Here is a 72,089-nt window from a genome sequence, read left to right as displayed (position 1 = left end):
CCGACGTGGGAGCGGCCCGCATCAGTCCCAGACTGATCCCTCAGGACCAAAATAAAGTTTTTCATACCATACATAGGTACATGCGCTCTTCCGCAACCGTACTGCAGCACGTCTGCTTTCTTTTTTGACAATTCTAAATTCGCGGGGTCTCATCTGATGGAGTGACCCTGCTGCGCATTGCTCGAACGCACAACGAGATGTACCTGCACATTAACCATTATAAAACCAGCTATCAGGGCGCTCCTCTTCAGTGGGTGCGGCAGTGACATGTCGTTTAGTCGCATCAAATGTGTTCTTTTCGCCTTACAGGTAGGTTCAAAATACGTCTGTAAGTGTTATAGAGGCTCTACTTGATCATTGCTTTGTGTTACTGCTGCCGGACCAGGCACGTACTATGTTTTCCGAGTGTCTGGTGCGCAATATTCATCATTATCATCAGCCAATTTTATATCCAGTGCAGGAAATGGCCTGCGATCACCCATTACCCTTGTCCTGCGCCAACCGATTCCAACTTGAGCCTGAGAATTTCGTAATTTCATCGCCCAATCTAGTCTTCTGCCTTCCTAGACTGTGCTTGCCTTCTCTTGGCACCCATTCTGTAACCCTAATGCTGCACCGCTTATCTAATTTACGCATTACAAGATCAGCCCGGCGCCATTTCTTTTCTTTAATGTAAAGTAGAATATCGGTTATCCCCGTTTGCTCTCTGATCCACACCGCTTTCTTCCTGTCTCTAAATGTTACGCCTAACATTCTTCATTCCATCCCTCTTTGTGAGGTCCTTAACTTATCCTCCAGCTACTTCGTCAGTCTCCAAGTTTATGCTAGCATGTTAGTCCCGGTAAAACGCTCTGATTTTACACCTTTCTATTTAAGGATAGTGGTAAGCTTCCAGTCAGGATTTGATAATGTCTATGGTATACGCCACAATCCATTTTATATTTCTGCAAATTTGCTTCTCATGATCAGGGTCCCCTGCGAGTAATTGACCAATGCAAACGTGTTCCTTCACAGACTGTAAAGGCTAACTGGTGATCCTGAACGCTTGTTTCCTTGCCAGGCTATTGATCGTTATCTTTGTTTTCTGCATATTCAACCCTGCTTTGACACTCTCTCTGTTAAGGTGCTCAATCATTTGGTGTAACGCGTCCGCAGTGTTGTTGAACAGGACAATGTCATCTGCAAACCGAAGGTTGCTGAGATATTCGCGATTCGCTTTTACTCCTAAGCCTTCCCAGTTTAATAGCTTGAACACTTCTTCGAAGCATGCAGGGAATATCATTTCAGAGATTGTGTCTCCTTCTCTGACTCCTGTCTTTATAGGTACCTTCCTACTTTTCTTGAGGAGAATTGAGGTAGCTGGGGAATATCCGTCGGTATCCAATATATTGACGTAACCCTCCTGTACTCGTTGATTTCGCATTGCTTTGATTTTGTATTAGATTAGTATATTTTTCTGATTATTCTAGTTCTCTGGGACCCTTGAAGTCGTGAGATGTTTCGTATAAAGGGCCGCAAGCTTTTTAAGCATGAGGTCTCCGCCATCTTTGATTAAATCGACAGTGCAGTATTCCCTATTTTTTAAAGATATTGCTACAGTTGTTTGGGGCCATTGAGAGTAAACCAGGTCCCGCTTAAACAAAAAAAAAATGCTAGGTGACCTTCTTGCCAGCCAGAGTACAATTGGCACTGAATTGGCAACCCTCAGTTCTAGGTTCGCGGCATTCAATGAACATTTAGGTAAATTTAGGTAAACGGTTCCGTAGTCAGCGGTAAATCACTTGCAGATTTTTTTTTTTTTTTTTTTCAGCGAGGACTTTGTTATTACCCCCCTCGCATACGTCGATCCCACAACTACTCCCTCTACCGCCAAAGGTATAATTAACACTGTTCAGCAAGCCATTTTTATGCAGCCCATTGATGAATGTGAAGTTTACAGTGCCTTCGCTAGCTTAAAAAATAGCAAAGCACTCGATATTGAAAATCTACAGGTAAAGCCCATAAAATACTGTTTATGTTACATTTCTAATTTACTGGCACATATATTTAACCTAGTGTTGCAATCGGGAAGCTTCCCAGGACCTATGAAAGGTGCCAGGGTTTCAGCAATCTTTAAAGGTGGTGATCACAGTGGCACCGAGTAACTATAGGCCAATATCTGTATTGCCTGTTTTTTCTTAGGGTCTCGAAAAAATGTTATTCTCTCGCATGATAAAATTTCTCGGCAAGTATGGGGTTTTAACAAATGCACAGTTCGGCTTCAGGAAAGGGAGATCAACAGAGACAGCTCTACTTTCATTAAAGGAATACATCCGACAAAACATAGAAAAGAACATGTTTACGCTTACCCTGTTTGTGGATTTTAGCAAGGCTTTTGACTGCCTTGATCATTCTACACTACTCAGCAAATTGCAGTCTTATGGTGTACGTGGTAATTACTTAAATGTATTACAATCATATCTCAGTAAACGCGTACAGTGCACATGTGTAAATGGCGAAACCTCAACCCTCTTACACAATAAATTTGGGGTACCACAAGGGAGTGTGCTGGGGCCACTTTTGTTTAGCATCTGTAATAATAATTCCGTAGATTTAGACAGAAGGGCAAAATTTATTATATATGCAGACGGCAGCACCATTTTAATGGAAGGATCTGATATAAATCAGTTATTATCACAATGTAACGATCTACTGAAGAAGCTATCTATATATGCTAAGGAAAATCAACTTAAGGTTAATGCAACAAAGACAAACGTTATGATATTTCATGCGAAAAACAAAAAGGCAACATTGAACCATAACATAATTTTTTACGATCGAGAAATAGGGATTGCTGACAGTTACAAAATTCTTGATGTTCATTTTTCATTTACTTTAACTTGGGATACACATGTAAGCTATCTATGTAAAAAACTATCCTCTGTGACAGGCGTACTATGCCGTTGTCGTGGGATGCTGCCAGCCTTCGCAAAACTACAGATATTTACGCACTTTTCAATTCACTCCCAAACTACTGTGCATTGGTTGGGTGTAAAGCCAATATCAACAGACTTTTGATATTACAGAAAAAAAATTATTCATCACATCGGAAGCCTGGAATCTTTGTCTGCAACTGAGGATGCATATAAATTGTTTAATATTGTCAGAGTAGATCACCTTTACACATACCGTTTATTATATGTGATGCAATTTTCTGACACATTAGTAAAGAACTTCATTGAACGTCTAGCATGCTTAGAACACCGTGAGCCTAAGCTAACCACAAGGAAATCTAACAAATGGACTATTCCACATTTCCGTACATACCGCTACAACACCAAGCGCTAGCCTGCAACTTACCGTTTATTCTCAACAAATATGTAAATATGGCAAGTTACAATAGGAAGCAATTGAGAGAATATTTCGTTCAGTTATGATATTATGTTTCAGTTCCGTTTCCATTGTCTTGCAGAAACGCATGTTTTTCTCTACTGCAAATATGCATTTGCAGTCATTACTATTGTGCACTATGACATAGTTATTTATTATGCAGTCATGGCTATTATGTTTTTGCCTAACATATATGTATATATCTACTACAGTGTTTGATAATGTGCCAAGCTGATATTGCCATGTAAGGCCTTTTGGGCCCCGTCAAGCTACTCTCGTAGCTTTTAGCCCAAAATCACCATCCAGTTTCGTTTATTTTGCTGAAAAATAAAGATTGATTTGATTTCACTTGTAATTAGAATCTGTGGCAGCTGTCGTCACTAAAAACCCGTACAAAATCTCGAGCCCGTACAGCCCGCACGAAATCTCGAGCATGCAGTCACACACCTTCAGGAAGCTGTGTGTAAAATTTCTCTAAAAAACGAATAGCTTAGAAATCGTTTGCGACGTAACATAGTAATTTATGGCTTTCCTGAACGACCAACCTAAAGTACTAATCATCTGTTTATATCAGTAACTGACTTGCCAACTAAGGTGGAAGTCAAATGTGATGATAGCGAGCGCTGCCAGAGACTTCGAACACGTAATCCGGACAAAGGAAGGCCTATAATATTCAGGCTGATAGACTACGAGACCAAGGTTCAAATACTAAAAAACTCGCTTAAACTAAACAGATCCCTGGTTTCCATTAGCGAAGATTTTTCTCTAGGCGTGCGCGAAAATCGTAGGAAGCTATGGAAACATTCTGTTAACTTGATGAAAAATTGCACCAAGGCACGATTGCACTACGACTCGCTTATCATGGATAACAATCGCTACAATGGGACGATGCCAAAAAAAAATTCATTGTAAAGACAACCAGACATCTCGCCACCAGCAGTTCAATAGACTGCAATCTAACTGCCGATTGACGTTTCTAAACGTAAATGCGTGTTGTCTACTAAATAAAACTGATGACTTTCACTGTCTTCTTCGTGCTCACTATCTATCTCTTGTTTGCGTAACCAAAACTTGGCGAGGGTATTTCCCATGTTGAATTTTGCCTTCTTGTTGCACGGTTCTACAGAGATAGGCCGGTTCGGCGAAGCGGCGGCGTGACGCTCTTTTTATTGCGATACCAAATACATAGACACTCCAGGCGCATTTCTGCTTTAAATTTTGAATAACCGCGCAACGACAGCAGAAGGGACAGAATACACAACAGAGTGCTGACTTCCAACGGTTTATTTTCCTTTCAGAAACCATCGCAAGTTGTATAGCCACACTACCACACCAACCATGCACAGAGCGCCATGACAAAGCCAAAATTCATCGTAGTGATAGCCCTAAGTATCTGACCTTCTCAGATAGCCTGACAAAAGGGGTGCTCACGCACCCATCCTTTAAACATACAATGTTTCCCGCTTCCATTATATCACGCGTGACACGATCTTTGTGTTTTGTGATTCTACTACATGTTTTTACATCTTGGCTTACATCCGCTGATGCAGGAGTGGGCAGAAAGCCAACCTGTTTTGCGCTGTCAACATTGTACATGTGCTTTTCAGCCTTTCATTTACGCATCGGCCCGTCTGTCCGATGTAATATTTACCACAGGACAGGGTGATTCCACATACCATGTTGTTTGTGCAATCTATAAATTTATTCTTGTGTATGATAAGGCAATCTATCTTGAGCCTAGAGGCTGGCACGGTCGCTTTGCAAAGGTTGCCTGATTTTTCAGGGGCAGAGAAGACAACTTTGGCGTTGACATGCGGGGAGACCTTTTCCATATTGTGCGCGATTCTATGCCTGTACGAGATTAACGAATTTCTTTTTTCTCCGTCTCCAGTTGGTCCATCTGAATAGTCATTCACCGCAGATAAAAAGCTACTCAGCTTATGGTTAAAACGCAAATGCACTTGTTACGTCGATCCTCTGACCATAGAGCATGTGCGGAAAAGAGGTCAAACAGACGAGGAACAGGTAAAGACTTATTATATTTACTCTAGAGAAATACTGGACAGAAAAAAGTGGCAATCGCTATGACGCTGATATGTCATTACCTCTCATTTTGGTAACGCAAAAAATAATTAAACTATGGTGCGAAAATCAAGCATTTACACCTAGCATGTGCGCATTAACAATGTGTGATGTTCATTCCAGATATTTCATTTAAAAGGTCAGACGGCTATTAATAAAATTTGTGTAAAATTTATGGTGCGTGATTGGATGCGCTTGCATATGCGTGAACTAGATGACGCAACCTTATTGAGAGACATTCGGATGGTGTTGCTTGCACCACTCGTTTCGATCACAATTTGTCACCTGCACCTGCGCGCTAGCACAGAATATCAACGTGGCAATGCCTTTGTGATTACCAGTTTCAATGCACGGGCGCTATGCGCTGCGAGTGAGTGATTGAGCAGAAACATTATTTGGCAATGGTGGGATTTTATAGTGCCGAAGGTGGCGTTGTCAAGCAGCCGTGAGTCCTTACAACATGGCGGTTTCCTCCCCCCATACAATGACCCGCTCTTGGATGAAACTTTCTCAGCTTGAGTAACATGGGCCCCAACTCCTCGGGAGTAGTTACTTTTCTTCGGTCCTCCTTGGCGCATACCGAGACGATATGGAAAACCTTTGCTGGTCCTTGGCATTTAACACATAAGTTAGTATATTGATCTGGATAAATATATACTTTACTAGGGACAAACCAGTAAGAGCGTAAATCTGCACCCTTCGCCTGGGTGCTTCTTGTCTTTAGTTTCGACATTTGTCCGATGCTGGATACAGAGCCCTCAATATGCAGAAGTGATGTACGATGTCTCTAGTCGCTAACGAACGTTCAGTCCTCACACCCTCCGGCAGCACTCCTGTCGCTCGGCTACCGAATCCTCGAAATATGCTATGGGCAGTTTCATTTCGACGCAAAGCTGAGTGGGCTGGTGTCCCAGTGAGCTGCACCAGTCTAGAATTTTTTGTTTTGCTTGGAATTTTCGTGGCTTAAGGGGCGACAAAGCCCTTCGCAAAATTTGCGATAGGCGCTTTCGAATCATTGCCTAAGGTATTGGCTGTAGTGGAGCATACTGCCATGGCGATGGCCACCTCCTCAGTGGTTTTCGCTTCCGAGGCTCGGATCAAGGCCCCCGCTACTGTGCGATGTGCATTGTCTCTTATGGGAATGGACATGTTTTTTTTTCTATTAGGCTATTACGCCTCATCCAAGTTGGCTATCCCGTCAAGGGCTTCCTATCGTTTGTGCAGGGCTCAAACTTCTTCATATCTACGTTGCTGATGAAATTCAGCGTGCATGTTTCTGGGTAACGGGGTTATTGGGTGTATTACTCAGTTATTCGGCGGGAACTGCACCTGGCCTGATTAAGGAACTGCGGGAGCTTCCGGCTGTCGTCACTTCCTCCAGGAGCAGGATACATAAACGTGGATGGCAGCGCCTGGAGGGATTGGAAAATGATCCTTGGTATTCAAAGCACCTTGGCATGCATTGACGTCACTATCTTTTTGCGACAGGTATCTGACGAACGTCACTTTCCTGTCTACATTTTTGTTGTAAACGAATCGCCTTCCAAGTGGCGGTTTTCTTTTCCTATTCTTACTTGTTTTTCCTGGTTCATTCATATTCTGCGTTGTGAAATGGCAACTAACTCAAGGCATGATAGGCCAAAAAAACAATTGAGACATTAAATGGCCAGACAAACAAAGGAGTTGACCGATCAATTAAACTGCATGTTCACATTGATCTTAGAGCAACTGCTTACAAAGCGAAAGTGAGCGAGCTTACAAAAAGTGCAAAATTTGTGAGTGATAAGAATGATCGTATCGCTACGAGGCTCGACTCTCTCCGTACGGAAAACAAGGCACTAGTAGAAATAACAACGGTTTAGTGGCAGAAAATGACAAATTCGTGAAGCAAGTCGAACACCTTGAGAACAGTCTTGCTTCAGCAATTTAGAGGTGAGGGGTGTTCCGAATGCTAAGCATGAAAACTTGGTTGAGGTGTTTTGTGGAACTGGAGCGACAGTGAAGTGTAATGTCTAATCATCCGATATTAATGCTGTCCACATGATTCGCGCACCAAACAGCCCGAAAGCAAATGATACGGTAGTGAGGCTTGTGTCTCATGACAAGGTGTATGAACTCCAGATAAACGCCCAGAATGCAAGGCTCACTGCTAAGGATCTTCGTTTGCACAGTGCGCCACCAAATAGTTACTTCAATGATCATTTGAACCCCCAAACAAAGCGCTTTTCTTCGGTGTCCCAAAGCTCAAAACGAAAGGAATGATCATTCCTGCGGACAGATCAATGTGTGCAAAAGCCTTTCAGAATGCATCAAGTGCCGTTTACAAAATGAGATGAGAAGTGCAACTTCACATTTTCGCAGAGGGTCATCATGAGCCGTAATTCTTATTACCAAACGTGTCTTTGCCTGAACTCCGCGGAATAATTCAAATACCAAAATGCAGATTCTCCCAATTTCTCTCTTCTATATTTAAGTATTCGTAGATTAAAGTGCCATTGTGATAAACATTTTCAACTCTGTGTCACATTTAAAATTGATTTGGCATCGTTTGGTTATCTGAAACTCGGCTCAATGATTTGCCATGTGTTAACCAAGATATGCCAGTGTATGATCTTGAACAAGAAAATGGGTTGTCAGACAGAGATCTTTCCTTAAGCTTTACACGGTAAAGGCAGCATCAAGCTACATCAAGTATATGGCACGAGAGTCGACATATATAGATATATATATATATATATATATATATATATGTATATATATATATATATATACATATATATATATATATATATATATATATATATATATATATATACTAACGTTATTTATTGAAATTGCGTCTATCACTACTTCCCAATCTTGTGTATTACATGCAACACGTACCAATTTGGTTGGAGTTATATACAGGTCGCCGCACAACAACACAGATTTTTTCAGCCACTCCTTAGCCACTCGTTTTCAGACGCTGAATCGATCCAGCCTCGATTCCGCGTGTCTTCCCAGCAACCAAAAGCACAGCCAAACGCTGGCAGACGGTACTTCGCGCTGTAATACATGTGCAGAAGCTCCGCTCCTGTAGCTTTACCCCTGCATTGCTATATAAACTTGTCTGCGAGTGCAGTACACGAGCCTCATTGAAATTACTAGGCCTCAGATCAATGCACCGACAAGCGGGCTGGAACACCCTTTCCTTCTGGCATGCCAGCACGTTGAGATGTTGCGAGCATTTCGATCCGCAGTTGCACTAGAAGAAAACGACCCATGAGATACACCACGAGTGCCACGCGACACTATCTGCACCGCTGAAAATTTCAACAAATCTAATAGACTACATGCATATTAGATGCATGTGCAAATTCACTACATGCAAATATGTCACAAGCATAGCACACAAACATATATTACAGCGAAGCTGTGTATGGCGAGGGTTCCGTGTATTTTTTGTGTGTGTGTGCAATAGTTGTGGATCGGTCCCGAAGAAATTGCAATACCGGGCCGACACGCGTTGGAGCTAACGGTCCCGTCGTCCCCGCGAATGTATATAAAAATCATGGCAAATGAGTTCGTACCTTTGTTCAAAATTCTGTGTCACCTCTGTGTTACAGCGTCCGCATACGGGCGCCGGGCTCACTAGATTGTTTTAGTTGAGCGTGTTTACTCTCCGCTAAGCAGCTAAGCGGAGCAGAAACGCGAATACGCATGCGCCGTCCGCTTAGCCGTAAGTGGGCTAGCGGAGCGAGGAACACGGTCCGCTTAGAAGCAGCCTGAGCGCAGCGTGCCGCGCAGCGCTTTGGCTAGCGTTGGCGTCAGAAAGGATTGGATTGGATGCAAAAAGCAAGCGTGCTGGCTGTTACGTGGCGTTCCCAAAGACGGCGCTTTATTTGCCATCGGATAAAATGGACCGGTAACGCATTACAAGCGCATGTCTAGATTCTTCATGGAGAAATAAGTTATATATATACATATATACGTTTTACTGCATAAGGGTGATCAATAGGTGGATTTATTCATTACCCTGATTTTTCATTACCCTGAATTGGCCAGGGGGCGCTGCGACTACGACAGGTCCGTTATGGTATTTGGTATTCATACGGTAATATGGTATTATGGTATGGAAAGGTCCGTTATGGATCTCCCATGGATCTCCTCTAAGCTAATCAAAACGATAAAAGGAAAGAATAGGCTGTACCATGCGTTTTTGAATAGCTGTGACCCAGATGATTTGAAGCAGTTCAAGAAATATTGAAATAACCTGACTAAACTGCAAAAACAAGCTAAATGCGACTATTACTACTCCATGTTCCATGGTATCGTTGATGCAAAACAGACGGAATAAGCTGAATTCTGTTATATCATCAAGGCGACCAGCCAGTACTATTAAAGAGGTCAACGTTGGTAATGAGGTTCTTAAAGATGAAGCACTCGCCAATAAAGTTAATGATTCCTTTGCCTCTCTAGTTGAAAGCACTTATGATCAAGATGCCTTGATGTATTTACCCAGTCCCCTTACACATTCTTTGTATACTGATGAGACTGATGACATTGAGGTTTTAAATGTGTTCAAAAATTTTAGGCGATATAAAAGTGAGGATGTGCACGGATTAAAAATACAACCAATTCGTTTTGTTATTGACTTGCTCACCCCTTGCCTCACTCACATTTACATCTCCGTAACCTCTGGAATTTTTCCTCAACAGATGAAAATTGCAAGGGTAGCTGTGGCGTACGAAGGCGGAGAAAGGGAAAATTTAAGTAACTATAGACCGATCTCAATTCTTCCACTGTTTTCAAAAGGTTTACAAAAATTATTCTCCTTAGGATGACTGCCTTTTTGAACAAGTATTCTGTTTTAACACCATGTCAATATGGCTTCAGGTCAGGCTGCTCGACTGAAACCGCTCTTCTTAAACAAAAAGAACTAATTTTGAAAAATATACAGGCGAGGAAACTAACATTGGGAGTATTCCTTGATTTCTCAAAAGCTTTTGACAGAATTAGCCATGGAACACTGTTAGGCCGCTCATCTCTCGAGCATGCAGAATGGAGGGTGCAGGGCTGCATGATTGTTTTGTATATACTTTTGCAGTGCTGCGAGTTGCCCCTGTGTTTTGTGAATGGGGAGGCGCCGAACGTGTTAGGCCGCTCATCTCTCGAGCATGCAGAACGGAGGGTGCAGGGCTGCATGATTGTTTTGTATATACTTTTGCAGTGCCGCGAGTTGCCCCTGTGTTTTGTGAATGGGGAGGCGCCCACCCCCCCAGCGCGTCGGGCAGCAACCGTTTCTGTTCGTGAGGGGTCGGACGGCCCGCGTGGTGTCGGGTGACGAGCCGAGGCGCGCGCCGGGGGGGGCGCGGTGCGAAGGCGGAAAACGGATTCGGAGAACATGCTCTTACGCGCGCTTTGTTGACATTCCGCCGATGGTCATAATAGGGCCACGCGGACAAACCTCGAGTGGGACGTGGTATACGCGACATTGTGGCGCCGGCTCCTGAGTGCCCTGCTGGTTAGAGACGCAGCTGCTAGCAATGTTGACCACGCGCTGCGCGTACGGAGCGGGGGGGGTTCACGCCCCTACGCATTCGGGCGGCAGCCACGTGCATCTTGTTTTGAGCGCTGAGGAGAGCCCGCTTGGTGTCGTTTTACAACTTGCAGTGCGCGCCATAGAGAGGGGCGCGGGGCGCATGCGGAGGCCGCGTTCGGAGAACTTCGTTTAAGAACACCGAGTCCGGATGCCGCCAGCGGTCATTATTTTTCTTCGAGGAAAGACCTTGAGGGGGGACTGCGGTACGCGGTGTTGGGACACCAGCGCCCGACCCCCCTTGCTGGCTAGAAACGCCGCTGAGGTGCGAGATGGCCTCAATAAATCGTGTGTGCCTGACGTGTGTGCCGAGGCCGTCACTGACCACGTGGAGAGGGAAACGAAGCTGTGGGAAGAGGGAAAACAGGGTGGTTTTCCAATACATTTACTTTTGAGAGTAAGCCCATCCCTTTGGGTTGTGGCTTAAGAAACTGTCAACTCTCATTGGCAACTGCTTCCGTGGGATGGGCTAACGACCCTACCGCCCTTTTTCTTTGTCTCTTCTGACTATAACAATCGAGACGAGGTGCTTGTTCCTCAGTCTAGGCTGTAATCACTAAACCTGATAGAACAGTAAGACTCCGTACGATGCAACGCTAGTCTGGGCCGTAACCACTTAGTGGTAGAACAGTGAGACTCGGTTGGTCGTATGTAGTGACAGTTGTCCTAGGCTCTAACTTAAGAAAAAGTAGAAGAGTAAGGCGCTGTTTACTTGTGTGTTTTGTATCAGTGTTCTTTTGCTAACTCTGTATTTGACTGTGTAAATATTTCCGTTGCAATATATCTTCAAGTTTTGTTACCTCCAACCTGCCTCCTGCTTCATCAACGCCGATAATCACCTTGAAGAGACTTTGGTCGCCTTCAAGGAGAGAAAAGAACAAACATCAAAAACTTAACTGGCGCAGCCGACAGGATCGGCGAGCTCTACAACATCGAATGCTGGACCAGTGGTGAGAAGATCAAGCCATCCAACGACCACCTCCTGCACCTTCGAGAAGATCCCACAGCAGCCAAGCCTGGCACCGTGGAGGAGATCCGGAAACGACAGTGCATTCAGCAACGGGTGAGCAGGATTTCTTGCGTCTTTCTCAAGTTGGCATGGCAGTTCATGTGTAGAGCAGATGGTGAGGACACGCAGGGGCGCAGAGACAATGGAGTCTAACGGAGTTGAGGGTGCGATTGTGGCGGAAATGGATCGGAATCAGGAGTTATCAAATGATGATATGCTAAATTCCGATAAGTCAAATGAAATTAGAGTACCCAGTCAGAGCCAGGAATTGTCGCAGCAGGCATCTCAGCCTTTGCAAATTCCAAATGATACAAGAACGCTTGAACTTGAAATTCAAAGGCTCAATGCTCAGACTACTTGTATACAGCTTCAGATTGAGTACGAAAGGCTGTTGCAAGCAAGGACGAATGCTGAACGTCTCAATGGCGCGTCGTCCAGCACTGGGTCGGAGCGGGGCGATCGGAGGCGAGTGGGCTTCGACTCCGTCGAGCAATGCGCAAAGGTGCTGAAAGGGTTCCGCCTGCCGTGTGACGCGGATGTACCCTTATGGTTTGAGGAGGTAGAAAGACTTTTTGCTACTTACGGGGTACCGTATGAGAGTCGCGTGCATTTAGTCATGCCAGCTCTAACTGAGCGCGTTCGCTACCTACTGCGTAACCTCAACCAGGAAGAGAGTACAGATTACGAGTCAGTTAAACAGGCAGTATTGATGGAACTGAAGCTTTCTCCCGCGGAGTATCTGCAGAGGTTTGAGAGAGCAGTGAAGCGGAAGGAGGAGACGTGGTCACAGTTCGCGTCGCGAGTGAAAACGTATTTCTCCTACTACCTTCAAGTAAGAGGAGCCGACACTGTAGAAGTTATGGCAGAACTCATGGTTGCGGATCGTATAAAAGCAGGCCTTAGTATAGAGGGTCTTGAATACGTGAGGCTACGAGAAGACGAGGGATGGCTTAAGCCACCTGAGATTGCCAAAGTACTACAAACTTTGGAACAAGCGAAAGGCAAAGGATACGCCTCAAAGCCATCAGTGGCAGAGATGGGGCAAAAGCCGACGCGAGTAGCGAAAAGCGCCCTCAAGTGCCACGTATGTCACAGCTCAGGTCATTTCGCTAAGGATTGCCCGAAGTCTAGTGACAAGGGAAACCAGCCAAAGAAGGCTACCGAGCCAAGGCAGAGGGCACAAAGGGTGGCGGTAGCCGACGAGACAGGAAGTGGGATACCTGACGGAGTCCTTACTGCAAAGGTAGAGGCCTTGAAACACAAAGGTGAAGGCATGACTAACCTGCAGTTGATCCCGATCTTATGCGGAAACGTATCCACCGATGCGATTCTAGATACGGGGAGTGAAATAACTGTCATACGCGAGAGTCTGCTCCCGCAAAATATTGTGGAGCCTTCAGGCACGATACGATTGGTGTCTGCATTTGGTAAAACTATTGAGGCAAAGCTAGCAACGTTGCCGGTAAAGTTAAATAGCCCGCAAATGGCAGCGGAACCTCAGAACGTTGACCTACTCTGCGCGTTGACTAATGAGCTCGTCGAGGGCACAGATTGTTTGTTGACCAAGGAAGATTGGGAACACTTGTTGAGGGCCAGCAGCTCTCTGGAATCCATTGTAGCACCGGCCGAGCCTGCTCAGAGGATAGAGCGATCAAATGAGAAAGCCGAGGCAGTGGCCTGCAACGTTACATTGGAGGAGGAAGGTGTTTCTGGGGAAGCTGAGCTAGCTGAAGAGAGGGATGAGTCAATAAGCCAAAGAGAAGAGTTCCGCAGATTGCAGCTAGCTGACGCTACCTTAAAGAAAGGGTGGGAAGATGCTCGGAGTGGGAAATCCGGTATGTTCGTCTCGGATGGACTCTTGTACCACTGGGACTCAATAGTGGGCACCCGAGTAAGACAACTAGTTGTTCCGAAAGACAAGCGCAGTGAGGTGATGCATTTAGCTCACGAGTCTCTATGCGGAGGGCACCTAGGCCCAAAGAAAACTAAAAGCGCGCATTAGGTATAATTTTTTTTGGCCTGGCATGGAGAAGGAGGTATTAGAGCATTGTCGCTCATGCCATGATTGTCAAATTCGCTCTGACAGGCGTCGCACGGACAGAGTACCGATAACTCCTCTCACTAGGCCAGAACACCCTTTTCAAATTGTCAACGTGGATATCATTGGACCCTTAGACACACCGTCAGCGAGAGGCCATAGGTACGCGCTATGCTTGGTGGACATTTGCACAAGGTGGCCAGAGGTTGTCCCACTGCGCTCTTTGACAGCTAAGGCGACTTGCGACGCATTGATTGAAATTTTCAGTCGCACTGGCGTTCCGGAAATGATCTGTTCCGACCAGGGCACTAATTTCAAATCACAGCTCACACAGTCGATGCTCGAGAAATTAGGTTGCGCACCAAGGTTCTCAACCCCAGAACACCCAGAGAGTAATGGAGTCGTAGAAAGATGGAACAGGGTATTGAAAAACATGTTGTTCCATGTCATTCAAAGAGACTCGAAGAATTGGGACAAATTGATCCCGCTTGTATTATGGGCTTATCGGGAAGTTCCCCATGAGGTTACCGGAGTGGCTCCGTTCCGTCTGTTGTATGGAAGAAACCCCACGGGACCGCTTCTAATACTACAGCGGACGTGGACGGGAGAACTGACGGTACCTGCAACTTTAAGAGAGAACCCCGCTAAGTATTTACAGCAACTTCGGGAGCAACTCGAGACCGCCGCTAATATCGCTGAGCTAACTAGTGCAACACGTCAGGACAGCTATGTTGGTGCGTATAATCGCAGCACCAGACACAAAGCTTTTAAGGTTGGCGACAAAGTGCTGGTATTCGACAATGATCGGAATGGTAAGATGGCACCTAAGTGGCTGGGCCCGTTCACAGTGGTTGGATGTGAGCGACGGCATTCTTATCGGGTTGAAACAGTAGAGGGCAAAGTGAAAAGTATTCACGCCAACTACATTCGACCATACTATGCAAGAGTCAGCCATATTGGGGTCATTTTCGATCAGGACCATGACTTTGGGGAGGTAGAATATGCTCCGCAACCTACAACTATAAAGCGCGAAGAGTTGGCGGTGACAAGCGAAAAGGTTGCTCATCTAGATGCTGATTCCCAGTCGGAAATAGAGGCTGTATTTCAAAGGCATCGCGCACTCTTTGACGGCATTCCGGGTATGGCAAATGTGGGTCAACATAGGATAGAATTAGAACCAGGGCACCAGCCAAGGAAGACGTTCCCTTATCGAATACCTGAGCTGTTAAAGAAAGAAGTCAGCCGGCAAGTTGGTGAACTTTTGGCTTGGAAACTGATCTATCCTACTGAAAGCGAATTTGCGCATCCGGTAGTGTGCGTAGGGAAAAAGGATGGGACAATCCGCATGTGTGTAGATTACCGCGCGCTAAATGCCGTCACCAAGGTGGATGCGTTCCCTATGATGAATCCTCAAGAATTGATTTTCAGAGTGGGAAGAGCACAGTTCATTACGGTGATAGACCTTAGGCGCGGATACTGGCAGGTGCCGATGGAAGAGCAGAGTCAGAATTTCACCGCATTTGTAACGCATGAAGGTCAATATGCTTGGAAGGTGATGCCGTTCGGGCTAAAAAATTCAGCCGCGACCTTTCAGAGAATGGTGAACAAGCTCTTATCGCAACAGCAGACATACGCTACGGCATACCTAGATGATATTGCCATTTTCTCTAGCACGTGGAAGGAGCACTTAAAGCATCTCGACATTATCCTTCAGGTCCTAGAAAAGGCTGGGCTGAAAGCCAGTCCGGAAAAGTGTCAGGTTGCACAATCCCACATTCACTACCTCGGGCATATTGTCGGTTCAGGGACGCACGCACCAGACCCAGAGAAAATAGCTGCAATTAAGAATCTGGTGCCACCACGCACAAAAAGGGAGCTACGCAGCCTGCTAGGACTGTGCGGCTACTATCGCGAGTACGTCAGAGCATATGCAGAGGTGGCGAGCCCGCTCACGCGGTTAACAAAGAAAGCGGTACCCAATAGCATACCCTGGCCGGAGGAAGCGCAGACGGCATTTGAGACACTGAAACAGTCCCTGTGCGAGGCCGTGGCGCTCAGCACTCCGGACCCATCTGAGCCCTACTGGCTTTTCACAGACGCATCAGCTACGGCGGCGGGCGCTTGTTTGGCGCAAATGACAGCCGAGGGAAAGGAGAGGCCTATTGCTTTTGCCAGCCACCGCTTCACGCCGACTCAGACGCGATGGTCGACAATTGAGAGGGAAGCGTTTGCTATTATATGGGCCTTAAAGAAGTTTGACTACTGGCTTTTTGGTGCCATGATAAACGTTGTTTCCGACCACAATCCATTGTCGTACCTTACAACTTCGACTCCACACGGGGCAAAATTGACAAGATGGGCGCTGGCTTTACAGCGATATCACGTGTCAGTACGACATCGGAAGGGTGTCAGCAATGGTAACGCGGATGCTTTGTCCAGGCTTCACAACAGCTCATGGAAGCCAGCGTAATACTATAGTGCCATGCCAACTGGATGGGCGTGAATGTTCCTGCTCACCTGGCGCTGTATATCGCGGACTTTGTGAGTGCCGATTCAAGACACAGAGACACTAGAGTGCTCTTACAGCTTGGAACTGCAATCGTGTGCTTAATTGTTTGGTGACATGTATTGTGTATTTCTTTTTACTCTCTTCTTGCTTTGTTATTTGAAAGTGTTTGTTGTTGTGATGTAATTAGGCCAGGGTGTGGTTAGAAAGTTCATTACGTAATCGCGGCAGTGATTTATCGTATCACTGAGCGAAAATCAGCCCAGTATACTCTTTAGGGGGAACGTGTTAGGCCGCTCATCTCTCGAGCATGCAGAATGGAGGGTGCAGGGCTGCATGATTGTTTTGTATATACTTTTGCAGTGCCGCGAGTTGCCCCTGTGTTTTGTGAATGGGGAGGCGCCGAACGTGTTAGGCCGCTCATCTCTCGAGCATGCAGAACGGAGGGTGCAGGGCTGCATGATTGTTTTGTATATACTTTTGCAGTGCCGCGAGTTGCCCCTGTGTTTTGTGAATGGGGAGGCGCCCACCCCCCCAGCGCGTCGGGCAGCAACCGTTTCTGTTCGTGAGGGGTCGGACGGCCCGCGTGGTGTCGGGTGACGAGCCGAGGCGCGCGCCGGGGGGGGCGCGGTGCGAAGGCGGAAAACGGATTCGGAGAACATGCTCTTACGCGCGCTTTGTTGACATTCCGCCGATGGTCATAATAGGGCCACGCGGACAAACCTCGAGTGGGACGTGGTATACGCGACATTGTGGCGCCGGCTCCTGAGTGCCCTGCTGGTTAGAGACGCAGCTGCTAGCAATGTTGACCACGCGCTGCGCGTACGGAGCGGGGGGGGTTCACGCCCCTACGCATTCGGGCGGCAGCCACGTGCATCTTGTTTTGAGCGCTGAGGAGAGCCCGCTTGGTGTCGTTTTACAACTTGCAGTGCGCGCCATAGAGAGGGGCGCGGGGCGCATGCGGAGGCCGCGTTCGGAGAACTTCGTTTAAGAACACCGAGTCCGGATGCCGCCAGCGGTCATTATTTTTCTTCGAGGAAAGACCTTGAGGGGGGACTGCGGTACGCGGTGTTGGGACACCAGCGCCCGACCCCCCTTGCTGGCTAGAAACGCCGCTGAGGTGCGAGATGGCCTCAATAAATCGTGTGTGCCTGACGTGTGTGCCGAGGCCGTCACTGACCACGTGGAGAGGGAAACGAAGCTGTGGGAAGAGGGAAAACAGGGTGGTTTTCCAATACATTTACTTTTGAGAGTAAGCCCATCCCTTTGGGTTGTGGCTTAAGAAACTGTCAACTCTCATTGGCAACTGCTTCCGTGGGATGGGCTAACGACCCTACCGCCCTTTTTCTTTGTCTCTTCTGACTATAACAATCGAGACGAGGTGCTTGTTCCTCAGTCTAGGCTGTAATCACTAAACCTGATAGAACAGTAAGACTCCGTACGATGCAACGCTAGTCTGGGCCGTAACCACTTAGTGGTAGAACAGTGAGACTCGGTTGGTCGTATGTAGTGACAGTTGTCCTAGGCTCTAACTTAAGAAAAAGTAGAAGAGTAAGGCGCTGTTTACTTGTGTGTTTTGTATCAGTGTTCTTTTGCTAACTCTGTATTTGACTGTGTAAATATTTCCGTTGCAATATATCTTCAAGTTTTGTTACCTCCAACCTGCCTCCTGCTTCATCAACGCCGATAATCACCTTGAAGAGACTTTGGTCGCCTTCAAGGAGAGAAAAGAACAAACACGAAACTTAACTAACACTATTAGAAAAATTGAACTGTTATGGTACACACGGACTAGTTTTAGATTTAATTAGAAGTTACATAACCAACAGAAAGCAATGCGTATCAATAAATAGAAAATTATCTTCGTTTAAACTTATTAAGCAAGGTGTGCCTCAAGGTAGCATATTGCGACCACTTCTATTTATCATTTATATAAATGACATTGTGAATATTGATGATTCGATTAACTAAATTATTTACGTAGATGATACTAGTTTATTCTTCTCAGGAACTAAGGAGGATGAACTCACCAATTTTGCAAATGAAATACTTCACAAAATATATAACTGGTCTGTAAAAAATTCACTCCAGTTAAACTGCTCTAAGACAAAAGCGGTCCTCTTTAGAGCGAAGTCCACACCTTGTGATCTCACCCAGTGCCTCACACTCAATGACACAAAAATATAACTTTCCGCTACAGCAAAAACAATTGGTGTTATCTTTCATGAATTGATGCTATGGGATCACCACACCGATTAGTTACCAAATAAACTTAGTAAAGCGTTCGGTATGTTGCGCAGATGCCAGAGGCTACTACCAATACCACAGAACCTTATGGTTTATAACGCACTATTTGCTTCTCACCTGCGCTATTGTAACCTCGTCTGGTCCAATAGTACTAAGAAATTATATAGGTAATCTCATTTCAGTTCAAAAGAATGCCTTACGTGCTATTTCATACTTGCCTTACAATGCACATATGCGTGACATATTCCGGAAGTTCAAGATTTTACGAGTAGACCACTTTTACGAGTATCAACTTATGTGTTCTTTTAAACGTGACATGATTAAGGGTACTAATCATATCACAAACATCGCGAACTTGCAGCGAAATCCTTCTTTTCGCCTGAATCGATATACGGAACACTGGGAAGTCCTGCGCCCTCGGACTAAGTATGGCCTTCAAGCACACTCCTAGTGTCTTCCCTCAGCACTTAACAAATGTAGTCTAAGTGATGTAAACATACGTCATATATCCAAGAGCACATTACTGCAAAAATTTCTGTGAATGTTAACTTTTTGTTCTGTCGGTTGAAAAGTATTTCTTTGCTATTTCGAAGTTGTCATTTTCGGTTTTCTTGCGTATATGTATGCGTATATGCATGTGTGTATGTATCTATATGTATAAATGTGTGTATATATATGCGTCTGTGAATATACATATATTAACCTTGCCACAAGTATGTACTACGATTACCTTGTCATGTTGCTGCCTGTTGTTCATGGGGAGGTAGGACTAGTCAAGCTGCCGTTATGCAGCTTTTATCCTGCCATCCCTACCGCTTTGTATATATCAGTGTACTTATGTGGTAAAATAAACTTCTTCTTCTTATGGGTTATGGTCTGTGTTATGGTATTCAATGAAAACAGTGAGCAGAAAGTGGAGATACAGGGCCAAGAATTACCTCGGTAACAGAATATAAATACCTTGGTATATGGATAAACGAAGGCAATAGATATATGGAAACACCGGAAAAAACAATAACAGCAAAGGAGAAGAGAAATGCAGCCATAATGAAGGCCAGAGCGCTATGGGGATACAATAAGTACAAGGTCCTCCGAGGTATGTGGAAAGGTGTAATGGTTTCAGGACTTACTTCTGGAAATGCAGTTGTTTGCTTTAAACCAACGGTACAATCAGGACTCGATGGGAACCAAAGGTCAATGGGTCGCCTCGCATTGGGCGCTCACGGGAAGACTACAAATGAAGCTGTGCAGGGTGATATGGGCTGGACTAGTTTTGAAATGAGGGAAGCTCGCAGTAAAATTCAGTATGAAGAACGGCTGAGGAATACGGAAGAAAGTAAATGGGCTGGGAGGGTGTTCAGGTATCTGTACAGGAAAAACATTGATTCACAGTGGAGGAAAAGAACTAGGAAGCTTACCAGCAAGTATGCGGCCTGTATGGTGGGCAACACAGCAACAAAGAAGGTCAAGCGGAAAGTCAGAGAGGCTGAAATAATCTCAACGGTGGCGGCAATGGAAAATAAACCTGCCATGAGTAACTACTTAAGAGCAAAAAAAACGAAATCAGGAAAGAAACCATTTATGATAACTCAAAGGGAAGCTCATTACTTTTCGAAGCGAGATCGGTATGCCTTAGAACACGCACCTATAAAGCGAGATATAAGAAGAAAGAAGAAGCATGTGCTTGCTGCGTTAAAGCTAGGGAAACGACGGAGCCAGCGGTCGATTTAGGCGCCACCTGCCTCCTTGAAGCACTTGGGTTCAGCGGGAGCAGTGGTAAAGCAAACATGTCTCTAATAGGCATTAGTAAGAGGCGATTGAGGCGATTGGTGGAAGAAAAGTAGGGAAACGACAAAAGACGGAGACGTAGAAAAGCACAGTTCGCAATACGGGATCAGAAAATTTGGGCGTGGTAGTTCATAGTGTTTTCATTGTTTAACCTAGCTAGGACATTGCGCAGTATAATAGCAAGAGCTTGTTGGTGCAGCCCACCGCCCCGTTCCAAAGGGTACGCTCATAACATGCATCCATCCATCCATCCATCGTCCGCTTCGCTACGCTAAACGTATAACTAAACCGTGAAAATCGCCCGCCGCTCCGCTGTGGCTTAGCGGGGCAGCTTGGAGCGGAGCGTACCATAAGGACGCTCAACTAAAGCACTCTACTATTTCGCGTTCCACAAAGCTTATGCAGCGGCGTCGCTCGAAAGAGTATTCGTTGAGATACGGCATGCCGGCTCTTGCACAGCCTGGTGCGTCTGCTCAGCAACAGGAGCTGGAAGCGTGTAGTTTACAAGTTGCTTCCTGCGATGGCGCTCGACCGCGTTCCTTCGACAGCTGTTGGCAGCTCGACCGTTGACGTCTGGCGCGAGTAACACATCTTCCTTACTCCGCTTCTCAGCTCCGCCTGCCCCTGCCGACATGGTCTCCTATCAACCGTCCCTGCACATGCGATACCAGTCACCTAGTGATTCCACGCTCTAGCACACGAGCGACCGTGCGTTAAGTTCACTCCCTCAGGTACAGAGGTGACACGTTGTCCACTTCTTGGCGTCGACTTTGCATACGGGTCGACTATCACCTAAGAACGGCAAAAAAAATTGGCTGGGGCTTAGCTAAGGTTAAGCCTGCATATCTCGAAGCGAAAAGGTTCGATGATGCTTATGGTTTAGCTTATGGTTATGCTTTATGATTTAGCCCATGGTTATGCTTACGGTTTAGCTTATGGTTGTGCTTTATGATTTAGCCTATGTATATGCTTGCGGTTTAACTTATGGATATGCTTACGGTTTAGCTTATGGTCATGCTTTATGATTAAGCCTATGGTTATGCTTACGGTTTCACTTATTGATATGTTTTGGTTAGCTTATGGTTATGCTATACGTGTGCCTTGTGTAGTTATGCAAATTGCTTATCAATGATAGATACCTTGAGTTACGCAGGATTATTAAACTTCTTTATTCATCATTGTTGGGCCCATTGTCAAGCGGTTTCTGTACAGTCATAAACACAGCTCTCTGTATTGGTAGTATCACTCTCTTCTCCTTCAATGTTTAATGCGCACGCCTATTCTCTGGCAAGCGGTTATATAGTCGGCCTCCGCGATAAAAACGCGCTTGCGGCGAAGGTCAAACGATGACGCATAGCGCGTGGCAGTGGCCACCTGCGCCGACTCCGAACACGCTTACGGGGCCGATTCCGACATACGCCGGCTCGCGAGAAGCGCGGTGTTGACTAGCGTAGTGAAGCTTTTCGCTTCAAAACATCAAACTATATCTAAGTGCGAACGAAGCCACCGCAAAAAGTCCGTCTAGCTTCCACAGTGTTGACTGCTATGTATGGAACGGAGTATAGTATAATCGATGGTGCCCGCGTGGTTTCCAGAAATTACTACACAATTTGCGTCGCGCATTCAGTCATTTAATACATGGTTCAGCGATAACATACACAGCAAATAGAATGAACGACAACATTACCGTAAGTGCCAAATCATGAAGGTGCGCCTTGCACTGAAGTATAACGTTTAACGTTTGCTAGTCAGTGAAAAGCGGTCACCGGAGAAACATAAACAAGTACGAATGTCACTATTGTGAACTATGGCAGAGGCATCTGGTACAGGGAGCATTTAATTTTTTGTTCTATGTGGCACGATGTCTATGTAGAGTTTAAATTACACCTGGGGCCCTATAACGTAAAACTATTCGAATATGTTTCTATTCCAATCTCCTGACGTCAAATTTGCGTGACCACCGACGCAAGCACCGGGCGGTCACCCGCAGGGCTGTCTGAACACACCAGTAAAACGCTCTCCTCGTTCATAGGAGGTCGCATTTGTTTGCTTGAAAAACGAATAACATTGCCTACACTGAACGGCTTGTCATATCTAATTGGCTGACAAGAGGCGAGGAGAAAGCTCAAGTGGAGAGGGATTCGATGGGGCAGTGCCAGTGCACGGAAAATTGATAACCGGATGAAGAGGGTGGTGGCGGCGTCTGCGATTGGTCGGCTTTCCCTTACTTAGCTTGCGGTGGCTGGTTGAAAAACGCGACGGCATGCTACGGAAGCTTAAGAATGACTCTAAAATGGACCCTCAGCAAAGAAGAGTTGGCAGAATGAGGTGGTAAACGTGCCGAAAGTGCTCGAAAACGTTACACGGCCACGCAAGAAGATTTATTATGCGCAAATACACCCATGCTCTCCGGCAGGTGCGAGTAAACCGGCGCCTGAGCGATCAGCGGCAGCCATCTTGTATTCCTTTCAGAACGGCGCAGCCTGCGGCTATTCCGAAGGAAATTGAGTTTTGTTGGGCATATTAATGCATCTTTAATGCGTACACGTCACTTTGATGCGGTGAGTTTTTGCGGTTTTGTGACATCGCGTGACAGGCAGGTGAAGTGGGCGCAGCCCGAAAACTTTTGACCAATAGCCGGGGCCTAATGGAGAAAAGGCGTCGAATCAGAAATAACTGTTTTTCTTTTCTCTGAGAAATCATGCATAATCAGTGTGTACACATCATATCAGATGGAGAGGTATCGCGGTTTTCGCGACGTCGCGTGACAGACAAGTGAAGTGGGGGTGGTCGAAAAAAGTTTTTGACCAATCGTGGAGCGCTGATAGCAGAATTGGAATAGAAAAGTTTGGAATAGTTTTAGCTACAGCGCCCCTGTTTATTTTTCCCGTAGAAGCTGTCTATGCCTACGATCCTGGGATTTTTTCGTGTTGTAACGGCGACAGAAAGCTATCATCATCTCTGACTCATACCCCCAAATGCTATAGCTCGTACCCCCATAAGGCAGAGGATAGAAGCACTCAGCAAAGTGAAGCGAACAGGGCATACTTTCTTAGGAATCACGCATACAACATAGAGAACAGCATTCGTTTCAGTAAATAAGAAGCTCGAAACAGGAATCGGAACCACATAATTGATGATAAGGCGCTCGTGTGCCTACGTGCAATGCGAAGCACATAGCTCTCCCCACATACGCTTCCCGGTAGAGATTACTGTTGCGCAATCCGCCACGGGCGGCAGCAACTTCATTGTAGCATTGGAAGCAGGGAGCGACGTAACTGCACTTTCGTACGTAAAAGACGAGCCCGCCTAGCCACTGATTTGTGTTTTGACAGTTCTATCGGAAGGCCACGTAAGTGAGGACTCCAGAAGTGCAGCGTGCATACGAGACCCACGAATATGTGGTTAAGTACATTTCTTTCGACACTGGTCCACTCTTTGTAGCCGCACGAAGTAGCGGCGCAAGCCAAGTCGCAGGCCCTGGAAACGTCTTAGGCTAACAATTAATGAAAGTGCCTGTGAATGTCGCTACGTTAATCATTTCACTCTATATATATATATATATATATATATATATATATATATATATATATATATATATATATATATATATATATATATATATATATATAAGTCATAATGGGTACTCGTTCCAGTTGTTGTTCACAGCTTCTCATTCGAACCACCTCCACAGCGTAGATTGGAGACTTTTTTTTACTTTACCTAAGACGTTCTTCTTTTAATATACCACCGGTTACGAGTAGCGCTGTTCCACCATTTGAGGTGAATTTTTGAAGAGGTGGAAATTACCTGCGTGTAGATTCGAAGTGAAAGGACAAATGCTTCTAAAGGACAATCTTAATAAAGTAGAAGAATACAATAACAAGGCAGCAAATGTACGTTGATGACCTCTCGGATGCAATCACCGAATTTCTAGATTGTAGGCAACCCTGGCTTTCAGATTTCTAAGAGCGAGAATATCGACGAGTGAGCTGCAAAATAAAATGCAGTTGTCGACTTTTCTTGTTTGACGACCCACTTCGAGAAACGCGTGCTTAAGAGGAAGTCTCCTTCGAAGAGGAAGGTTCTATGGTTTCGCAAAGCAAACAGAACAGGCTGTTAGGAAATTCACGTTTCTTTCTCTGCCGACGTTTTATTGATAAGGATATTACGATAGTAAAGCATTATAGCATCGGGGGAAAAGTAGTGAAATCAAGGCTTTTCCTATCCATACGAGAAAGTTCGAATGAGAGTTAAACTATGCAAGAAATATCAAGATGTTTATCTTTTGATCTTTGGCTCTGTGAACATTGGTCGTGCAATGCACGTACCCTTTTCGACCGAGTTCTTCGCATTCGCCCACATCAAGCAATGAAACAGGGTTGTCAACATCAGTTCTCAAGTTGTTGCGGATGATTTCAACTCAAAACTCGGAAAGAGATGCTCCGAGAAGAAAAAAAGCATTACACAAAGGACACAACAACTTGAACATACTGGCCGAGGCGCGTGAGGCAACACCACACATTTCACGAAAAAAGTGCCCATGCCCCGAAAATGCAAACAGAACTGAAAGCCTCCGAAATCCATGAAAGCGACGCCTACGCCTTTCCACCACGTGTCCGGATTCCGGACCGCGAGGCGGAGTGCAAAAGCGTGTCCTCCGGTAACCGAGTTCGCACCGCCTTAGCGAGCACTGCGACAGGAAGAGACGGAAGAATTTATTGAAGCTTTAGGGGTTCCCGTTATCTCCTCCTTTTCTAAACTCGCCGACACTTGAAGCCCACGAGTCGCAGATATCGGTTTTGAAGAAGCAGAATAGCAGCAGTTACCTGCTGAAAAAGAGTAGGGAAGGAAGCGGAAAGTAAAACAACACCACTCAACAAACGCCGACGCTTGGTTAGGGACACGAAACGGGCGTTCCCGTTTCCCGCGCTTCTCTGGGAATGGAGTGGGTGTTTGGTGTCTGAAGACGTGCGACAGGTTATACGACCCTCTAAAGGAAATTTGACATTTCACTGAGCTGTGTTATTTCGAGCTCTTCAAGACTTTGCGAAAGGTTATAAGTCCGCCAAGGAAACTTGGGTATAAGCACAGACAACGGCTATCGCGCATCTGCGAAGGCAAATAACAATACAGACATTGCAGAATCGCGCACTTTATTGTTGTCTGTGGTTTGTAGAGCACCGGATGCACCACCGCGATATTTAAAGGATGAACGCGATCATTTAGGGTTATGTTCTTCTAAAGAAGTAATTATTGTTGGCGATTTTAATTTACCTCCTGTTGACTGGCACAATGCATTTTTAAATACAGATTTGTGTTCAGATGTTGGATGCTTGCTTGATATTATGCTTAAGATGGATGTGCAACAAGTAGCAACAGAGCCTACGCGAGTTGGTGGTGCACCCTCTTCAATCCTAGAACTTGTTTTTGTTACTAGTACAATCGAACAATATGCAGTCTCTGTGAATCCCGGTATTTCCGACACCGGTATGTGAATCCCGGTATTTCCGGTGTTATTAGCGCGTAGCCTTGAAAATCCTGGTACTGCGGTTCTGAAATAGTTTCTGTAAAGATTTTTGCCGTGGCAGGAATAAGAGTGTCCTGGATTACCTTGACCTAAAATTCAGCAGCTCTCAAGGCTCAATTGTTGATGTACTTTAGAATCAGTTTAAACAAATACGCACTTATTGTCTTGACAATTCCGTACAAAACAATACCACGGAAACAAAATCGGAATTCCTGGATAACTAGAGAGGTCTTACATCTAAAAACTATAGCGCTTTCAAAAAAAGAGGAGCAGCTACAATCATTTATAAAGCCACATGAACGGCGTTTAATGAGGCGTTCCAACGTTCCAAATGGCATTATTTGCAACAATACCTACCAAATTAAAAAAAAAATCAGCTCTGAAGTTCTGGGACTTCTTGAGAATTAAAAGTCTGTTGACGAGATGCAACTCGATGGTGTTCGAATTGTTGACAAGGAGGCCATTGCGGATCATCTTGACTTATATTTTAATAACAGCGTGTTCTCCCTCCCTTCTAAAACATTCAATCTCTCCCCTGTATCATGCTTTCATATCGAAGATATTGTATAACTAGGATGTGTTGTGGCCATGCTTCTTAACCTGAAGACTAAAGAAAGCATCACCAGGTTCTGATGGACTTTCACATGCGTTCCTTCGTCGTTAAGCTTGAATGGTCGTCCCATTCCTTGCATGCATTTATCGCGCATTCCTATTATCCGCGGATCTGCCGGATGGCTGGTGAACTGCGCGCAAGGTGCCCATGTAAGAGGAAGGTGACAAATTCCGTATTTCAAATTATCATCCTGTATCTCTCACTTCTTGAGCTGTAAGGAGCATAAACATAGTCTCACTAAGTACATTATCAAGTTCTTAACTGAGAACAACATTCTCTCTTCTTTTCCATATGGCTATAGGAAGGGCTCTTTTACGGTCACACAACTAACCACAGTAATGCACAATTTCGGAATTGTTATTGACAAGTCTGGTCAAACTGACGTAATCTTTTGGACTTTCGGAAGGCGTTGGACCCTGTGTGACATCAAGAGCTAAGCTTCAAGCTGAAATACATTGGCATCCCCTCTTTCATAATAGACCAAATTTCCGTCTAGTTACAACATCGCGCACAGACGGTTTCTGTTAATGGTTACCTTTCACGTCGTTTACCGCTTGCTTCCGGGATACCACAAGGTAGCGTACTGTGAGCACTCTTGTTTCTTAATTTTTATTAATGATAGCGTTCACACTATTATTGAACCAGTAGAAATATTTTTATTCGCAGACGACTGCATCTGTTTTCTGAGATTGCTTGCCGAGAGGGTCAGGAACATTTGAATACTAACTTTCATAACATGTATTCATGATGTAAACACTGGGACATGAAGCTGAATGAAGAAAAACAGTATGCATGCCGATAACCAAGAAAAAACATAAATGGGTGTTTTTAAATAGTCTTACCACTCATCCTTTCTTTGAAGCAAATGAATATAAACATTTCAGTCTGACAACAACTAACAACCTAAGTTGGAACTCTCACATCTCTAATGTATGTGCTGCATCCTTTCGCAAACATTGTATTCTGCGTCATAAACTAAAACAAGCGCGCACGGAAACTAAAGTTCATACGTACAGATCACTCATTAGGCCGGAAATGGAATAACCATGCACCGTTTGAGGTTCACATAATGAACAGAGTATTAATGCACTGAAACTGATTCTGCGGAAAGCAGTTAGGTTTATTTTTTTCCAAGTACCCTATAGCCAACTCACCAACAACTATCATGCACAATCGTGGTGTTGTACAAACACGACAACTACGATGGAAAATTCTAAGCTCTACATTTCTTTTTCTGCTAAAAGATAACAAGCCATTGGTCCATCGTGCTCCATATGCGCTTTAGCTACAACACTAACCAGACATCGCCACTCTGAATCCTTAGCTCCCTGTCAGACAAGAACTAACGCTTTCAAATTATCCCTTTTCTCCCGTAGTATCAAAGAATGAAACCTACTACCATTATCGATGTTAAAGAGCACTAACTCAATTGATCTGATTAATTTTTATCTATTAATTTTGCAACAGCAGTGTGAGCGTTTTCTTTGTTTTCTTCTGAATGCATGTATGTTTTATTTTTCTAATTTCACTACTCCTCCTTGTTCCCGCATGGTCCTGCGGTATTGTCGTAATAAATAAATAAATAAATAAATAAATAAATAAATAAATAAATAAAGCGCAATACTAGACTAGTAACAAAAGCGACACCTGCTGCTGTTCTCCGTGACGTTTTTGTCTGCCACGCAAGGGTCTCCGCTATTGCTCAACGTAGGCGCAAATACAATCGACCGCAAATCTGGTCCTGCGACGTTGGATTCTACTTGTTCTGCTTTGTGCTCGGTGCTGTCGTGCGCTGCAGTGAACGTGAGGCGCATGGAAACAACGCGAATAAAACGGAACACTCCCAGTATTCCGAAATCACGCCAACGCGAGATTTCTAGCACCCACGCTATAGGAGCACAATGGGCGTTATCCGTGAATGCACGAGCTAAACAGGCGAAAGCGCGGTTGCCTCTTGCGGAAATAAAGCGCACAAATCCCTCTAAGGCATCGCTAGCATCGAGACAACATGACTAGCAATGTACATTGTCTGCAACGGGTTCTCAAGGTGGCCGCCCCCATTCGGGACAAAAACAAAGTAATGATACCAGTGAATTTCTTCTCGCCTACACAAGCAGACGGCTTGCTGCATGTACATAAGACGACTGTGTAAGATGGCTCACCTACCTTCCGCTAAATATCTGGCTGCGGGCCGCATAACAATGTGCCAGCCCTCGCCTAGTGCATGCCGATCCCTTCACGAGATTCCTTAGATTGTCCCTACATTCATATAGTCGCACTTGCGCTTGTTCAAATGAAGCTGCAACGTAAGCACGACCGATAAAAGGGAGACTTGCCACCAAGTAAGGCCAGTCAGCCTCTAGAGTCTGTGAAGGAGTACGTTTACCGAGGTCAATCAATCACAAGGAACCCTGATCATGAGAAGCAGATTCATAGAATAAAAATGGGTTGAATCACATACGGCGGCCATTGTCAGCTCCTGACTGGAAGTTTACCGTTATCCTTGAAAAGGAAGGTGTACAATCGGTGTATTTTGCCAGTACTGGCATATCTAGCATCTGGCATCTGGTATCGGGCATATCTGGCATACTGGTATCTGGGACAGAGACTTGGAGACTTACAAAGAAGCTTCAGAACAAGTTAAGGACCGCGCAAATAGCGATGGAAGGAAGATTGCTAGGCATCACGTTAAGAGACAGAAAGAGAGCAGTTTGGATCAGATAGCCAACGGGTATAGACGATATTTTACTTGACATGAAGGGAAAAAAATGGATCTTGGCAGGTCATGTAATGCGCCGGTTAGATAACCGCCGGACAATTTGGATTACAGAATGAGTACCAAGAGAAGGTAAACGCAGTCGAGGACGGCAGAAGATTAGGTGGAGCGATGAAATTAGGAAATTCGCGGGCGCTAGTTGGAATCACTTGGCGCAGGACAGGGGCAATGGGAGATCGCAGGGAGAGGCCTTCGTCCTGCAGTGGACATAAAACAGGCTGATTATTATTATTATTATTATTATTATTATTATTATTGTAAAGGCAGCAGAAGCGAGTTAATTCATGGCATGAGCTGACCTTTTCATATGAAAAAATATTGTGTCCTTGTTATGGCTGTCGCTGTTGTTGAATCGCCAGCGTGAATACGCAGTAGAGTAACATTATTGGCAAGGTGCGCACTCAATAAGCTGCGGATATTGCCGTCGCTGATTTATAGAGCACAGAAACAATCCTGGCATTTGAAGCTATGAAAACGTGGCTATATTACCTTGTTTTTTTTTCAGGGTACGAAAGTTCAGGCATTGCAGTGCAAAAGAACGCTTCAAGGCAGGCAGCATATGTTGGTTTATGTCAATTATGGAATATGCGTCATTGTCTGAGGCCGCAGGAAATACGCCTTTCACTACCTGATAGAGTGACATGAAGATGCTACTCCTTCACCATGCTGAAGCAGATTGTGTTACGTCGTGTATACATTCGTTAGGAAATGGTTCAGCTTGCGCATTTCAATATTTCACATTTGTTATTAAATTGTAGTACATTCGAACCTCCGTATAATGACGTTATAAGGGGACCCGTAATAAATTCTTTATATGAGTTACTTCGTAATACCTGTATTGCCATTTACTGCAATGTATGTCCACTGGGGTGCACATTTGAGACATGGCAATAAGAAGATGGCTTTGCGGCCCATAGAACCGCTGCATGGCCACGCATACGATGAAATTTGCATAAAAATACAAAAGATCTCCGACGTGGGCAACACGAAACTTAGCCCATGACACGACAGCCATTAAATAGCTTCCTTCTGTTCCATTGTGATCGTCTTTCGCGCGCGCTTTCCGCTTGGCTCGTCGAGGTCGAGCAGCACGTGACACACAACACAGCGCTGCGCAGTGTGATCGAGGAGGTAAGCGAACTTCTCCGCACCGTCTTCGCTCGGGCGGCTCGTGGCTTCCGAAATTTGACCGATGCCAGTGCGATCTCGGAGGCCTATGCCCAGCTGCCAGCCTGCGCGGCGTGTGCAGGGAGAGAAAAAAAGTTAATGCGCGCCCTGGGCGTGACTCACCACATTGCGCCGGGGAGACCACGGGGAGACCTGCGCGGCGCGCCGTAGGGAAAGGGAAGTTTGTGCACTAATATTTCGTATCACCGCGCGTTGCCACGCAGCGTGGTGCACCTCGCGCAGAAAGCCAGGCGCAATGGAGAGGGGTCTGTGGAGAAATGCGAGCCACTGCTTAGGTTGCGGTGCGCAGCTGCGTGAGGTGGTGAGAAGTACCAGCGTTGTTCGACAACGTATTCGACGCGGGGACACGGCAGATGAGCGCCAAACCTCGTGCATAGAGGCACGCAACGGTCGGGTATTTTTTGGTTTCGAAAACAGATCTAGTTCGCTATATTACGAGAAAGCATTTGATTCAGTCGAAACCTCAGCAGTCATGGAGGCATTGCGTAATCAGGGTGTAGACGAGCCGTATGTAAAAATACTGAAAGATATCTATAGCGCCTCCACAGCCACCGTAGTCCTCCATAAAGAAAGCAACAAAATCCCAATAAAGAACGGCGTCAGGCAGGGAGATACGATCTCTCCGATGCTATTCACAGCGTGTTTACAGGAGGTATTCAGAGGCCTGGATTGGGAAGAATTGGGGATAAGAGTTAATGGAGAATACCTTAGTAACTATCGATTCGCTGATGATATTGCCTTGCTTAGTAACTCAGGGGACCAACTGCAATGCATGCTCACTGACCTGGAGAGGCAAAGCCGAAGCGTGGGTCTAAAAATTAATCTGCAGAAAACTAAAGTAATGTTTAACAGTCTCGGAAGGGAACAGCAGTTTACAATAGGTAGTGAGGCACTGGAAGTGGTAAAGGAATACATCTACTTAGGACAGGTAGTGACTGCGGATCCGGATCATGAGACTGAAATAATTAGAAGAATGAGAATAGGCTGGGGTGCATTTGGCAGGCATTCTCAGATCATGAACAGCAGGTTGCCATTATCCCTCACGAGAAAAGTTTATAACAGCTGTGTCTTACCAGTACTCACGTACGGGGCAGAAACCTGGAGGCTTACGAATAGGGTTCTACTTAAATTGAGGACCACGCAACGAGCTATGGAAAGAAGAATGATTGGTATAACGTTAAGGGACAAGAAAAGAGCTGATTGGGTGAGGGAACAAACGCGAGTTAATGATATCTTAGTTGAAATCAAGAAAAAGAAATGGGCATGGCAGGACACGTAATGAGGAGAGAAGATAACCGATGGTCATTAGGAGTTACGGAATGGATTCCAAGGGAAGGAAAGCGTAGCAGAGGGCGGCAGAAAGTTAGGTGAGCGGATGAGATTAAGAAGTTTGCAGCGACAACATGGCCACAATTAGTACATGACCGCGGTAGTCGGAGAAGTATGGGAGAGGCCTTCGCCCTGCAGTGGGCATAACCATGATGATGATGATGATGATGATGATGATGATGATGATCCACAGGCAGGATAATTTCACTTCGTTATAAGGAGCTTTTAAATACAGATACCTCTATGGTGATTTCAGATGAATTTTATTTTCTTGGTCATACCAATTATTTTCTTATATTCCATTTCGTTATAAACATGTTCCTGTCAATATACATAAGCGTAAGTAATAAGAGGGTTGCTGCCTCCCAATAGGACGGCCGTGTTCTGTTTCCAAAGCAAAGAGGAATTCCGCTTTTAATGCTGTCGAGGATGCAATCACAGAAATCCTGCGCCAGCAGATCGTGCCTAATCAGGGCGATCACGCTGACAATGCGCTGGAATATGTGTTTGGTCCGTCCCATCCTGTTCAGCCTTCTAGCGCTGGATTTCTGACATTGTGAACCAAGCCCAGCACTCAGTTCTTGCGAGGACACAATGTGTGTGATCACACAGCAAACCATGGATCACTTATATGAGAAGCCATACACTATGTCAGAAATGGGAAAGATGAGCCTGTTTTAAGGTCCCACATGAGGTAATAAATAGCAAATTCGCCCACTGCATCTCTTGTACTTCGTGCATACATAAGGCTAATAATAGTGTTTACAAGCTGCTATGGCACCGCACAACGTGGCGCCAATAAACAATTGGAATACAAGAAGAAACACATCCATAACGTAGTCCCATTATCATACCGCTTTCGTCGATCGATCGACGTCATTCGTTCTTCGTCTCAACCGTAATCGAGCTGTCGTCATTCAATCGTGATTATGCCACCATCGTAGTCCAATCGTCTTCATTGTGCCATCGTCAGACAGTCGCTATTATGCATTCGTTGTCATTCCGTTGTCGTCAAGCCGTCATGGATGTGCCGTCGTCGTCACTCTAGCTTCGGCGTCCGACTTTCGTCACGCCGTCGTCCTCAGGCCATCGCAGTACTACAGTCGCCGTCATTGCGTCGCCGCCTTGCAGTCGTCATCATGGATTCGTTGTCACACAGTGGTTGTGATTCCGTCGCGGCCATTCTATCCTCGCCATTCAAACTACTGCAACGTTCAGCTCTTGTCATGCCGTCGTCGTCGCGCTCTCGACTTACCAACTTCACTTCAGTAACGTCATCCCAATGTCGTGGTGCCGGTGTCGTCATACCATCTTCGTCAAGCTTTCGACGTCACTCCTTCGTCATTCTACGGTAATCTGATCGTGACAATTTCACCATTGTGCTGCAACTGTCGCCATTGCGTCGCGGTCAGGCAGTCGTAGTTATGCATCACTTGTCATAGTTTCGTCGTCATGACTTTGTGCTTGTGTCATCGTCATCATTTGAACTCCGTTATCTTTAGAAGGCAGGAGCGCTTCACCACAGCACCTAAACCTCTAGGCGCTCCGAAGCTGTCTCGTGACAGCACGTGCATCGCAAAGAGCTGTAATAAATAGTGAGTGTTTATTTCTTCGCAAACTTCTCATCGTTTGCGGAACTGCCGGGGCGTTTGCGGAACTGCCGGGCCAGCACAGCGGGGCGTGGCAGGGCTCACCAAAGCAGAACCCGTGACTTCCGCCGCTTTGAAAAAGTTAGCGAAAAGGTAAGTGTACTGTGGTGTACGTATTATCAAACAAAATTTTGTAAAGAAAAAAAAATACCGTCCGTGGCGAACATTGCTGAAATAAACTCCTGTCGGAAAGCTGCAACACTTATGGCGCTGCAAAAATCCCTCACGTAGCCAGCTCTTAGGTGCCTAGGGACAGAATCGTTTACGTACTATTTAGAAGGCACGCGAGAAGGCGCCGACTGGTGCCGTGACGCGTTGCACCTCTTACCCACGCCGACCGCACGTTGTTTATCACTGGTTGTTCTACAACACTACAAAATGATAAAAAAATATTTACCTTCGCGCGCATAACCTCATACACCACAGTGTTCGTAAAGGCTTCAAGCAGGGCTACTTGGTCGCACGTCATAGCAAAAACACTGAAGCACTCCGTCACTCGTTACCACGGCTTTAGGGCTATTGTAAGAGGCAAAGGCTGCACTAGATCACGCCTTTATAAATCAGGACAATGGAAAAAAGTGATTGCGCTGCCTCTAGAGAAAGATCTCTTGCATCCATTATTTTTCGGATGTTCGGTAACTTTAACTCAATAAGCGAATGAAGAATTGAATTCAATTCAATTTTGTTTTCCTGTCTCACAATACAGATGGAGCGGTTGCAGAAAAAAGCTACACCAGGGCAGCTTGACGAGTTTAATAACCGAATGCTCAGCAAGGAGGGAGTGCTGGAACTTACACAATTAAAAAAAAACAGATAAGTACGCCAAGGAATCATTAAAGTATACACGAAACAGCAATATGTACCCATAAGTTAACTTAAGCTACGTTACTTAAATACATATTATGAAGCTCTTCGCGCGAACAAGAAAACAAATCGCAATTAATGAGACTATAACCATTAAGACGAGCCAGAAGAATATAGTGAAGGCGTTCTTGTCCAAGTTTGAGTCGAGGTGTCGGCACTATCCATTCCTCGACATGTTTTGTTGGATAGTTTAACATTTCCTTAGTTCTGCTAATTTCCTGAGATTGGTTATATTACTCTTAATTTCCGATTTAAAGATAACACTGAGGCAATATTTATAGAGGTTATGTACTTCATTCACTCTAGAATGACTAAATAAAGCTGCCCTTGGCGGTTGCCATGACGAATTATACACACGTCGGAAATACCTTTTTCGGATTAGGTGAATGCGTTAAAGGTTAGTGAACTTTGTGGTACCCCAAACTGAGGCGCAATAATTCAAACGCGAGTTGAAGATTGAGTTGTACATCACCATTTTATTTTGTGTAGGAAGGATGTTTTTTAAGCGACCTGTCGCATTTGTGATTCGAGCTATCTTGTTTGAGACGTAATTAGCGTGATAATCCCATGACACGTTAGAGGCAAATATAACCCCTAGGCACTTGGACTGCTCTACTATTTCTACAGGACGTGAATTTAAAATATCTTCATGCGTTGGGATCATTTCATTTTTCGGTCTAAAAATGACAGCCATAGTCTTACCCTCGGTGATCTACATTGAATTATCTATGGACCAATCCTCGAGGGTTTTCATTGCGACGTTGCAATGATTAGTAAGTTCGTAAACCTTATTACTGGCAGAAAAGAGACTTTTATCACCCACATAGATGATAAACTTTGCTTTATGGTTAATATTTATTATATCGTTTATATAAATGTCGAACAGTAAAGGTTTTAGCGTACTGCCTTGAGGGACACCGCATGTGAGAGGTTTCGGTCCAGACTGTATAGCATTAGTTAAAACTTGTTGCCTAAATGATAGATAGCACTTCAAGAATGATAGTGCTTTCCCTTGGAAATCATAGCGCTGCAATTTATTTAGCAAGATTTTATGATCCACGATGTAAAAAGCCCTTGAAAAGTTCACAAACAAACCAATGACAATACCTTTGTGTTCTAGTTGTGTTATTATGTTATTATATATTCTTTATGTTCGAGCAATGCAGACTCAGTTAACTTGCCTTTGCAGAAGCCAAACTGAAATGGTGTTAGAAGGTTAAATTTATGAATGAAGTTGGACAGTCCTAGATGAAGCACTCTTTCAAAGGCTTTTGAGAACACTGGCGGAATTGAGATAGGCCTGTAATTACCAAGAACGTTTCGATGTCCTTTTGTAAAGGGGACAACCCCTTTCGCTACTTGCATTTCTTTCGGAAAAACTGCAGTTACTAAACAGATGTTAAAGATGTGGGCAAGTATAGGGGCGATAACTTCAGTCACATGCTTGGCTGGCCGAATTTAAATGTCATGAGTATCACAGCTACTGCTGTTGTTGAGATTTGTTGTTGCAACAGTTTTCAGGTGCCTAATAATGTCGCAAGTATGAGCTTCACGTAGACCCACAAAACAGCCAGAATTTGTTAGTGCCCAGTTATGTAAAATAAACTGCAACGCTAATGCGCGTCTAACTAATCATTAATAAAGGCCTTAATATCCAAGCCACAAAGGCGCCTCTAACACAAGCAAACAGAATAGATAGCTGTAAACAAGCGCAAAGAAGAGTCGTTTCGGTGCGACGTACGTTATCCACATACACGGCGAGCAACAAGACAAAAAAGACAGAAAATTGGACAGGCATATGGGGCTCATACCTTCATCGTTTGAACTACTAAGTGGTACGCTATAGTCTAATCGCAATTTTACTACACACCGGAAGCTCACAAACGTGACGAACTGCTGATTTCCTATTACGAAAACAAAAATCCGAGGAGGCTTAAGCACTTCCTATGAGTTGTGAATGCGAAAGCATTAATGTCCCTATGAACGCCGCTGAGCGGTCCTTCGAGTTATAAACCCCTCGACGCCAAGCGAGCGTGTCCAGACGGTTGGAGAACGTCTCCTACATAGCACAAGACCGGTGCACTTTGATCCATGATGTCAAACTACCTTGCGCGACTGCCGTAAAATCAAATAGGGACTCTCCCGAGTAAGCCGATGTGATTTTGATGCCATCACTTTCGTCTCGCCGGGCTTGGCTATGAGAATTTGGGTCCAAGTAGCATGATGCCCTGAAGGAGAGTGCACAGGCCTGGCTTATCCCAGCGAGTAAGGCAATCGGCTTCTGAGCGTGGGCTCGTGGGTTCGAAGCTCACTGCCACTGAAGTTTCTTCTTTTGAATTTCCTCTCTTTATGCATTTATTTCTTAATAGCGATTACCGAGGAGAAGTTAGAACGCAGGTGATAACTCGCACCGACAAGAAACGTGTGGATAACACAGGCTTTCGAGAGCGAGGGCGAGCATGACGTGGCGCCGCGGCAGCAGGTGTTCCTTTTCACCCGTCTAAACATGCAGTTGGGCAAGCACGATTCCTGGCATCTGATCCGCCACCTCATCGATCCCGCGCATACGAAAGTCGCGTCTACGTGAATTTCGCACTAAGCAATTAGTACATCAATTCCGGGGTCCGGCGGCGGCATATTGTTCGGTTAAAACAAACGTCTTTTCGCCTTACAGACTGCCGTCGTTTCCAGTAGCCAATATTGCGAGTATCACGTTTCATCCCTGCATGGCCAATTTTACCCCGAGTATCAGTTTGATAATTACCCCTCGATCATCGGTACATGCGCTCTTCCGCAACCGTACTGCAGCACGTGTGCTTTCTTTTTTGACAATTCTCAAGTTGCGGGGTCTCATCTGATGGAGTGACCCTGCTGCGCATGGCTCGAACGCACAGCGACATCTACCTGCTCATTAACCATTATAAAACCAGCGATCAGGACGCTCCTCTTCAGTGGGTGCGGCAGTGACATGTCGTTCAGTCGCATGAAATGTGTTCTTTTCGCGTTACAGGTAGGTTCAATATACATCTGTAAGTGTTATAGAGGCTCTACTTGATTATTGCTTTGTGTTGCTGCTGCCGGACCAGGCACGTACTATGTTTTCCGAGTGTCTGGTGCGCAATATTCATCATTATCATGAGCCAATTTTATATCCACTGCAGGAAATGGCCTGCGATCACCCGTTACCCTTGTCCTGCGCCAACCGATTCCAACTTGTGCCTGAGAATTTCGTAATTTCATCGCCCAATCTAGTCTTCTGCCTTCCTCGACTGTGCTTGCCTTCTCTTGGCACCAATTCTGTTACCCTAATGCTGCACCACTTATCTAATTTACGCATTACGAGACCTGCCCGGCGCCATTTTTTTTCTTTAATGTGAAGCAGAATATCGGTTATCCCCGTTTGCTCTCTCATCCACACCGCTTTCTTCCTGTCTCTAAATGTTACGCCTAACATTCTTCATTCCATCCCTCTTTGTGACGTCCTTAACTTGTCCTCCAGCTACTTCGTCAGTCTCCAAGTTTATGCTCAGCGTGTTAGCACCGGTAAAACGCCCTGATTTTACACCTTTCTATTTAAGGATAGTGGTAAGCTTCCAGTCAGCATTTGATAATGTCTACGGTATACGCCACAACCCATTTTATATTTCCGCAAATTTGCTTCTCATGATCAGGGTCCCCTGCGAGTAATTGACCAATGTAAACGTGTTCGTTCACAGACTGTAAAGGCTAACTGATGTTCCTGAACTCTTGTTTCCTTGCCAGGCTATTGATCGTTATCTTTGGTTTCTGCATATTCAACCCTGCTTTGACACTCTCTCTGTTAAGGTGCTCAATCATTTGCTGTAACGCGTCCGCAGTGTTGTTGAACAGGACAATGTCATCTGCGAACCGAAGGTTGCCGAGATATTCGCGACTGGTTTTTACTCCTAAGCCTTCCCAGTTTAATAGCTTGAATACTTCTTCGAAGCATGCAGGGAATATCATTTGAGAGATTGTGTCTCCTCTGACTCCTTTCTTTATAGGTACCTTTCTACTTTTCTTGAGGAGAATTGAGGTAGCTGTGGAATATCCGTCGATATCCAATATATTGACGTAACCCTCCTGTACTCGTTGATATCGCATTGCTTTGATTTCGTATTAGATTAGTATATTTTTCACATTATTTTAGTTCTCTGGGACCCTTGAAGTCTGAGATGTTTCGTATAAAGGGCCGCAAGCTTTTCAAGCATGAGGTCTCCGCCATCTTTGATTAAATCGACAGTGCAGTATTCCCTATTTTTCAAAGATATTGCTAGAGGTATTTGGGGCCATTGAGAGTAATCTAGGTCCCGCTTAAACAAAAAAAAAATCCTAGGTGACCTTCTTGCCAGCCAAGCACAATTGGCACTGAATTGGCAACCCTAAGTTCTAGGTTCGCGGCATTCAATGAACATTTAGGTCAATTTAGGTAAAGGGTTCCGTAGTCAGCGGTAAATCACTTGCAGATTTCTTTTTCAGCGAGGACTTTGTTAATACCCCCCTCGCATACGGCGATCCCACAACTACTCCCTCTACCACCAAAGGTATAATTAACACTGTTCAGCAAGCCATTTTTATGCAGCCCATTGATGAATGTGAAGTTTACAGTACCTTCGCTAGCTTAAAAAATAGCAAAGCACTCGATATTGAAAATCTACAGGTAAAGCCCATAAACTACAGTTTATGTTACATTTCTAATTTACTGGCACATATATTCAACCTAGTGTTGCAATCGGGAAGCTTCCCAGAACCTATGAAAGGTGCCAGGGTTTCAGCAATCTTTAAAGGTGGTGATCACAATGGCACCGAGTAACTATAGGCCAATATCTGTATTGCCTGTTTTTTCTAAGGGTCTCGAAAAAATGTTATTCTCTCGCATGACAAAATTTCTCGGCCAGTATGACGTTTTAACAAATGCACAGTTCGGCTTCAGGAAAGGGAGATCAACAAACACAGCTCTACTTTCATTAAAGGAATACATCCTACAAAACATAGAAAAGAACATGTTTACGCATACCCTATTAGTGGATTTTAGCAAGGCTTTTGACTGCCTTGATCATTCTACACTACTCAGCAAATTGCAGTCTTATGGTATACGTGGTAATTCCTTAAATGTATTACAATCATATCTCAGTAAACGCCTACAGTGCACATGTGTAAATGGCGAAACGTCAACCCTCTTACACAATTAATTTGGAATACCGCAAGGGAGTGTGCTGGGGCCACTTTTGTTTAGCATCTGTAATAATAATACCGTAGATTTAGACAGAAGGGCAAAATTTATTATATATGCAGACGGCAGCACCATTTTAATGGAAGGATCTGATATAAATCAATTATCACAATGTAACGATCTACTAAAGAAGCTATCTACTTATGCTAAAGAAAATCAACTTAAGGTTAATGCAACACAGACAAACGTTATGATAGTTCATGCGAAAAACAAAAAGGCAACATTGAACCATAACATAATTTTTTACGATCGAGAAATAGGGATTGCTGACAGTTACAAAATTCTTGATGTTCATTTTTCATTTAGTTTAACTTGGGATACACATGTAAGCTATCTATGTAAAAATCTATCCTCTGTGACAGGAGTACTATGCCGTTGTCGTGGCATACTGCCAGCCTTCGCAAAACAACAGATATATTACGCACTTTTCAATTCACTTCTAAACTACTGTGCATTAGTTGGGTGTAAAGCCAATATCAACAGACTTTTGATATTACAGAAAAAAAAATTATTCATCACATCGGAAGCCTGTAATCTTTGTCTGCAAACTAGAGATGCATATATATTGTTTAATATGGTCAGAGTAGATCACCTTTACACATACCGTTTATTATATGTGATGAAATTTTCTGACACTTTAGTAAAGAACTTCATTGAACGTCTAGCATGCTTAGAACACCGTCAGCCTAAGCTAACCGCAAGGAAATCTAACAAATGGATTACTCCACATTTCCGTACATACTGCTACAACACCAAGCGCTAGCCTGCAACTTATCGTTTATTCTCAACAAATATGTAGATATGGCAAGTTACAATAGGAAGCAATTGAGAGAATATTTCGTTCAGTTATGATATTATGTTTCAGTTCCGTTTCCATTGTCTTGCAGAAACGCATGTTTTTCTCTACTGCATATATGCATTTGCAGTCATTACTATTGTGCACTATGACATAGTTGTTTATAATGCAGTCATGGCTATTATGTTTTTGCCTAACATATATGTATATATCTACTACAGTGTTTGATAATGTGCCAAGCTCATATTGAAATGTAAGGCCTTTTGGGCCCCGTCAAGCTACTCTCGTAGCTTTTAGCCCAAAATCACCATCCAGTTCTGTTTATTTTGCTGAAAAATAAAGATTAATTTGATTTGACTTGAAATTATAATCTATGGCAGCTGTCGTCACTAAAAACCAGTACAAAATCTCGAGCCCGTACAGCCCGTACAGAATCTCGAGCATGCAGTCACTCACCTTCAGGAAGCTGTGTGTAAAATTTCTCTAAAAAACGAATACCTTGAAAATCGTTTGCGACGTAACAACATAGTAATTTATGGCTTTCCTGAACGACCAACCTAAAGTACTAATCATCTGTTTATATCAGTAACTGACCTGCCAACTAAGCTGGAAGTCAAATGTGATGATAGCGATCGCTGCCAAAGACTTCGAACACGTAATCCAGACAAAGGAAGGCCTATAATATTCAGGTTGATAGACTACGAGACCAAGGTTCAAATACTAAAAAACGCGCTTAAACTAAACGGATCCCTGGTTTCCATTAGCGAAGATTTTTCTCTACGCGTGCGCGAAAATCGTAGGAAGCTATGGAAACATTCTGTTAACCTGATGAAAAATTGCACCAACGCACGATTGCACTACGACTCGCTTATCATGAATAACAATCGCTACAATGGGACGATGCCAAAAAACATTCATTGTAAAGACAACCAGACATCTCGCCACCAGCAGTTCCAATTGACTGCAATCTAACTGCCGATTGACGTTTCTAAACGTAAATGCGTGTTATCTACTAAATAAAACTGATGACTTTCACTGTCTTCTTCGTGGTCACTATCTATCTTTTGTTTGCGTAACCAAAACTTGGCAAGAGTATTTCCCATGTTGAATTTTGCCCTCTTGTTGTACGGTTCTACAGAGACATGGGCCGGTTGGGCGAAGCGGCGGCGTGGCGCTCTTTCTATTGCGATACCAAATACATAGACACTCCAAGCGCATTTCTGCTTTAAATTTTGGATAACCGCGCAACGACAGCAGAAGGGACAGAATAGACAACAGAGTGCTGACTTCCAACGGTTTATTTTCCTTTCAGAAACCATAGCAAGTTGTATAGCCACACTACCACACCAACCATGCGCAGAGCGCCATGACAAAGCCAAAATTCATCGTAGTGATAGCCCTAAGCATCTGACCTTCTCAGATAGCCTGACAAAAGGGGTGCTCACGCACCCATCCTTTAAACATACGTTTCCCGCTTCCATTATATCCCGCGTGACACGATCTTTGTGTTTTGTGATTCTACTACATGTTTTTACATCTTGGCTTACATCCGCTGATGCAGCAGCGGGCAGAAAGCCAACCCTGTTTTTCGCGGTCAACATTGTACATGTGCTCTTTCAGCCTTTCATTTACGCATCGGCCCTTCTGCCCGATGTAATATTTACCACAGGACAGCGTGATTCCATATACCATGTTGTTTGTGCAATCTATAAATTTATTCTTGTGTATGATAAGGCAATCTAGCTTGAGCCTAGAGGCTGGCACGGTCGCTTTGCAAAGGTTGCCTGATTTTTCAGGGGCAGAGAAGACAACTTTGGCGTTAACATGCTGGGAGACCTTTTTCATATTGTGCGCGATTCTATGCCTGTACGAGATTAACGAATTTTTTTTTCTCCGTCCTTAGTTGGTCCATCTGAATAGTCATTCACCGCAGATAAAAAGCTACTGAGCTTAAGGTTATAACGCAAAAACACTTGTTACGTCGATCCTCTGACCATAGAGCATGTGCGGAAAAGAGGTCAAACAGACGAGGAACAGGTAAAGACTTATTATACTTACTCTAGAGACATACTGGACAGAAAAAAGTGGCAGTTGCTATGACGCTGATATGTCATTACCTCTCATTTTGGTAACGCAAAAAATAATTAGACCATGGTGCGAGAATCAAGCATTTACACGTAGCACGTACGCATTAACAATGCGTGATGTTCATTCCAGATATTTAATTTAAAAGGTCAGACGGCTACTAATAAAATTTCTGTGTAACGTTTATGGTGCGTGATTGGATGCGCTTGCATATGCCTGAACTAGATGAAGCAACCATACTGAGAGAGGTTCGGATGGTGTTGGTTGCACCACTCGTTTCAATCACGTTTTGTCACCTGCACCTGCGCGCTAGCACAGAATATCAGCGTGGCAACGCCTTTGTGATTACCAGTTTCAACGCATGGGCGCTATGCGCTGCGAGTGAGTGAGTGAGCAGAAACTTTATTTGGCAATGGTGGGATATTATAGTGCCGAAAGTGGCGTTGTCAAGCAGCCGTGAGTCCTTACAACATGGCGGTTTCCTCCACTCATGCAATGACCCGCTCGTGGATGAAACTTTCTCAGCTTGAGTAACATGGGCCCCAACTCCTCGGGAGTAGTTACTTCTCTTCGGTCCTCCTTGGCGCATACCGAGACGATATGGAACACATTTGCTGGTCCTTGGCATTTAACACATAAGTTAGTATACTGATCTGGATAAATATATACTTTACTAGGGACAACCTAGTAAGAGCGTAAACCTGCAGCCTTCGCCTGGGTGCGTCTTGCCTTTAGTTTCGACATTTTTCCGATGCTGGATACAGAGCCCTCGATATGCAGAAGTGATGTACGATGTCTCTAGTCGCTAACGAACGTTCAGTTCTCACACCCTCCGGCAGCTGTCCTGTCGCTCGGCTACCGAATCCTCGAAATATGCTATGGGTAGTTCCATTGCGACGCAAAGCTGAGTGGGCTGGTGCCCAGTGAGCTGCACCAGTCTAGAATTTTTCGTTTTGCTTGGAATTTTGGTGGCTTAAGGGGCGACATAGCCCTTCCCAAAATTTGCGATAGGCGCTTTCGAATCACTGCCTAAGGTATTGGCTGTTGTTGAGCATACTGCCATGGCGATGGCCACCTCCTCAGTGGTTTTCGTTTCCGAGGCTCGGATGAAGGCCCCCTCTACTGTGTGATGTGCATTGCCTCTTGTGGCATTGGCCATGTTTTTTCCTATTAGGCTATTACACCTCATCCAAGTTGGCTAACCCGTCAAGGGCTTCCTATCGTTTGTGCAGGGCTCAGACTCCTTCATATCTACGTTGCTGACGAAATTCAGCGTGCATGTTTCTGGGTACGGGGGTTATTGGGTGTATTACTCAGTTATTCGGCGTGAACTGCACCTGGCCTGATTAACGAACTGCGGGAGCTTCCGGCTGTCGTCACTTCCTCCAGGAGCAGGATACATAACCGTGGATGGCAGCGCCTGGAGGGCATTGCAAAATGATCCTTGGTATTGAAAGCACCTTGGCATGCATTGACGTCACTTTCTTTTTGCGACAGGTATCTGACGAACGTCACTTTCATGTCTACATTTTAGTTGTACACGAATCGCCTTCCAAGTTGCGGTTTTCTTTTCGTATTCTTATTTGTTTTTCCTGGTTCATTCATACTCTGCGTTGTGAAATGGCAACTAACTCAAGGCATGACAGGCAAAAAAAAAATTGAGACATTAAATGGCCAGACAAACAAAGGTGTTGACCGATCAATTGAACTGCGTGTTCACACTGATGATCGATCAACTGCATCCAAAGCGAAAGTGAGTGAGCTTACGAAAAGTGCAAAATTTGTGAGTGATAAGAATGATCATATTGCTACGAGGCTCGACTCTCTCCGTGCGGAGAATAAGGCACTAATAGAAATAACAACGGTTTAGTGGCAGAAAATGACAAATTCGTGAAGCAAATCGAACACCTTGAGAACAGTCTTGTTTCAGTAATTTAGAGGTGAAGGGTGTTCCGAATGCTCAGGATAAAAACTTGGTTGAGGTATTTTGTGGAATTGTAGCGACAGTGAAAGGTAATGTCCAATAATCCGATATTAATGCTGTCCACAGGATTCGCGCACCAAACAGCCCGAAAACAAATGATACGGTAGTTAGGCTTGTGTCTCCTGACAAGGAGTATGAACTCCAGATAAACGCCCAGAAAGCAAGGCTCACTGCTAAGGATCTTCGTTTGCACAGTGCGCCATCAAATAGTTACTTCAATGATCATTTGAACCCCCAAACAAAGCGCTTTTCTCCGCTGTCCCAAAGCTGAAAACGAAAGGAATGATCATTCCTGCGGACAGATCAATGTGTGCAAAAGCTTTTCGGAATGCATCAAGTGCAGTTTACAATATGAGATCAGAAGTGGAACTTCACATTTTCGCGGAGGGTCATCACGAGCCGCAATTCTTATTACCAAGCGTGTCTTTACCTGATCTCCGCGGAATAATATAAATACCAAATTGCTGATTCTCCCAATTTATCTCTGGTATATTTAAATATTCGTAGATTAAAGTGCCATCGTGATAAACATTTTCAAGTCTGTGTCACACTTCAAAATTTATTTGGCATCACAGGATTATCTGAAACTCGGCGCAATTATTTGCTATCTGTATGACCTTGAACAAGAAAACGGGCTGTGAGACACAGTTCCTTCTTTAAGCTTTAAACGGCAAAGACAGCCTCAAGCTACGTCAAGTATATGGCACGAGAGTCGATATATATATATATATATATATATATATATATATATATATATATATTTACATACATACACGTTATTTAAAGAAATTGCTCTTATCACTACTTCTCAATCTTGTGTATCACACGAAACACGTACCAATTTGGTTGTAGTTACGTACAGGGCGCCGCAGAACAACAAAGATGTTTTTTCAGCCACTCGTTAGCCATTCGTTTTCAGCCATGTTTCCAGCGACTCGTTTTTAGACGCTGAATCGATCCAGCCTCGATTCAGCGTCTCTTCCCAACAACCAAAAGCACGGTCAAACGCTGGCAGACTGTACTTCGCGCTGTAATACATGGGCAGAAGCTCCGCTCTTGTAGCTTTACCTGCACTGCCATATAAGCTTGTCTGCGAGTGTAGTACACGAGCCTCATTGAAATGTTTAGGCCTCGGATCAATGCACCGACAAGCGGCCTGGAACACCCTTTCTTTCTGGCATGCCAGAACGTTGAGATGTTCCGAGCATTTCGATCCGCAGTTGCACTAGAAGGAAACGACCGATGAGATACACCACGAGTGCTTTTCAATTATAAATATCCTTTCTCTAGGAGCCTCCTCTCTTGGAAAGTGCCACAGGGATATTTGCTCAACTGTGGAGTAATTTATAATTGCTACAAAGAGATAGTCTTGAATGCCTAGACATCATATTTTTGTTCATTCTCTCCAGTTAGCTTTACCAATTTTAGTATTTTATAAAGATTGCCTAATTTCATCCAAACCTTGGCCAATCCCCCCCAGTGGTTGTGCGCCTTCGCATAAGGAATACCATACCATACCATACCACGAGTGCCACACCACACTATGGGCACCGCTGAAAATTTCAACAAATCTAGTATACTACATGCAAATGATGCATAGATGCATGGGCAAAAGTACTACATGCAAATATGTAACAGGCATAGCCCATCAACATATATTACAGCGAAGCTGTGTATGGCGAGGGTTCCATGTATTTTTTTCTGTGTGTGCAAAAATTGTGGGCCGGTCCCGAAGAAATTGCAATACCGGACCGACACGCGGTGGAGCTTAAGCAGTCTTCAAGCACTTCGCCAAATTGGAAAAATAAGTTTAATATATTGGATACAAGTACGAATACAACACATATCAGATATTAAGCTAATAAGAACAGATATTACACTCTCACCCGCGTCGGCCATGTGTACGTTCGCACCGCCCTCTCTTTGTCGGCGTTCCAAGTGCTTGCGTATCTACTTTCCTCTCCTTCCGCTCTGCCGTGGTTGCGCTCCCGTCGAAACGTCACGCCTTTCACCGCCTCTTCGGGGCGGCGCTCCCGTCGCCCCGCGAATGTATATAAAAATCATGGCAAATGAGTTCGTACCTTTCTTCAAAAGTCTGTGTCACCTCTGTGTCACAGCGTCCGCATACGGGTGCAGGGCTCACTATTTCGCGTTCCACGAAGCTTATGCAGCGGCGTCGCTCGAAAGAGTACTCGTTGAGATACGGCATGCCGGCTCTTGCACAGCCTGGTGCATCTGTTCAGCAAGGAGAGCTGGAAGTGTGTAGTTTACAGGTTGCTTCCTGCGATGGCGCTCGACCGCGTCCCTCCGACAGCTGTTGGCATCCCGACCGTTGACGTCTTGCGCGAGTAACACGTCTTCCTTGCTCCGCTTCTCAGCTCCGCCTGTTCCTGCCGACATCGTCTCTTATCAACCGTTCCTGCACATGCGACATCGGCCACCTAGTGAGTCCACGCTCTAGCACATGAGCGACCGTGCGTAAAGCTCACTCCCTCAGGTACAGAGGTGACACGTTGCCACTTCTTGGCGTCGACTTTGCATACGGGTCGACTATCACATGGGAACCGCAAAAAAGATGTTGCAGTGGTAAGGAAGAACAGGTAAGCGGTAGAGTGAGGAAATAAAGAAAGCTATAGAACAGCGTAAGTAGGCGTCTTTGGACCGCAGAAAAGCCAAAAAATGTTAGTTACATTTGACTTCGCGAACGCAGGTGAAGCGCAAGCGTATTGGTGCTGTAGCGCACACGACGCTTTAGACCCTCAGTGCCTTTTGACGTCTACGCTGTCAGCATCGCAGATCGTATTAAAGACAGGGCTCACGCAGCCGTGCCATACGGAGCAGCCACCGGAGTAGAACATCCGGTTATAAACATTGCCTTACTATCTAAATTACCTAGCATCGTATCAGCGCGCACAAGCAAGCATGGCCACTTCACGTGTGATTACCGCAAACACTGGCTGTCAAAAGACTAGCCTGAGGAATCGCGACAGTAGCACAGAGAGTAGTGACCTTAGTGCCGTTTATCGCTTCAAGGCAAACTGGGCGCTGAGAACACAGCTCGCGCATAGCTACAAGCCGTCGGTCCAACTAGACTGTGCCCCAAAACATATATCGCTTTGAAGATAAAGCCCACAAGACCGTGCGCGGCCGAAGCACTACGCCGCGGCTCCTTGCCCACCCCGGTACCATGCACGCGACGGAATACGGCGCGCTTCCTCCCCTTTCGCACACGGCGTACGGCGCGCGAAGACCATGTTATCGCGAGACAAACCCGGTACGTATGCGTGGCATAGGAAACCGGTAACAAGTGCCAGGGGAGTTCAAACCAGTGCGCGGCGCACCTCCGCCTGCCTTCTTCCTCCGCGACGCTTCGCGTCCTTACTCCATTCCCCATTCACTCAGCTTTACTTTCACATTTCTCGAGGTGGCGTTACTCTGCCGCGCGCTGAGTGCATTCCGTTGTGCTTTCCCCGCCGCGCAATTTTATACCCCTGTCACACGGGAAGGTTTAATGTCATTCGAATCGAATGGCATTCGATGCATCGAATGCCATTCGGTCTCTTGCGCTGCTACACCGTAAAATATTTTTACGTAGGAAGACGCAGGCGAACAGTTATATACAAGTATATTTACAAGCAAATACGCCGTACTTGGCCAAGAGGCAAAAGCCCGCGCTAGCCTCTAATCGTCGTCGTCGTCTTCGCCCTGCTCGCCTCTTTGTCATCGCAAATACTGTTCCGTAGCACTACCCCCGGCGGCAAAAGCGCCGTCCCGGAGCGACTAAACACCAGACTCGGAAGCAGTGTAGTAGGCCTTGCGCCTACTGACGTTTACAACATCACTAGATGCCAGAGTAGAGGATGAGGTTGAACGCACAGGAGCAATTTCGTACGTCACAGGCGTCACCTGGCGCAGCATGCAGTACGGTCCTGTGTATAGCGAAAGGAGTTTCTCTGAAAGTCCGACGTGAGGAGACGGCGACAACAGGAGAACGAGCGCACAAGGCGAAAACTGTACGTCATGGCGGCTGGCGTTGTACTGACGCTACTGAGTGGTTTGCGAGGCCGTCAGTCGAGTACGGGCAAGCTGGCGTGCATACGGTAGGCAGGGGCGATGGCGTCGCGCGCATGCTCGCTTATTGAGATCGCAGCAGGAAGAAGTGCCGTGTCAAGGGGCAATGTCGGTTCGCCACCGCACAGTAGATAAAATGGAGAAAATTCTGCGGTGTCATGCCGGGAAGAATTATATGCAAATCTGATGTAAGGAAGGGCAATGTCCCAGTCGTGGTGGTCCTTGGAAACTTTCTTGGACAGCATATCGGTAAGAGTACGGTTTAACCACTCTGTCAGGCCATTGGTGTGAGGATGGTAGGAGGTAGCCAACTTGTATTGAATGGCGCAGGAACGCACAATGTCGGCGATAACTTTCGAAAGGAAGTTACAACCACGGTCAGTAAGCAGCTATCGCGGGGCGCCATGAAGCAAGATAATGTCACGCGAGAAAAGTCCGCGACGTCAGTGACGCAACTGGTAGGGAGAGCCCGCGTAATATCGTATCGGGTGGCGTAATCTGTTGCGACGGCTACCCATTTGTTCCCAGAGGATGACGTCGAAGGGGGTCGAGGTGGTCTAATTCAACACGAAAGAACGGTTCCACAGGGACGGTGATGACCAGCAGGCAGCACCTGAGGTGTTTTCCGACGCTGGTAGGGATCACAAGCAGCAACATAACGTAGGACGGAGCGAGCGAGACCAGGCCAAGACCAGGTCACTGGCAGCAGCGGCACTGCATGACCCACATCTGAAGCCTGATTCCTCTGTTTGCGCAGCTGTCCTTGTCGGCCGCTGTTTCTTCGGTGAACATCTTCGTGGTGCCATCCCGTCGCCTTGCTTCCCTCGACGGCGCTGAATCATCCGCACTGGGTGAATCTGCGACTGCGTAGCCACTTCGTGGTCTGCTGCTGGCATCGGCAAAATCACCGCTGGAGATCGCTGCTATCGCTGCGTGCCCTATAAACAAGCCGACAACGACGTCTGCTCTTCACTGGTAGCAGCGGCACTGCATGACCCACATCTGAAGCCTGATTCCTCTGTTTGCGCAGGTATTCCTGAGTTTTTTTGTATTCCTTTTTTGTTCTGGCACTGCTGCTGCTGCTGCCATCAACTGTTCTTTTTTCTGTTTTTCGCTATCCGAGTCTCTGTTTAATACTCATAAACATGCCAACGAATGCAGAACTCTCAAAGAAAATTGAGAAGCTGGAAGCTAAGATTATCAACATGGCTAAAAGCACGCATGAACTAGTCTTTGGTAAGATCTTGCTAAGAATGAAGGAGTCTGGGATTGACGTTGTCGAGCTAAAAAAAGAAGTTGATTCCTTGAATACAAGTGCCGAGCACTTGAACGGTCTTGTAGAAGAACTGCGTAGCCAAAATACAACCCTAATTGCTGAGAACAAACAATTAAAATCTCAAAACCGGTCATTGACTCGCAGAATGGAGGAGCTCGAACGGTACTCTCGGCTTGGCAATGTTGAGATCAAGGGCATTCCCTGCTCCCAAGGAGAGGACTGTATTGCAATAATGACAACAGTAGGAGACAAAATTGGCTGTCCCGTATCGCCTAGCGATCTGGACATTGTTCATCGCGTACCCACCAGAGCTAACGACAAAAAAAAATATCATTGCTCGGTTCTGCTCCAGAGCTAAGAAAGCTGATTTTGTGAGCAAAGCGCGTAAAGCCAAACTCTGTCTTAGTGACATTGGATTTTCTGGCTCATTTAATGCTCCCGTCTTTGTAAATGAGCATTTAACCCCATCCAACAAGGCTCTCTTTTCGAAAGCCCTAACTTTGAAGAAAGAAAGGAACTGGATGTTCCTTTGGACAGACAACTGCCAAATCAAGGCTAGGAAAACCACTAACAGCAAAGTTCTCCGCATTCGAGACGAATCTGACCTAACCAAAATAGACTAGAGCTCATTGTTTAACCAATTGACATAACAATTATAGCTTCCCCACTGAAACCTCATCAAGTGAATTCCTTTTTGAGGGGATTTCATTCCATCATTAATTTTAACGCGAGGAGTCTTCGTAAGCACTTTGACTCAATCGATAATTTCCTCGCATCGCTAACTAGTTTGTTTTTGCTAATTGCCATTACTGAAACTTGGTTATCTGACGACGACAAAAATTTATATCGCTTCCCTAACTATAAGTCGGAATACTGCAATAGATTAACGAGCTGTCACGGTGGTGCGGCCATATTTGTTTCTCCTAATATTGCTTATCGAAGAAGACATGACCTATCCTTAACCATTACTAATTGCGAATCTGTTTGTATTGAATTCAGTAACTGCTTTCTTGCGCAGGACAACAAGGATTTCATATTTGGCTGCATTTACCGTTCTCCTTCATCATCAGTTAATGATTTCTGTACTAATCTTGATCATATCTTACACACTATGTCACTAGAAAATAAGAATGTTGTTATAATGAGTGATATAAATATTAATTTACTAGATGAAACATTACCCATATGTATTCACTATACTAGTTTGTTTCATAGCTACGGATATGATTGTTTAATTGACGTCCCCACACGTGAAGTTTCTAACGGCACAGGTACACTTATTGATCGTGCTCTTTCTAATCTCCTTCATTCACCAGAGGCAAGAGTTTTGCACACCGACATTACTGATCATTATCCCCTGCTCTTACGCTTCAACTCCAACGTACGACCTTGCCCACTTTCACATACTAAAGACGTTCTGGACAAAGTCGGCTTCGTAACTGCTGTCGCTAATACAAATTGGTCTGAAATTAAATCACTAAACGACCCACAGAAAGCATTTTCCCCATTTTTTTCACGTATTATATCATACCTATGGCAGTTCTCCTGCAAAAAGAAATGTAGAAAAACTGTAGCATTTCCTCACAATCCATGGATCTCGCAGCAGTTATTAACAGCTTTGCGTAAACGGGATAACTTATATAGGAAAACCAAAAGGCAACCGTTTAACATGAACTTATGCGCCCGATATAAGAACTTTTGTAAAACTCTTACCTGTAAACTAAAATCAGCTAAGCGATTGTATTTCGAGCAAAAAATTTTACAGGCGGCTAATAACAGTAAAAAAAATGGGAGATTGTCAACTCTTTCTTAAACAGGAACACACGACTAAACCAAGTATCTAGAATTTTAAATGATGGAGTTGAGCTAAATTCCCCTACAGATATGGCTGAAGCTGTTAGTAGTTTTTTCTTTCCTAACAATTTACCTTCCCCTACACAGACCATCAGCATGAACCGTCTACCTCATTCATTCTTTTTATTTCCTACAACGCCGGAAGAAATAACTGCAGTTATAAATAATCTAAAAGTGACAAGAGCTGGAATTGATGAGGTCCACCCTGCTAACATTAAATTATTGTGCACTTAATTTCAAATATACTTTCATTTATTGTTAATTTATTTTTCAAGACTGGTTTATTTCCTTCAGAACTTAAGCGTGGCAAAATCATGCCAGTTTTTAAGAAAGGCGATAGCTCATTATTAAATAATTACAGACCTATTTGCATTCTACCATTCTTTGGGAAAGTTATTGAGAAACTAATTGAAGTACGGCTAACGAAATACCTTTCTGAATTTTATATTCTCTCTTCATGCCAGTTTGGTTTTCGCCATGGATATTCCACATAGATGGCACTTATTCATCTTACTGATCAAATAAAAAAATTAATCCACGAAGGATTTCTTGCCGCCTCAGTTTTTATCGATCTAACGCAAGCATTTGATAGCATAAATCATAATATCCTTTTTTCGAAGCTCGAAGCTATTGGCATTTCTGGGCCTGCCCTATCACTACTAAAAAGCTACTTATATAACAGCGTTCAAGTTGTTTCCATTTCCAACGCTTATTCTAGACCGCGAATTACTAACGTTGGTGTGCCCCAGGGATCTATCCTGGGGCCACTTCTATTCTTGGTTTATATTAATGATTTACGTAACTGTCTTTCTTCCACAAAATGCATTCTATACACAGATGACACCACTATATTCATATTTCATAAAGATATCTCATCTCTCGTTAATAAGTTAAATGCTGACTTAGAAAATATCCTAAGGTGGTGTAATGTTAACATGTTATCTATTAATGCAACTAAGACTAAATTTGTTTTATTCTCTTCTCATCAGCGAAACATACCATCCATCCCACCTATCACTTTCGGTTCTCACCGCCTTCCTCCAAGTTCATGTTCATCTTTTCTTGGTATTCTACTTGATTGTAATTTGAAATATCACAATCATATTGCTCACATAAAAAAAATAGCTTATGGCATTTTCACGTGGTAGTGACGGTGAAAAAAGCAGCAATACGGTGGAATACAAAACTAGCTTTTATTGGGCGAACCTGTGCCCACAAAAACAGGCTACACTTATAGCAGAACGATAGCGGCGAACACGGTCGGCGATCGTCGGAAATCTGATCAGCGGGTCAAGCGCGTCGGCTTTTATACAGCAGTCGTCGAATGTTCCAGACTAATCGTTCGGACCCGCGTGCCTTCCACAATGTAAGGAAGTTCGTCAGCGTCCGTAAAAGGGTTTAAGACGCACCACGTGGACCACTTCAGATCGTGCGCGGCGCCGCTGTGAATGTGAAATGCCGTCTGGCACGACCTCATAGCCGAGTGCGCCAATACGTCGGATGACCTTGTAGGGTCCGAAATAGCGTCGCAGCAGCTTCTCACTGAGTCCTCGCCGGCGTATCGGGGTCCATACCCAAACACGGTCGCCGGGCTGGTACTCGACGAAGCGTCGTCGGAGGTTGTAGTGTCGGCTGTCGGTCCTCTGCTGGTTCTTGATCCGCAGGTGGGCGTGCTGTCGGGCTTCTTCGGCGCGCTGGAGGTAGGTAGCGACGTCAAGGTTCTCCTCGTCAGTGACATGCGGCAGCATGGCGTCGAGCGTCGTCGTCGGGTTCCTGCCGTAGACCAGCTTGAACGGCGTGATCTGTGTTGTTTCTTGCACCGCCGTGTTGTAAGCGAAGGTTACATACGGCAGGACCGCATCCCACGCCTTGTCCTCGACGTCGACGTACATTGCTAGCATGTCGGCGAGGGTCTTGTTCAGGCGCTCCGTGAGACCATTCGTCTGCGGATGGTAGGCAGTTGTCGTCCTGTGGCTTGTCTGGCTGTACTGCAGAATGGCCTGGGTGAGCTCTGCTGTAAAAGCCGTTCCTCTGCCGGTGATGAGGACTTCTGGAGCACCATGTCGCAGCAGGATGTTCTCGACGAAAAATTTCGCCACTTCGGCTGCGCTGCCTTTCGGTAGAGCTTTAGTTTCAGAAAAGCGGGTAAGATAGTCCATCGCCACGACGATCCACTTATTCCCGGATGTTGATATCGGAAACGGCCCCAACAAATCCATCCCAATCTGCTGGAATGGTCGGCGAGGAGGTTCGATCGGCTATAGTAATCCTGCTGGCCTTGTCGGTGGTGTCTTGCGTCGTTGACAGTCTCGGCATGTGTTGACGCAACGGGCGACGTCGGCGGTCAGACGCGGCCAGTAATACCTTTCCTGTATTCTCGACAGCGTCCGGGAGAACCGGAGGTGCCCAGCGGTTGGATCGTCGTGTAGGGCGTGCAGTATTTCTGGACGCAGCGCTGACGGTACAACAAGAAGGTAGCTGGCGCGGACTGGTGAGAAGTTCTTCACAAGCACGTTGTTTTGTAGCGTGAACGAAGACAACCCGCGCTTAAATGCCCTAGGGACAACGTCGGTGTTCCCTTCCAAACACTCGACGAGGCCTTTTAGCTCTGGGTCTGCTCGTTGCTGTTTAGTGAAGTCTTCCGCGCTTATTATCCCAAGGAAGGCGTCGTCGTCCTCGTCGTCTTGCGGCGGGGGATCGATGGGGGCGCGTGATAAGCAGTCGGCGTCGGAGTGTTTTCTTCCGGACTTGTATATTACCGTGACGTCATATTCTTGTAGTCTGAGGCTCCACCGCGCCAGCCGTCCTGAAGGGTCCTTTAAGTTAGCTAGCCAACACAACGCGTGATGGTCGCTGACGACTTTGAATGGCCTGCCATAGAGGTAAGGGCGGAATTTAGCTGTAGCCCAAATGATGGCGAGGCATTCCTTTTCAGTCGTAGAATAGTTGCTTTCCGCTTTTGACAGTGACCGGCTAGCATACGATATCACCCGTTCAAGTCCTTCTTTCTTCTGGACTAGGACGGCACCGAGGCCTAGTGTGGATTTCGGTATCTGCGTCCTCGTCGAAGTGTGCAAGTACCGGCGGCGACTGCATGCGTCGTTTGAGTTCTTGAAATGCCTTGGCCTGCGGCGTTTCCCACTTGAACTCGACATCACATTTGGTTAGATGTGTTAGCGGCTCCGCGATGCGTGAAAAGTCTTTGACAAAGCGCCTATAGTAGGCACACATGCCAAGGAATCTGCGCACTGCCTTCTTGTCGGTTGGCTGCGGGAACTTTGCGATGGCAGCTGTCTTCTGTGGATCGGGGCGTACTCCTGATTTGCTGATGTCGTGGCCGAGGAACAAAAGCTCATCGTAAGCGAATCGGCACTTTTCCGGCTTCAAAGTGAGCCCTGATGACTTGATGGCCTCTAGTACTGTCGCAAGCCGCCTCAGGTGATCGTCGAAATTTCCGGCGAAGACGACTACGTCATCCAAGTAAACGAGACAGGTCTGGCACTTCAATCCTGCTAAAACCGTGTCCATCACGCGCTGGAACGTTGCAGGCGCCGAGCACAGTCCGAATGGCATAACCTTGAACTCGTAGAGGCCGTCTGGAGTGATGAAGGCCGTCTCTTCGCGATCTCTTTCGTCGACTTCTATTTGCCAATTAGCAGACTTGAGGTCCATTGACGAGAAGTATTTAGCGTTGCAGAGCCGATCCAGTGCGTCGTCTATCCGTGGGAGGGGGTATACGTCCTTCTTCGTGATCTTGTTCAGACGACGATAATCGACGCAGAAACGCAGGGTTCCGTCCTTTTTTTTCACCAAGCCTACAGGAGCTGCCCACGGGCTTTTGGACGGCTGGATGATGTCGTCGCGCAGCATTTCGTCGACTTGGTGCCTTATAGCTTCACGTTCTCGCGCCGAAACTCGGTATGCGCTCTGGCGGAGAGGTCGAGCGCCCTCTTCGGTTATTATGCGACGCTTTGCGACTGGGGTTCGTCGAATCCTTGATGACGTCGAAAAGCACTCTTTGTATCGTGGAAGTAGACTTCTGAGCTGTTGTTGCTTAATAGTGGGGGACTTGGATTTATGTCGAAGTCTGGCTCGGGAACTACGGTCGTCGGGGTAGATGCGGCAGAATCCGAGAGGACAAACGCATTGCTGTTTTCCAGAATTTCCTCGATGTATGCGATCGTCGTGCCCTTGCTGATGTGCTTGAACTCCTGCCTGAAGTTTGTCAGCAACACTTTCGTGTTTCCTCCGTGCAGTCGACCGATCCCTCTTGCGACGCAAGTTTCACGGTCTAGCAGTAGACGTTGGTCGCCTTCGATGACGCCTTCTACGTCAGCGGGTGTTTCGGTGCCGACCGAAATAAAAATGCTGGAGCGAGGTGGGATGCTCACTTGATGTTCGAGCACACTCAAGGCGTGGTGACTACGAGGGCTCTCCGGCGGTATCGCATGATCTTCCGACAGCGGTATTGACTTCGGCTTCAGGTCGATGACTGCGCCGTGTTGGTTGAGGAAGTCTATGCCGAGAATGACGTCTCGTGAACAATGTTGGAGGATAACGAAGGTGACAGGGTAAGTGCGGTCGTTAATGGTAATTCTTGCCGTGCACATTCCTGTCGGCGTAATCAGGTGTCCTCCGGCGGTCCGAATTTGAGGGCCTTCCCATGCAGTCTTAACCTTCTTCAGCTGGACGGCGATGTGTCCACTCATGACTGAGTAATCGGCGCCTGTGTCGACTAAGGCGGTGACTTCGTGGCCGTCCAGAAGCACGTCGAGGTCGGTGGTTCTTTGTCTTGCGTTGCAGTTGGGTCTTGGCGCCGGGTCACGGCTGCGTCGTGTTGAACTGAAGCTGGTACGTCGCGTCGTCAAGTCGTCTTTCGTCGGTGTAGTCTTGGCTTCCTGACTTCCTCGGGACGGCGGCGTGTCGTTATTATGTCGTCGAGATGGTTTCTTCGGCGTCTTCGTCGGCGGCGGAAGATCTTCGTCAGTTCGACGAACAGCAACCGCACCTCCATCGGTTGCTGCTTTTAGTTTTCCGGATATGGGCTCGCTGACCGGCCCCGGGCTGGGCCAGTGTATGGTCGGCGCTGCGGCGACAGGTAGCGGCCTGGTGATGGCGAACGGGATGGTCGTCGAGTGCTCCATTGAGTAGCGGCGAGGTAGGCGGCGATGACACGTGGGCGCTCGCCAAGCTGTGGACGCGGCGCGTTGACGGCGAAGCCTCGCAGTCCCATCTCCCGGTATGGACATGGTCGGTAGACGCGACCCGCTTCTCCGCAGTGGTAGCAGAGCGGGCGGTGGTCGGAGGCTCGCCAAATGTCCCTCTTCCTCGCGTAGGTGCGCTGGGCGACGGGTGGGCGTGCTGGCGGCGGCGGACGAAGGAATTGCGGCATTACAGGGCCCTGGCGTTGTCGCGGAGGGGGACCTTGACGGCGGGCGACGGCAGCGTAGGTCATCGCTTCCGGCTGAGGTTGCGATGATCGTGGTTTCACCTCAGGGACTCCAAGCAATCGCTGAACCTCTTCTCTGACGATTTCAGCGATTGGATCCACTTGGGACTGCGTCCATGGGTAGCATTTCTGCAGGTCCTCCCGTACGACCGCTCTGATAGTCTCGCGTAGATCGTCGGTATCCAGTGATTGAACCCCGGCGTAGTTTGTAGAGTTCGTGCGGTGATCGAATTGCCGGTTTCGGATCTCGAGTGTCTTCTCCTTGTTCGTCGCCTCACGAAGAAACTCTTCGACGGTCTTCGGTGGGCTTCTTACCATCCCGGCGAAAAGTTCCTCCTTTACACCACGCATCAGTAGGCGGACTTTCTTCTCCTCGGCTATATCCGGGTCGGCGTGGCGGAACAAACGGCTCATTTCTTCCGTAAAGATGGCAACGTTCTCGTTTGGTAGCTGCACTCGGGCGTCCAGCATAGCTTCAGCCCTTTCCTTGCGCACGACGCTTGTAAAGGTGCGTAGGAAGCCGCTACGGAACAGGTCCCACGTTGTCAAGGTCAATTCCCTGTTCTCAAACCAAGTTCTGGCGGTGTCTTCTAAGGCGAAGTAAACATGCCGCAGCTTCTCGTCGGAGTCCCAGTTGTTGAATGTTGCGGTTCATTCCTAGGTCTCCAGCCATGATTCCGGGTCTTCAGTCGCTGCTCCATGGAAGGTTGGTGGGTCCCGAGGTTGTTGTAGGATAACGGGGGACGCTGCGGCAGCCATTGGGGTTGTCTTGACCACGATCTTCTTTGTCGTCTCAGGTAGAAGTCCGTGCTCTGGGGGCAGTCCTTGCAGTCTGCGGCTAGCACTCTGGTCTTGGGCGATGTTGCTTCAGTCCTCGGGCTTCGGGCTTGGATCGCGGCTTTGCGGGGGCGTTCGGTACACGAACGCACAAGCACCTCCCCCAGATGTCACGTGGTAGTGACGGTGAAGGAAGCAGCAATACGGTGGAATACAAAACTAGCTTTTACTGGGCGAACCTGAGCCCACAAAAACAGGCTACACTTATAGCAGAAGGATAGCGGCGAACACGGTCGGCGATCGTCGGAAATCTGAGCAGCGGGTCAAGCGCGTCGGTTTTTATACAGCAGTCGTCGAATGTTCCAGACTAATCGTTCGGACCCGCGTGCCTTCCACAAAGTTCCACACCATTCGCGTCACGCGATGAAATCAGATAACACAAGGTTCGGCGACAAGACAGCCGGGTAGAAGCATCGATAACTTTCCAGAAACTTCGGATACATGCAGGCGCGTCCCGCGCTGTGCGATTGCATTTGTTAGGCGGCGAAACGTGGTCCCCCGATAAAGATAAGTACACGTGTCATTATACGCATCTTAATTAAAACACGCCCACATTACTCTCACTTTACCACCCTTTTGTCCACTCACATTACTTATGGCATAATATGTTGGGGTAACACCTATAATACTCATACTGCATCTCTCCAGACAGTTCAGAACCGAGCCATAAGAATAATTACTTACAGCCCACGCTTTTCTAATGCCACTTCCCTACTACACGAGAATAACATTCTTACCATATCTGGACGCACTCAATACAACCTAGGTATTTTTTTCTACAGATTTGTGAATAATGAGCTACCATCGATCCCATTTTCGCCTTCTAACCTGATGATTCATAGTACCACCAGATTTGCGTTGAATAACAATTTTCTTTTACCAAGAATCCGTACTAACTATGGTAAACAGACTGTAGAATTCTCTTCCATATCAATATGGAACACGCTTCCTTTCACAATAAAAAACGCAAGATCTTTATCACATTTTAAAAGAGAACTAAAAATGCATTTTTTATTGACAGATTAACGACAAGGATTACTGTAGTCGGTCATTGTTCGCTTTTTTCTTCTTTCTCTATTTCCTCTTTTTTTCTTTTGTTGTTGTAAATAAACTGCTGATATATGGTTCGCGCACAATTTTGCTGCTACGATCAGATATGCTAAACCTAATTATTTTTTTGTAATCAATCGTGTATTTTGTTTTGTAACCGATCTTTTCTTGTTGCTTGTATACTTCCTTATTATATGCTGTTGTTGCTTTTAGATGTTAACTACAATAACTGTTCTTGTACAGGAGGTCCCGATACACTCTTTGACTATGGGGCCTCCTTCTGCATACTAAGTACTTGTAATTGTGACCCAACTTCTAATAATAAATTTTTGATTCTGATTCTGAATAGAAGCGGCGGCGGACGCGGTCGTACGTGCGGGTCACCCCAAGATGTCCTGCAGTGGGTGCGTCATGCATCTCAAAGAGCACAGTATGTCGCAGATGTTTTGGCACGACAAGAAGAAGATCAGATCCGTCAGGGAGGAAGTTCCTTCGGTACAGAATGCCGTCCTGGAGGACATATCGGCGAACAGATGCGTCGGTAGGTGCAAAGCGTAGACCCTCGATGAGTGCTTGCAGCGATAGGTCTCGGTACTGCTCATCGGCGATGTTAGCGAAGGCCGACACAGAGAAAATGCCGTTGGCGGTACTACTGTCGGCGTCGTCAGGCTCGTCTACCGTATAGCGAGACAGGCAGTCAGCATCCTTGTGTAGTCGGCCAGATTTAAAGGTGAGAGAGAGCGAATATTCTTGGAGGCTTAAGGCCCAGCGATCAAGTCTTTCTGTAGGATTTTTCAGTGAGCATAACCAGCAAAGCGCGTGATGGTCTGTGACAACGGAAAAGGGTCGGCCACATAAGTAAGGGCGGAATTTCGCAACCGCCAAACTAGGGCCAGGCACTCACGCTCAGTGGTGGAATAGTTGAGCTCCGAGGGTGAGAGGAGCCTGCTGGCGTAAGCGATAACATGGTCTTTGCCGCGCTGGCGTTGTGTCACTACTGCACCAATTCAGTGAGCGCTGGCATCAGTGCGGACTTACGTAGGCGCAGAAGGATCGAAATGGGCCAGAACGGCAGGCGTTGTGAGACGGTCGATTAGATGCGAGAATCCAGAGACCTCGTTATCGCCCCACTAGAAAGGGGCGTCTTTTTTCAAAAGCTCGGTTAGTCCTCGTGCTATAGCCGCGAATTTTTTCACGAAACGGTGGAAGTACGAACAAAGGCCGATGAAGCTGCACACATCCTTGACACACTTTGGAACAATGAAGCGCGTAACAGCATGCATCTTGCCTGGGACCGGTTGCACTCCGTTCCCGTCAACGAGATGCCCAAGGACGGTAATCTGGCGACGGCCGAATTGGCACTTCGATGCGTTGAGGTGCAGACCGGCTTGACGAAAAACGTCCACGACTGCTGAGAGGCGCTCGAGGTGCGTAGCGAACGTTGGGGAGAATACTGTAACTTCGTCCAAGTAGCACAGGCACGTGGACCATTTGAAACCGTGAAGAAGGGAGTACATCATGCGTTCAAAAGGGGCAGGAGCGTTACATAGACCGAACGGCATCACTTTGAATTGATAAAGACCATCGGGTGTTACAAAGGAGTCTTCTCGAGGTCGAGATCGTCCACGGCAATCTGCCAGTAGCCAGAGCGAAGGTCAATAGAGGAGAAATAACGATCACCGTGGAGGCAGTCAAGGGCGTCGTCAATCCGATGTAGGGCATACACGTCCTTTTTGGTAACCCTGTTAAGGTGCCGATAATCCACGCAAAAGCACCATGAGCCATCCTTTTTTTTACCAGTACAACAGGTGACGCCCGTGAACTACACGACGGTTCAATAATGTTCTTGGAAAGCATTTTGCGAACTTCGGCGTGAATAACTTGACGCTCAACCGGTCACACTCGATACGGGCGGCGATGAATAGTATGGGCATCGCCGTTATTAATGCGATGTTTAACAGCTGTAGTTTGGGCCAACGGACGATCGTTAGTCAAAAATATTATGGTAGGAAAACACAACGTAGTAGAGCTCACGAACATGCTCGGACAGCATGTCGGGCGCAATTATTTTCTGTAAGTCGACGATGGTACAAGTTGCCGACTACGATGATAGAGGAGGATCGGCTGAATTGTCGTCTACTGCAATAGATGCTACTGAGTGATCCTAGAATGTGCAAAGCTGGGCCAGAGACATCCTGCGTGGCTGCACTTGTGTCGTCAAGCCAAAATTGACCACTGGCAGGCAGACGCGATTCGCCGTAATAGATAAAATTGTATGAGGTACTGTGATTCCGTGTGTAAGGAGGGCGTCTTGCATAATAGCCGCGATGTAGTGACCGTCGGGCACTGGTGGGGATGACACGAAGTCAACGTAAGTCAGTGCCGAAGGTGGCAAGCGAACGAAGTCAACGGAACTGAGGCGACTGGGGTGTGGTAGCGGGATCCAGAACAGACATGTCAAGGCGGGGAGTACTGGCGGAACAATCGATGAGAGCAGAATGTGCGGAGAGGACGTTTAAGCCGAAGATGAGGTTGTGCGGACAGTGGGCAATGACTGTGAATAGCGTGATAGTGGAGCGATCGGCGAAAGAGACGCGGGCGGCACACATACCAATTACGGGGGCTGTTCCGCCTTCGGCGACACGGACAACAGGCGTCGCGGCGGGCGTGATTATTTTCCTCAGCCGGTTCGGAAGGTCGGTGCTCGTTACCCAGAAATGCGCCCCAGTGTCTATGAGAGCAGATACAGAAATACCGTCGACTTGCACGTCAAGAAGGTTCAGATGAGTGGGCAACGTCAGTGGAGGATTTGGCGACGTAGGGAGCAATGCAGCGTCACCTCGAGGCGCTGCATCATCTAGGTTTCCGGCTGGGAGCGGCGTCCGATGGAAGTCGGCGAATAGGAGCGACGGGGCTGTGGGGAGCGAGATTGTCGTCGTTGGGGTGACGGCGAATGAGAATAGGGGCAGTTCGGCGCAAGAGAATCAGCGGCGGCATTATCGGAGCGTGCGGCATAGGTACGAGAAGGCCCAAAGGGGGGGGGGGGGGGGGAGTGTAGGCAGTATAAGTTGACCGGGTCGGGGAACTCCAGCGACTGCGACAGTGCTGAGAAATGTGCCCGATTCGACGGCAGTGAAAACAAATGGGCTTGTCGTCAGCAGTGCGCCATTCGGATGGGTTGCGGAAACGTGGTGGGTAAGAAGATGCGGGACTGGGCTGCATCGAAGAAGCCGGGTGAGTATCAGGGCGAGGGGCCGAGCAGATCGTGTGAAGACCCATGTTTCCGAACTCCTTGCGGACGATTGCCTGGATCAGGGAAACCGTGACTGCACGTGCGTAGGAGGGGCGGCCGGATAGGCGGCCTCGATCTCACGCTGGACGATTCTGGTAACATCGCCAGTGTTGTTGGGACGAGGAACGTCGGCACAGGAAAAAGTCGTTGGGGTGTGGGGCAAGCGGGCAAACTGCGGGTCGATACATCGGCTTTTAGCGAGTCCAGGCAGCGGCACTCTTCTATAACTGCATCCACCGTCACCACGTTGTTGAAAACGAGCAAGTTGAAGGCGTCATCGGCAATGCATTTAAGCATGTGGGAAACGTTGTCTGACTCAGTCATGTGTGCGTCAACTTTGCGGCACAGAGCCAAGACGTCCTGAATGTACGTGACATAGGGCTCTGTTGACGTCTTTCTCACGACCGGAAAGCGCCTTCTGCGTGGCAAGTTGGTGACCGTATGGGCTGCCGAACAGGTCTCTCAGCTTTTGCTTAAGCGAATCCCAACTGGTGAGCTCATGTTCATGCGTCCGAAACCAAACTCAAGGTGTGCCACCGTGGTAAAAGACTACAATGGCAAGCATGATAGTAGGGTCCCACCGGTTATTGCGGCTGACGTGTTTGTACAGTCTGATCCAGTCCTCGACGTCTTCCCCATCTTTGCCTGAAAATACGCCAGGATCACGTAGAGCGGGGAGAGTGATGTAGGTCGTCGAAGTGGCAGCAGGTATCGGAGCCGGTGGAGTCGAGTTGTCGTCACCGAGAGCCACGAAGGTAGGCTCGACGTACCGTCCACTGCGAAGCTCCGTGACGAGGTACAGGGAACGTCCACCTCCACCAGATATGTTACGTCAGAAGACGCAGACCAAAAGCTATATACAGGTATATTTACAAGGAAATACGCCACACATGGCCAAGAGGCAACAGCCCGCGCTAGCCTCTAATCGTTGTCGTCGTCTTTACCCTGCTCGCCTCTTTGTTATCGCAAATACTGCTCCGTAGCAATATAATGGCATTCGCAAACGATAGCAATGACGATCTGCAACAAAATTTGTGAAATGCAATGAAATTTTGTGCCTTCTAAGCACGTTTAAGAACTTTTGCGAACACTTTTAATTATTCACAACTAAAAGTACTTTTATCAACACATTCAACATGGCCGACCACCGCAACAGACTCATGATGCTAAGAGTAACAGCGCTTGAGCACAGCCCGTGGCGAAAATATCATCGCGGCAAAAATAATTATTCCTTTTCAAAGTCTAAAAAGATCGCTTCTGACTTTGCTGATCCACGCATTATTTTTTCGCGTTGCGTGTCGCTGTTGTGTATCTGGGCTCAAGATTATACATTCGGTTCGAAATCTAATGCGAATGAGTTCCCCTAACTCGTTCGATGACAAATGTCATTTCATTCGAATGATGTTAAATTTTCCCGTGTAAATCACGATTAGTGGGATTATATGCGAATGCCATTCGATTCGAATGACATTAAATCTTCCCGTGTGACAGGGGTATTATTCTCCTCCAGGCGCTTTTTTAGTTCACTTGCTTCGCAGCTTCAAACAGAAACCGCCGATTTGAAGAGCTGGCCAGTTACGCTTGCGCGTAAAACGTAAGCCTGCACGTGAAGTTTGGGCGCATGATATACGCAGAAGAGTCAAAGGCGCACAAAAAATAAAGATTGTGGAGCCACATAAGGGCTCTAGGATCACAAAGTAAAAATTAGCAAATCGCCTATAAGGAATGAAGACGGTAACATCCTGGAAGGCGAGGAATGAGTGAGATATGGTATTAAAGATCGCTCCGGCAAAAAAAAAAAAAAAACAAGCCCAGTCTAAACTTAACTAAATCTAGCAACAGAGAAGCCTGATAAGTCCAAGTTTAACATACAAAATACTTACCGGAATGAAGCAGATAACGATGTTAATGTTAAAAGGGCAACAAGAGCACCTGGAATCGCAGTACAGCTGATCAAACAGCTGGTTCCCAAAAGCAAGGAGCAGCTTACTAATGCAATAGAGCATGTACTAAAACGAATTCTGTTTAGATGGCGTGAAAATAAGACTAACCACATCTAGAAAGGTAATGGTGTGAAGTATAAGACGGCCTTATCCAGACATGAATTGGAGTTGCCCCAGTGGGTGGAAAAGTAATATATTGAGGCAACTACAAAATAGGTTCAGGGCAGGATGACGTTTAGAGGATAAATCTCTATCAGTGCATAGAGATTTCAGTAATTTTGAATAGCCTATACGGATAGCATTTCTAGATATTAAGGGAACCTACGGCGACATAGGCAGGCAATCGGTATGGATTTTCTAAAGCACTAAGGCATAGATAAACAATTTCGTGTAGCTGCGGAAGAAGATATATAGAGACAACTGAGTAGAAATTGTATGTGAAAGGAGAAAATGCAATGAAGTGCTGGAGATTCACTAAGGACCTAAGCAAGGATCCCTTCTCTCTTCATTGTTGTTCACACTTTATGTTAAGAACATAACAAGACGACTCGAGAACGGTCAATTATGATTTGACTTATCCAACATGCATAATGAAGAAAGGGTGCAACAGAAAGTCCCTGGACTCACGTATCCCGACGAGAAAGCGCTCCTGGTGGACAATACAGGACATGTAGAGGAACTTGCGAATATCTGTGGCAACGCAAGGACAAATCTAGGCATTAGGCTTTGTCCAGAGAAATCGCTAATTGTAATTTTTGTTGAAGAGTCAATTATTAACGCGGTATCAATTTAACAGCAAGTTGTACTCATAGTCAAGCAATATAAATATGTTGCTGCAGGCATAAAGGAAGAAAAAAACCTACTCCAACATCTACAACGATAGTACGTGAATGACGGGGAAGCAGACAGCAACAATAACCAAACATGAGCACTTTCATGTGTTCAAGTTTAGGAATCTTTGTAATGAAAGAAATCGTTTGGGGCTAAAATAAACATGACGGGTTGCTATAAATCTGGAAATGGGTATTGGTGCCAGCGCTAACATTAGCTAATGCATGCCATGTTGTGTTCAAAATCTGATAGCACGTCGGTGTTCGACGTTACCCCACGATTTCCAAGGCGAGTTGGTCTTGGAAACACCTAGTAAAACCGCAAATAAGGCAGTTTAAGGAAACATGTATTGTGCTTCCTTTGATATAACAGAAGCTAAGAGCAATATTACTTGGGAAGAATGATTCAGAAACATGCATAATCATCTAAATAAATGGCTGCCTAAAGTGCAAGTATGACTTTACTTCAGAAGTTCAGACACCGAACTGAGGAAGATGTGAAACAAGCTGCCAACTAATTATAGTGTAGCTGAATGCGTAAATCGAAAACCAGGAGTCACGAAAAACAGAGTGTGAGAAACCGATACAGTAATTTATTGAACGGAATGATATAAAGACCGCGGATATTTGCAAGAACGGTTGGAAAGAAATTAGAAAAAAAAATCTGCCAAATGGCACAAAGGGCAGTTCTTTGCTATTGGAGGCTCGAGCGGGTTGGCCGAAGACAAAAACGCACCGGAGCGAATATTTGCTGCAGGATGAGGCGTGTGCCTGCTGCAACGAACATCTGGAAACAACTCCGCATACCACTACGGAATGCGAGGGTGTTCACCCAGCGAGACTCTTAGGAAACGCTCACCTTCCTGAAACGGTGAAATTTAAAGCAGATCGAAGCAACAGCCGGTCGTAAAAATCGTATTCCGGAATAATGGCCGCTACATATAAACCTTGCGAGAAATCTGGCGGCATTACTTTCTTAATTATATTAGGTTGTTCACTTTGAGAATGATTCCGACTTTCTCAAAACTTCTTTTCCGACTGTGTACATTTGTGTTCATACTTTCTCGAAGAAAAACATGCCTACCACTCATTTCGGCACTCTGAAGCGACACAGACAATGGCGTTTCGGCCAGCATAGCTCATGCATTCACGCAGAACAGTGATTGTACCAGCGTAGCAAGTACGCCGACAACTTCACACAGGTGTACTGTGGAAAAATGGAAAATGTCTGCCTTTGAAGGCGATCGCTTTTACCATGCGCCTGACAACTACCGCTTTGATGAAGAGCTGTTAGCAGAAAGCCCAGCATGTAGGCCCCGACGTTGGACAATCAGCTTTATGGAAGTTTATTCAAGCACCTATCTTGATCGACTCCAGAGAGTCAGGCATCGCATTAACAGCGTGGGTAACATCGGTAGGTGGCGCATATGTAGTCAAGTTTGTACTGCGCTTTTTCTTCAAACTCTTTGTACACGAATTCTATTACATCTTCAAGGATGAATACTAGTAAATATTTGAAATTTTTATTTGTACACTTCTATAACAATAGTAATTTTCTTTTTTTAATGTGAAATTTAAGTAGAAGTAATCGACTCCTAACATTCCCTAAGGGCCACATTATTTCCGGCCGTGCCTGACAAAACATCCAAAGAATACAGCGGTGTAAGTGGAAACGCGGAAGGTACCAAGTCTTGAGAAGATAAAAAAAAAATAGGGCTTAACGCACTGGCGGAATTTATTTAAAGGTCGTCTTTCCTACCATCTTTCAAAATACAAAACAACAACTTGATTCCCGGAGCACGTCGTATGAAAGCGTCAGCGGTTTCCGCTTTCAAACCACACGGCGCCGTTCATTGTGTTGTTGAACTTCCAACCTCCCACTCCCTTCTCTTTATGGACAGACGAGTAGAGAAAGTGCGAAACCATCCAAGCTCCTAATGCGCGTCTTCAAAATCGATATCTCCGTCTGCAGCCTCACCGAATTCAACCGTCAGAGTGTTCAGGGAGGTTAGAGACAAAGGCGCCCTCGAACTACAGATAGCCACGTCTACCTGTCGTGGTGCTCGTTAATGCGCTGCCGGCTCGACTGTCGCAAAACACGCTTTTGCACTCCGCGCCTATGTCTGGATCTATCGCTTAGGCTGTGCAGGCTTAGGTATCGGTTTGCTGATTTCAGAGGATTCTATTCCGATTTGCTTTTTAACCGCTTGCTGACCTTTATCGTTCATTTCTCGGTGTTGGCTCATCCGTCTGTGCCGGTCTTGTCATGTTGCAGCTATAGTCCTATTTTATATATTCTCTTTTTTAGAATGACAGCAACGAATTAGCCGCTAGTGCCGACAATAACCCGGCCTTCTGTACATTTGGTGGGCCAATTCGAGCGCCCTGTTTAAACGTAATTCATGTGCTCACTGCCAGTTACGTCTCCTTCTTTTAAGCAATATTCACAGGGCTCTACCCAGATTGGTACACTTTTCTTTAGTGCCACAAGCATCGAGTGACGCTCTTGTTTCTTCCGCAGCACTTCCGGTTCACCTCCTTAGATGCCCAGGGAAGAAATTCTAAATAAATTGACAAAAAATTTTCAATATAGAACAGTGCAATATTCATGGGTTTCATTATACATATGATATCAGAGCGGACGTTTAGTTACAAGTTGAGTGTTTTGAATAATTAGAATTAATTAACAATTACTGAGGCGACCGGGGACGAAATTCAAAATAAATTAGACGAAATAGAAAAAAATAGTACACTAGGAAACTCACGAGTTTCATAATAGATATGATATTAGAGCATAAGTTTAGTTACAAGTTGAGTTACTAAAGTGTTGGGAATAATTATATGGAATTAGAAATCACGGATTACCGCATACCAAAGCACGGAATCGTAGATTTCAGAGACCCGCCACGTCAGCACGACTTCTTGGCCAAATTCCGGGAAACCGGGAACTAGAAAGTGCAATAACGCAACTAGAAAGTGCAAAGTGCAAGTGCAAGCAATAACGTTGCCACTGACCTTACACTCAAGAAGGTGGCATGGTATTTAACGAACTAATTAATGGAAAGCAGTTGCCTCCGAGTTCGGTTCACGCATTGCGTTCGCCTAAAGTTAACCTAAAGAGCACCAACGCCGAGGTGCGAGTGCCACTAAGAGACACCTAAGTCAAAGATTAAGGTCATCTGCCACTTTCACTTCTCCGTGCAAGGTACAAGTAGATCAATACCGCCCACACGGAAGAGTGTAGAAAACTGCCCCAGATCATTGTTTCTTAGGTCGACTCACGAAGCCTTTGACTACTCGCAACATATTTGTGCTTGTTAGATGCGTTCTGCGTAGTTTTAAGTTCCTGAATGTCAGTTACTTAAATTAAATAACCGTTACATGAACGAACATTTCTCGGGGGAATTTACTGTTTGCTTTGTGAGAGCGTAGAGCCTTTTCTTTTGATGTACCCTCCAGCATTCGGGACCCGTCGCCTTTAAAGACTCCTCCATTAAAGCAAAATTTAGACACTTGCCTTCATCAAGATACTGCCATATTCCGTACCATGACGCTCCTCTTTGCCCTCTACTCTAAAACCTTCAATTCGGTATTACTAGAAATTCTATGTACGAGGCATGTTTTGAACTGGCGAAGATTACCAGTTCATTTCATATACGTGTTTATTTTCCTTCTAAAGCTTGTTTTCGTTTATTAGGGGAAAGTAGCTATATTCCGCGGCGGAAGTATTGTGAAGTTTTTTTCTAGTTTACATAAGCATCTGAGCTATAACATTTTGATTTCTTAAGAGCATAAATATTGTGTTGCCATATGACACATTATTAAGCCTGCTGAGCTACTCTTTCGTGTCAATTACTTGGAACAGTAAATGACATGGATACATTTATGTCGTATGCCTGCAGCAGCTACTCTCACACCATAAAATATCCATATACAGCCATCCCAGATGGTCTCTCAAGCGTTGTTGTCGACTTTGAGCACTTTGGTGCGATAACTACGAGGAGCAAAGCGGCGCTTTAACCGCCCTCGAATGCTGGAACATTACGCAAAGCGTTAGGCAACACACCTCATGTCCCACCGAAACCTACAAATATTTGCTCCAAACGTTGGAGTGATTTCTGTGGCTTACTCACTGGATTTAATGGGTGCCCGAAACTCTAAGAAATATTTCACTCGTCATACCATCCGATTTCTCAACATTGTCCTTTCGGAGCCTTGACCATATGCCTTAAATTATCTTAACACTGCGTCGATAATGTATTTTGCTCGGTCCTCATAGAAATGAGGTAACCTATCCCGCCAAGGAATACATCAGCTGTTACCTCATTGTCAAATGGACAGTTCGTATTGACTGCTACAATTACGTAGTGCTTTGTCCCAAACCTATCTGAAATCGGCGACTGGCTTAGCCAGTTTTACTGCGTTTTGAAAATCTTGACCACAGCAGTAAACCATATCTTCTAGATATATTCAGTCAGGTTAGGATGGAAGAAGACGTTCTCTCCTGTTAGAAGATCGGAAGCGTCATTCCACTGCTAAACCCTGGTAAATTGGCACTATGCCACCAGGGATTTTGTCCGGTAGTCTTAGTGCTGCATATCCTGCAAAACTAGTAGTTGTAGTTGTAGTAGTTCGTTGAATCCAGCAGTAATGTGGCAGAACAAATGATTGGCTGCCCTAGACTTCACTGTTCTACGGACTGCGTTACTGACATGGTGAAGTCTGTGGAGAACCAGATGAACTGTAGATGCATCACTGCGGCGGTGCTCGCATATATTTGAAAGGCAGCCAACTCGCTCAGCCATCAGCCCGTTTTGCAGAGGCTTGCCTTGCTCGGCGGGCATTGCCGCAGATAGATATATTTATAACTTTTAGCGCAAAGAAACGCACGACATGAGAGGAGTACTTCTCTCACGTCATGCGTTCCTTTGCGCTAACACCTATTAGCCTGCAATACCACTAGCCCAGTAGATATACATTTACAACGAATCATGCTGAAAGCCTTACATACAAAGTGAGCAAGGAGGTACCGAGATGGGGGACTCGGGAAACTTGGGCCACCTGGCAGTATTTCATCATCATCATCATCATCATCATCATCATCATATTTTATGTCCACTGCAGGACGAAGGCCTCTCCCTGCACTCTCCAAATTGCCTGTCCTGCGCCAACCGATTCCAACTAGCGCCTGCGAATTTCCTAATTTCATCACCCCACCTAGTCTTCCACCGTCCTTGGCTGCGCTTCCCCTCTCTTGGCGCCCATTCTGTAACCCAAATGATCCACCGGTTATTTAACCTTCGCATTACATGACCTGTCCCGCTCCATTTTTTACCTAATGTCAATTATAATATGGGCTACACCCGTTTGCACTCCGATCCAAACCGCTCTCTTTCTGTCTCTTAATGTTATGCCCAGCAACCTTCGTTCCATCGCTCTTTGCGCGCTCCTTAACTTGTTCTCAAGCTTCTTTGTCAGTCTCCAAGTTTGTGCTTCATATGTCAGCACCAGTAAAATTCCCTCATCGTACACCTTCCTCTTAAATGATAATGGTAAGCTTCCCTGTGATTAATTGACGTGGGTACGTAAGCGTACTTTTTCACAGCTTCTAGAGGCTGACTGGCGATCCTGAACTCTTGTTGCCTTTTCTGGCTATTCACGCTTATCTTTGTCTGATGCATAAGGATCTAAATTAATATGTACACCATAATACGTGCGCCTAAATCTAAGTACACGAGTGTTTTCGCATTTCGCCTCCATTGAAATGCGGCTGCCGTGTAACCTGGCCTTTCCTGTCCATATGCGCCGTGCACCAGATCCTGCCAACTGCAATCCGTGACGTATATTATGTGATTCGATTTGCTGCACGAGCAACGTGCATTTTTTAAACTATGTCGATGCACTCTAATCCACTGTTTTTCGTTTCATGGAATTAGGCATTCAAACAACAAACGCTACCTAATTATTATCGCTGCAAGAAATAGATGTCCTCAATCGCGCCATTCCTTATAAGGCGAGTAACTATATCCTACAACTTTCGGCTATTTGTTTGCATTGGGAATGATTGTCGATGGTTTCGGCATCAATTTTTTTTCAGTAATGAAACGTTTTCAATTCTTCAAGTTTTGTGGTGGGCATGGATGTTCTTGTTTTGTGGTGGCGCCCCTTGATGGCCCGAGTGTTAGCTGGCAATGCAAGAGCCTGGTGAAGGACAGGGTTTATTTCCGCAGCAAGGCGTCCGGCCCGGGCTGCGCCCCGACAACCTTTCCTGTCTCATCCCATGCGGCCGTTTTTATGAAACGCTCAAAGCACGGCGATAGCGCCATAAACGATCATCGGTGTTCAGAAACTGTGCTATGATCCAATTGCGTCGGCTGTTTGTGCATGAGTCGTCGCACGCTTAAGCGGACTTACTAGTGCTCACCTACCCGCAGGTAATCTGATTAAAGTGAGATTTTTTCGCAATGAAATCGGCGACAGGATTCCAGAAAGCCCCGATACATGAAGGCGCGCCCTGCGCCATGCGATAACTTTGTAAAAGCAGTTAGCCGATGCAAAGCGGTCACCTGACTCCCCATAAAAGCAATCTGCGTACATCTGTCCATATAACATTTGCACAATTTTTCTACAGCCTCACTTCAGCTTGCCAAGTAGTTCATGCTCTGTCCTTTTGAGCCGACCTTTCATAAGCTGAGTAAATGTTTGTAAAATGGCCTAAATCACAACATACGACGACATCAGCAAGCCGTCAAAAGCTATACACAACTTTATTCAGCACGCAATAAAGCGGCACATGTGACCAGTT

General features: G+C 45.8%; 1 non-coding gene across 1 annotated transcript; it reads right to left on the bottom strand.

Annotated features, from left to right (window-relative positions):
• Positions 1-46,395: 46,395 nt before the first annotated feature.
• Positions 46,396-46,581, bottom strand: LOC140219145 (U2 spliceosomal RNA). The gene has a single exon (XR_011895362.1). It is a non-coding gene; the product is annotated as a U2 spliceosomal RNA (small nuclear RNA).
• Positions 46,582-72,089: the final 25,508 nt, after the last annotated feature.

The sequence above is a fragment of the Dermacentor andersoni genome, chromosome 6, assembly GCF_023375885.2.
Source record: "Dermacentor andersoni chromosome 6, qqDerAnde1_hic_scaffold, whole genome shotgun sequence".
Lineage (NCBI taxonomy): Eukaryota > Metazoa > Arthropoda > Arachnida > Ixodida > Ixodidae > Dermacentor > Dermacentor andersoni.
The sequence above is the reverse complement of the archived record's forward strand: the minus strand, read 5'-3'. Positions and strand labels throughout refer to the sequence as shown.